Source organism: Lynx rufus, unplaced genomic scaffold (genome assembly GCF_022079265.1).
Source record: "Lynx rufus isolate CCGP_SWC_20201006 ecotype Redwood Valley unplaced genomic scaffold, mLynRuf1.p SCAF_3, whole genome shotgun sequence".
NCBI lineage: Eukaryota > Metazoa > Chordata > Mammalia > Carnivora > Felidae > Lynx > Lynx rufus.
In genome coordinates, this window is record NW_025814845.1 from 88,116,643 (window position 1) to 88,188,731 (window position 72,089).

General features: G+C 41.9%; 1 protein-coding gene across 3 annotated transcripts; it reads right to left on the reverse strand.

Annotated features, from left to right (window-relative positions):
- Positions 1–29,664: 29,664 nt before the first annotated feature.
- Positions 29,665–57,605, reverse strand: ETNPPL (ethanolamine-phosphate phospho-lyase). 3 transcript variants are annotated; one of them, XM_047092194.1, is made up of 13 exons: positions 57,481–57,605; positions 46,567–46,685; positions 46,129–46,288; positions 43,711–43,785; positions 39,890–39,980; positions 39,153–39,269; positions 36,977–37,059; positions 36,158–36,383; positions 35,109–35,263; positions 34,113–34,202; positions 33,548–33,678; positions 31,406–31,473; positions 29,665–29,793 (listed from the first exon to the last, which is right to left on the reverse strand). In XM_047092194.1, exons 1-13 carry the CDS (start codon positions 57,603–57,605, stop codon positions 29,665–29,667), a joined length of 1,569 nt encoding a protein of 522 aa, XP_046948150.1. The 3 variants fall into 3 exon arrangements, with proteins under 3 accessions (XP_046948150.1, XP_046948151.1, XP_046948152.1); XM_047092195.1 differs by lacking the exon at positions 57,481–57,605 and adding an exon at positions 49,752–49,807; XM_047092196.1 differs by lacking the exon at positions 57,481–57,605 and adding an exon at positions 49,752–49,807 and having other exon boundaries at positions 46,129–46,267; positions 46,561–46,685.
- Positions 57,606–72,089: the final 14,484 nt, after the last annotated feature.

Sequence of the window (72,089 nt, forward strand, 5' to 3'; positions counted from 1 at the left end):
GAAAGCACCTCTGTGCTCCTGAGCACTGTCTCCAGGCCTGGATGCCTCTGCTGCTGCTATGTGGACCACCTTGGTGGTTCTGCAGGAGAATATATTCACCCCGCCTGCTTCCCAGGCTGGCTTTTCCCCATCTCTGCCACTATACCCCCAACTTTCAGGGTTTCTCATTTTAGCTCTTTGACATCAAAAAGGAAGAAAGCCGATAAGCCCAGAAATCTGTGAAGTGTATCCCTTAATATTTCTAACTATTTTCTCACTGCCATCTCAATTGATACTCAGTTAATGAATAATTATTACTCAGTTATTATCACTCAATTATTACTCTAGTGCCAAGTTTATCCTTCCTTTCCCCCTCTCTTCCTCTTTCCCTCTGATAATTTTTCTTGAGCAACTACTATATTGGGAGTCCCAGTAGTGGGGCGGGGGTCCATGCTAGAGGAAACGGTGTAATTGGGAAACTCTTTGTCAAAAGCTGTCTGTGAACTGTGTGCATCAGACTGAGCTGGCGTGCTTTTGTTTGTTTGTTTTTTTTTTTTTTTAATTTTTTTTTCAACGTTTTTTATTTATTTTGGGGACAGAGAGAGACAGAGCATGAACGGGGGAGAGGCAGAGAGAGAGGGAGACACAGAATCGGAAACAGGCTCCAGGCTCCGAGCCATCAGCCCAGAGCCCGACGCGGGGCTCGAACTCACGGACCGCGAGATCGTGACCTGGCTGATGTCGGACGCTTAACCGACTGCGCCACCCAGGCGCCCCGAGCTGGCGTGCTTTTGGGGGAAAGACTTGAACCAGTCCAAACCTGTTGAATTTAATCCCTGTTGGATAGGGGCAGGAATGTGTTGTTAGCAAGTGTCCCTAGTGACTTGGATGCCACTAAGGTCAGAACGACTGGCGTTATCAGGGAAGATACAAATTCTGTGACCTAGGAGTCCGTCCTTAGTGGAATTACTTCACCTCTTCAGCTTTGGCTCCCTCAGCTAGAGAAACTCCAGGGAGGCTGTGACGCATGGACATAATAATTGTAAAGCCCAGTTTCTGGCACACAGCAGGTGCTTCATAGATGGGCATTACTCAACACTAGATGCTCTGGAGGATGAAACCTTTAGACAGCATAATTCTCATCACCCTTACCTTTTCCTAAAACCCATGTTTCTCCTGCACATCAGGGGTCCTCCGCTGTGGCTGCTCATTAGAACCACGTGAGAGGCCGGGAAATTTTGAAAATCCTGATGCCAGGGCCCCACACCGATTCCATCAGAGTCCCTGGGGGTGGGACCGTGGCGTCATGATTTTAAAAATTGCCCAGGTGACTCCAGAGTGCATCTGGTCTACATTTCCTTCATTCTGTCCAATTCCCTTGGTGTGTGTCTCATAACACACTCGAGCCCTCAAGTTCATTTTTGGAAAATGGCCTGTGGCTATGTCATGCCACTTGTGATCTGGAGGAGTGTGCTTTTTGGTTGTTTTTAAGGGGCAGGTTCTGGTGCCTGTCCTGTTATTGTGAGGATGGGAACCATATGGTAAGTCTGGGATTAGGGCCACAGGACAGAGCTGGTGAGAAATGTTATGAAGAGCACAGGTGGAGCTAGAAAGAAGCTCTGAGTAGAGCAAGAGGAACCGTAACAGGGATAGTCACTGAGGGAAGCTCAGAGGCTCTGCTGGAAGGATTGACAAATGAAAACTCTCCAAGCTTTACTGTAGGAGAAGGGGCGGGGGGTTCCTTGTTAAACCCCTCTTCCACACTTAAACTTCTTTAAGACAAAAGCCAACCAACTACCTATGGATATGAATGAAAAGCATAACGGGACATTTGAGGAACCCAGGACAGGAATGCAGTGAGTTCCAGGTGGATGGGGGAGCCACCAAGCCGTCAGAGTTATTTCTCATAACCTCATTTTTCTACTTCTCTTTGCACACTGTTTCACTGCTCTTTCTCTGGTGAACAGTTTTCTCTGCCTTTCTGGGCATTGGGCGGGGTGCATTGCTCCCTCACAGCCCCCAAGTTTATGTGTTAAATTTCTGGCTAAACAGAGAAACTCGAACTGCTCTTTGTTCCCGTTCCAAATTTTGCAGCAGAGGGCCTGATTGGCTTTCAGTCAGGTATTTCTTGTGACCACAGACAATTGCTTTTTCTAGCTCTCAACCAGCAACGACTTTTGTGCACAGGTGGTAATTTTCTTTCCTTCAGATGTGGAACGATTTGGCTATAAAATGCACTTGTGATAACTAGGGCTGTAAGATGTGTGCTCGTCTTCCTTTATCATCTCATCTTTCCACGAGAAATTAATACTCGAGCCAGTCTGAGCAGGGAACTCCACATGGTGATTTGTTAGTGCTCTGATATATGTGGTCATCAGTCAAAAAAAAAAAATTACACAGGTTGGAGAACATACCACGTTTGTGACCGTCATTCAATGCAGAAAGAGAAGCTTTGGCATATGAGCCAGTTTGTATGCATGAGTGTGTATGCACATCCACTATTTCAGTCTGAAACTTGTCAGTACACAAATTTAGATATACAACAAGGGTCTCCACAATTAACTAGCTACGGGACATTGGGTAAGATCTGGTTTACTGATCTATGAAACGGGGGATAAAAATAATACTTATTATCGTGTGAGGAGTCAATAAAATAACACATGAAGTGCTAAGCAAAATGCTTGGCATATATAGCAATCAGTCAAAATATCTTAAACATTGTTGTTTTAATTTTTATTATTAAGGGGCTAACGTTGATAACTAAGTCCTAAAAGCTGAGAAGGACATACAGGTGCTCTGTGGCATTATTTTAAAGTGCTGTGAATTCAGAACGAATTTAAAAAAAAAAAACTCTACCAGCGTTTGATACAATCTGGCAGTATTGTAGGGGGGGTACCACTAGGGGTCGAAGGCTACCTGTTGACTTTCTCTAGAGCCAAGGACAGAGAGAAAGGGGCGGGGAGAAAGCCCATTGGCAGTTGGTGATTCTGGCAGAAAGCTGGTTTAGAGATAAGCACTATTGAACGAGTTTCACTTTGCCCTACACCTCGGTGATGAAACTAACAGAGGTCACGATTTCCAGAAAGAGCAGGAGATAACCTCACTGTCCAGTCAACATTCCTTTTGTACAGGACAGAGTGCAAGTCCAAGGCTACGGACCGGGGACTCTGGCATACGTAACCCTCATAGAGGTTGTCCTCTCCTCTCTGGCTGATTGTACTAAAGCTGGTTGGGGAAGGGGAAGGAAACCAGCGTTTTTTGATTCTCTGGCATGTGCTGAGCGCTGGACTGTGTACTGTTCTCTATGTTGTAAGAAGCAACAAGTCTGTAATACAGGTATGAGCTCCGTTTTACAAATGGGAAAACGGATCGGGCCAGGGAGAGAGAGAGAGAGAGAGAGAGAGAGAGAGAGACTGACTAATGTATCCAAGACCAATGCAACAACTAGCAAGAGGCAGAATTAGATATTTGTCAATATCTAAACACTATCAATTAGTTTTTCTGAGCTTTCAATTTGTATAAATAGAGGCATACTAGATGTATGTCAGTTCTCCCCAAAGTGATATATAGATTCAGCAATCCCAGTCAAAATTCCAGCAATTACTTTGACAGGCTGATCTCATGACATATGCACAAATACAAAGAGCCATGAATCAGCCCAGGGTGGGGTGGACTATATTTCGCACTTTCTTCTGAGAGTCGCTAGAGTAAGACAAACTGACAAATCAGGCAGAGTAGCAGAATAGATAAGAATCTGGAGAAAAAAGTTTAAATTTGGAGGGCTTTCTTAGGTCACCAAGTAGGTGGTTTAGGCCAATTCTATTTTTTTTCTTTTTAGTTTATTTATTGAGAGAGAGAGAGAGCGAGACAGGCTCCTGTGAATGTGAGTAGGAGTGTGGGAGGGGCAGAAAGAGAGACTGAGAATCCCAAGCAGGCTCCGTGCTGTCAGCGCCGAGCCTGACTCGGAACTCGATCCTACGAACTGTGAGATCATGACTTGAGCTAAGTCAAGAGTCAGATGCTTAACCGACTGAGCCACCCAGGCTCCCCCCAGTTGTGTTATTTTACAGGACTCAAAAATGCTCAGTTCTCTGCCCGCATGGATGTTCACAGAAACGGAGGGCAGTAAATTGAATTGGTGATGGGAGAAGGACTGGGGGACAGAGGGTGGAATCCCACCCTGTTCCTTCTCCCTCCTTTAAGGTACTTTCCCTTAGTTGCCGTTTCAGTATAATTATAAGTGACCTGGGGACTGGATTCTTTTTCAGTTCTGCAACTGATTTTACCCTTTCCTTATTTAATATTACATTACACTAAATGATGTTTGAAAGGGAGTAAGGAGCAATCTTTGAGCCATTAGAGGCATCAGAGAGTGGCCTTGACACCCTCATCATCTCCGTCAGTCCCTCAAAGGCAACCTCCAAACTCAGTTAAGCTAGGGGAAACCGAGGTGCTTAGCTTGCAAAATCTCCTCCAAGACCAGGACCCTAATTCTCAGCAATCTAGTTGGGATTGCTGCCCTTCAAGCTCTCCATCTAGAAAACCACATCTATAGATCGCTATTCGACCCATGTCATTCTAAAATTATGTAACCATATTTTCCTAGTTATGAAAAGCCCAGAGAAAAAAGCAGGCATTTTGATGATATCAACACTCAAATGTTCTAAGTAGCATTAAGAAGAAATGTTGTAATTAAGTGGTTTTTCTTGCTATTCATTTATTCGTTCACGTTCAGCAAGGAATATATATGTACCTGTTAGAAAATGTTAGCTTGCAAAATAGAAAACCCAATTCAAACTAGCTTGGTGAACAAAAAGGATTTATTGGCTCACGTAACTGGAATATCCAGAGGAAGAGCAAGTTTTAGGGTTGATTTTTTTTTTTTTTTTGGTAATTTAGCAATGTGCTTCTCTCCGTCCAGATATTACATTTCTCCTCATGCGGGTTAAATGTCCATACAAGTTCCAGGTTCATGTCTTCATGCCAGGACAAATCTTCTAATGCAGCATTCACTGTACTGGGAAGAGCTTAGGCCAATGGTCCAGGGACTGTGAGCCAGGGAACAGAAAACTGATTGAGTACCAGTGTGTGTGTGTGTGTGTGTGTGTGTGTGTGTGTGTGTGTTGGGTATCCGTGCGAAAATCTAGCACTGTTAAAATGAAGGAAGAAGGAAGGCACGCTGGGTTGCTGAACAAATGTTTAGTGTTGAATTTGTGCTCCACTCTGTGGGAGATAAAAATGTGAATCAGGGCAACTAGTGCTCTCAAGGATCTCAAAGGGAAATAGTTGACTACCTACATATCACTGTGTTTCCCCTACCTTACTTACCTTGAATGCTATTAACAAAGTCTCATGGGGGAGAACGTTGTTACATTTTACATGATTTGTAGGCAGTGCCGTCCTGGAATCCCAGCGCTTACATAATGAACACACACACATAAAGAAAGCATTGGATAAGAAGAGAAAAAAAGCTAGAACATCTAAGATACTAATCCCTTTCATTTGAGCACATTTGTTTTTTGGTTGTAGTAAGTCCCTCATTCTGCATTGGTAAAAAGAAAAATCAAACATAATATTCTTCCTCCCGGGGTTCCTGGGTGGCTCAGTTGGTTGAGCATTCAAGTCATGATCCCACAGTTGGTGAGTTCAAGCCCTGCCTTGGATCCTCTGTATCCCTCTCTCTGCTCCTCCCCCACTCGCACTCTCTTCCTTCTCTCTCAAAAATAAAATAAACGTCAAAAAAATTTCTTCCTCCCTGGAGCTCCCTTACTTTAAGATATTCCCATGTATTTTAGGGGTTCATTTGACTTGTCTCTCTTTTGGAAACTATCATTGTGGTGGATTGAATAATGGTCCCCCAGGGATATTCTGTCCCAATGCCTGAAACTGTGAATATTGCCTTATATCCAAAGGGACTTTGCAGATGTGTCTAAATTAAGGATTTTGCGGTGGGGAGATTTCCTAGATTATCCAACTGAATCTTATGTAATCGCAAGAGTCCTAATAAGAGGGCAGCCAGCAGGTCAAAGGAGGACGAGGTCGGATGCGATCTGGAGGTTGGAGTGAAGCACTCTGAAGGTGGAGGAAGTTGGACGAGGAGCCAAGCCAAGCAGGTGGTCTCTGAGAGTGGAGGAGACAAGGAAACAGACTCTACCCTGGAGCCCACAGAAGGCTCCTTGTAGGATTCACTGTGGGCTTCTGACCTCCAGGACTCTAACAGAATAAATTTGTGTTTTAAGCCACTACATTTGTGGTAGTTTGTTATAGCAGTGAAGGAAACTGACCATCCAATCCCTCTTCCCCTACCGCGGACGCACCTCCTTGCTCTCAACCCTGCAGCTACCTTAGAGATCTTTATAGAGTGCAAATCGGTTTGTTTAAATCTCTTCAAAGGCCCCCTCACAGGTTAGGAGATAATGTCCACATCCCTTTATAATTCCTTCGTCTCCTTCCATAGCAGTTCCCTTCTCTTTGTCCTCTGGTCTTCCTTCTTCCCTTTCTCTTTCGCTGGTTCTCACTCTAGACCCTGGGCTTTTGCAAATGCCGGCTCTTTGTCTGGAAGGGGTGTCTACCCTCTCTGTCTGGGAAATGCCCTTCTTTCTGTATCTCCTGGACTATGGGGACTTCTGCGCTGCCCTGGACAAAGTCGACTGCTCCCTTGTCAGTGATCCCAGCACACTCTCTGTGCGTCTTGATGACACAGCACATACCACCCTGTGTTGTCATTGTGCTGTTTACATCTGCTTCTCCTGGCAGGGGCTGATCCTAAGCAGAAACGCGGGAAGAATCCAAGAAATATTTGCCAAAGGCATCGATGAGTATGCCTGTGTCACCTCAGCGTGCCTCCAGGCCTTCAGGGAGCCCGGCCGACTCTCCTTTCCTCCTCTAGCATAGTGCAGATGGACTTTAAAACGGCTCTTCTGGGTTGGTATTTACCACACGGACTTACATCTCAGTCATAAGCTTTCAAGCCAGATAAAACACTCCAGGAAAGGCTGGGGTGGGAGACCAGTCCAATGGATATTCTTAATGGATTTAGGAACAACAGGTCCAGCATGGAAATATTTTTAGGAGGAAAGATAGACAAAAATTATAAATCATGGAGTGTGTTCGAGTTCATATTTAGCCTTTAACTAATCATTTCAAAGTACTTTGAAAGGAAACAAACCCCACATGAGGGCGGTGTTTCCTTCCTTATTGTTTTTTTTTTTTTTTTCTCACTTCCCAGGCTCAGATTCCCCACTTCCCCACTTCTGCTTCTTGGGATTATCTCCAAAGCAAACTCTCCATCCCCAGGTTTTTGTCTCAAGGTCTGCTTGTAGGAAAACCCAAACTCATGCACTGTTTAAAACCACATGGCCACACATCAGGGAAAGTCAAGACTTTTATGACTTCATTATGGGGTGGAGATAAGAAAATTTTGCTGCCCTTTCATTTGGAGGTTTCACTGCCTATCCTAAGCATCTGGTAAGTTAGAGAATGTTCTGCTTCTCTTCCCCCTGACTGGCGGCAGCTCCCTCTCGGGGGGGCCACGTCAGTCTGCACTCCCCAGTTATAACACCCAGAATCAAGCCAGATCAGATATAAAACTAATGGAGGACTATCTAATGCAAACATGCCATTAAAAAAAAAAAAAGACTGTTTTCTCTCATTCTTGGATTTGACCTGTGAAGCTCTCAGAAAGGCACATGGAAACAATCACAATGAAAGGATCTCATGCATTTTTGGGGGCAAACTTTTTCATTCAAATTATTCTTTATGTTTGGATCCCATCACATTAGAAGATTTGAGAGAAATTCTTAGGTTTTCTTTTCAAAGCTACAGATTTCCTGTTTAATAATAATCATCATTATTATGATCATTATTATTAATAATTATTTGGTAGAGATAAAGTGGCTCAGTTTGAGGGTTCAGTTAGAATTTTGTCTATTCACTGGATATTTTTTCTATTGAATAAATTGTTAATTTTGTTTGAGGATCCCAAAGCAGTTCATGGTAACAGGGACAACTTTTCACATTTTCCTGGGAAGGCCAACTACATGTAAAGTACCAACTATAGAGGCTTTATTCTTTTTTTTTTTTTTTTTTTAGAGAGAGCTCACACTCGCGTGCAAGTGGGGAAGGGGCAGAAAGAGAGGGAGAGAGAATCTTAAGCAGGTGGAAGTTGGCGAGGGGCAGAGGGAGATTGAGAGAAAATATTTTTTTTAATGTTTACATATTTTTGAAGGACAGAGAGAGAGAGGTAGAGCATGAGTGGGGAGGGGCAGAGAGAGAGAGGGAGACAGAATCTGAAGCAGGCTCCAGGCTCTAAGCTGTCAGCACAGAGCCTGACGCGGGGCTTGAACTCATGAGCCATGAAATCATGACCTGAGTCGAGGTCAGACGCTTAACTGATGGAGCCACCGGGCGCCCCAGATTGAGAGAGAATCGTAAACTGGCTGTACCAAGCCCAGCTCAGAGCCTGAGTCAGGTCTCGATCTCACAATGGTGAGATCAGGACCTGAGCTGAAATTAAGAGTCCAAATGCTTTACTGACTGAGCCACGCAGGTGCCCCTATTTTTTAATACATCAGAGCCATCTTGACTTTCTGAGCTTTATTTTTATAACTTGGAATATCAGAAAAAATTCATCATCTTGCTCCTTTTAAAGCAGGTGCATCAGGACCTCAATGGTTATAATAAAGATGATCAAACTAACCTCAGGTTGTCATGCATCTGACTGTGGACTCAACGGCAGGTAAGGCCCTGACTTTCTGAAGGATAGAACTTTGCCTCTTGACCCCAGTCATGACACTGAAGAGTGACGTGAAGTCTCAACCTGACACCCTTTGACCTAGAAGGGGGTAAAAAAAAAACACCCAGCTCTTGTGTTGCCCACAGAAAGAGTTGATCCTCACATTTCCCCATTAAGACTTGATTATAGGCAAAGAGTTTCTCTGAGTGCTTTCTGTAGAAGTAGGAGATTCTTTGCCCCTAGCCTCCCAAACCCAGTATAGGTCTGAAGATTTGAGCCAGAAATACATTCTGTGGGTACACTATAGACTCCTTCGCCAATAAATTTGTATGCGGAAACCCCAACCCCCAGTGTAATGGTATGTGGAAATGGAGCTTTTGAGAGATAATTAAGTTTAGGTGAAGTCACGATGGTGGGGGCTTCATGATGGGATTAGTGCCCTCATTAGAAGAGGAGTGAGCTTGCTGTCTCTCTCTCCACAGCATGTGAAGCCACGGCGAAAAAGCAGCTACATGTAAGACAGGAAGAGGGACTCACTAGAAACCAGCCATGCTTCTTCTAGCCTGATCTTGGACTTCCAGTTTCCAGAACTGTGAGAAAATAAATTGCTGTTGTTTAAGCCACCTAGTCTATTGTATTTTGTTATGGCAGCCAGAGCCGAATAGTACAGAATATAAACTCCAGAAGCACCACTTAGATCTGTAGAGAACTCAAATATTCTTACCTCTCTGAGACTTTACATCAAACATATAGTTTATCCTGACAACCATGACTCCTGGAATCAAACATACACTGGCCATAGACCAGAAAGAAGAGGTTCTGGCTACTTCTGTACTCTTCATATATGTTTGTCAAATATGAAAGACACTGTTAATCCATATGCTTACAATGGATGAAATTTACCATGTATAAACTATATTTCATACATAATTAACCTTGAATTAAAAAAAATCAATGCTTGGGAAATAGGTTTCTATGAGAAAATCCTGGAATGACTGGGTTTATTTAATTAAAAAAAGATAAATTCAGGAATATTTTAATGTTATTGGAAATCCAAGTGCCAGTTTTCCCTTCCACATTAAGGGTCACTCTGCACCATTATATTTGGTACAAAGGGGAAAAAATTACGTTCAGCCATGTCTAGTTGACTTGGCTTCAGATGGTGTGCAGTGCTCTTGGCATGTCATTCCAGAAGACGCGTTCAAGTCTAATCCTTTTTAAGGTCTCCTTGTCAGGATAAGATTTGCAGACGTGCTAGTATACTTTTAAGTGTCCATGAGGTACCTGTTAGAAAATAAACATACACACACATCTCCCAAGGACCAATACAAATTCTCAGAAATAATACATATTAAACACATGAAAAGGAAGAGAGTCATTTCCCTAGTTGACTCATAATTTACAAGGTTTTATATGTTCACAATAAAATTGGCTCTTAATTGCCCCATTTACCGACCCCTTAATGGCAACTTCCTTAGCTATACAAACACTCCTCTTGTTTCCATTCTTTAACCCAGTATTTCCCACAACATGGTCCTCAGACTACCTGAATCGGAATGATCTGGAATGATGGTTAAAAATGCTGGTACCTGAAAATAAATGTCTAAGGAAGGTGCATGTTAAAAAGCCACCAGGTGATCACTATACCACCAAGACTTGAGAACACCCATTTTCACTGCTATGAGGAAAGGATTCATTTTTTTTCCCCCTCTGTTTCTACTGGTTGCAAAACAAGAGCAAACTCTCCCTGCCACTTTTTTTATTTTAGAGATTGTGTGGGCCCAGGAATGGGTTATAAAACTGAGTAGTTAGTGTATTCTGAAGATTTTTTCTGGATGTGCACGCCCACCTTTTGGAACTGGCACAAGGGGGCAAAGTCCTGAGGGACACAAAGGAGTAGATGTGCACAAACACCCAACCAACAGGTAAGCCACAGTGTTGAGTGATTTCTGTTTAGTTCTCAACGTTTGGTGGTTTCTTCCTTCTATCCATCTGTCCTTTTTTCCATTTAAAAAACTTACATGTATAAGTGTATAGAATTGAATGAACACGATATTTGGTTTTTGACATAGCCTCATCATTGGTTCGTGCGTGGTCTTTAGTCATTCAGTCAGCTACTTTAAATAATGCAATAACTACCTGAGAACATACCACTAAATTGAGAGCTAGGGCCTTGAGAGTAACTTACAATTAACCACACGATACCTCCTATCAAACTATCCTTCGTCATCCTTCCCCCTCATCCCGTGTTCAGCACTAACTGCTTTGCTTATGGTGTGCTTCTTTTTGATATTTAAACGCATCGTTAAAAAATGCATTGTGTGTACGTTGTGGTTCATCATTTTTGAGTGCTGTATTATATTCTGCTCTGAAAATAGGTCATAGCTTATTAATCTACTCAACTGCTGGGAGCATCTGTGTGTTTCCAGGTTTTTCCTGTTATGAACAGCACTACTGACAATATGAAATACTGAAGAAGAGGCGGATCTTCAGGATCTCTTGCAAGTTGCTGGTAGGAGTATAAACTGGGGTAACGACTTTGGTGGTAATAGTTTGGCATTATCTACCTAAGTTGAGCATTCAGATACCCTAAGCACTCAGCAATTCCACGCCTAAGCACACACTCAACAGAAACTACGGCGATGTGCAAACGGAGATGTATACAAGAATACCCAGAGCAGTGGGGCAGCGCAATTGGAACAAGTTCAGAACCCTCAAGCGCAGGTAACGGGGCTGGATGGGGGTGGGAGAGCCCGAGGTAGAGTGCAGCAGGGGTTTGAAGGGGAAGAGAGGTGGGAAAACAACCACCTGAGGTCAGTTAGTTCCACCTATAGTTCTCAGTTTCCAAGTACTGACCTTTCAAACCCGGACACTAGTGCTGGGGACACCTGGAGCTGAGGTCTGAAGGCACTCACTGTGTGGCCCAAGGTGATGGCGAGGGTGGAGCCAGTGCAGAGCCCGTTTCCCCTCCTGTTTTCCCTTTTCTCCACCAAGCTGAGCTGGTGGGCCTCCTTCCCGGACCACCCTGCCCCTCACCTTCAGACTCCCAAGTTCAAACCACCCCCACCCAGAGAAGTTCTCAGTTTCCTCTCTGTGGTTTCTTCAACCTCGGCCTTTGGGGAAGGATCAACAGTTGTTCAGCAACCCAGTCATCTGTGTGGGTGTTTTCAAACTTGGTACTCAAAGCTTACAGTGAGCAAAACCTCCGGCTTCCGAGCACCCTCCGTATGTATATTTCAGTTCCCTCTCACAACTTCCTAGGAAGTGGGGAGCATCGGTGTGATTATTCTGATCTCACAGCTGAAGACACAGATTCTGAAAAAACAAATGACTCACTAAAGTCACAGGGTGATTAAGTGGCAGAGCTGGAAGACAAGTTCTGGCTCCTGCCTGGTTCGGGTGACACTGCACATATCTCACTGTTTCCTTAGGCGTGTGTCTAATGTAAAGACAGGTTTCTTGTGGTTCCCATTGCACAGCAGCTCTCTTGTTAGAATTTTTTCTAGTTGTTTTTTGTGGTGGCAGAAGGAAACCATGTTTTAAAATGCTATTTATATGCTCAGACACCTTAGTGAAGGATCATGCCTCTCTGTCTCAAAATAAAAGAAAATGGATTAGAGGTCTCACAACAAATAAATCTCTTTGGAAACCCTTTTTAATGGGTTTTTAATGGGTGCTGCTGATGCCCTGTCCACACCAACCCCTTTTATTAGGCTAGGACAACCAGTCCCCAACTACTCTTTATTTTTTTTTAAATTTTTTTTCAATGTTTATTTATTTTTGAGAGAGAGAGGCAGAGCGCTATCAGGGGAGGGGCAGAGAGAGGAGACACAGAATCCGAAGCAGGCTCCAGGCTCTGAGCTATCAACACAGAGCCCGATGCGGGGCTCGAACCCACGAACCGTGAGATCATGACCTGAGCCAAAGTCAGACACTCAACCGACTGAGCCACCCAGGCCCCCCAAGCCCCCAACTACTCTTAAGTGTTGACTGCTAACGACTCAGGGCTCCCCTTTCTCCGGAAGACTGACCTCTGCCCAAGGGAATTGGCTATCCCAGAGATGTCTGGAAACAGCCCCCTCCTTGGCTTGTAGCTAATGACTGCATGATCCTGTAAAGGCCAGGGCCCCTTGTCTGAAGCAGGGTTAACTGGTGCCATAAATGCTCCAAAGACACCAGTGGGCTCCTGGTAAGGATAGCTCTGCTTCCTCTTTCCCTGATTTCTCCTCTCCCCTTGCTTCCTTAATCCCTTTCTCCTGAATGCTCCTCCAATAAATCATTTGCAAAAGAATTCCTGTCTCAGGCTCTGCTTCCGGGGAACCCCACCTAAGATATCCTTCAGTTAATTGAGAATGTATTAATGCATTCTAGGTGCTATAGAGTAGTATAAAAATGTGGTATATTTGATGTTCAACATTTACCTTTTCTAATGTCCTTTGAGACTTCTTCTTTTTGCTATGATCTAAAAGTGTGCCGTTTAATTTCCTAGTGTTTTGGTGATTTTCCTGTAATCATTCTGTTATGGATTTTTAGATTAATTCCATTATGATAAGAGGATCTACTTTGTATCATCTATCAGTCATGGTCTAATAATAAAACCACCAGGATATATATGTATATCTATTTTATATATAGATATGACATATGTGATATATATATAATATAATATATATAATATATATATATATCCCACTAAGTCTGCTTTTCATATACATGCACATATGTTTATGCTTATATTACATTTATAAGGATTTGTTACAGGGATTTGACCTTATGCAATTGTGGTGCAATCTCTGCAAGGCAGGACAAGCATTTATTTGGAAAGAGAAGGCAGATGTAATGTGTGAAGAACAAGATCCGGAATCCAAAGAATAAGCCCATGAGGACAGGCTGAAACCCATGTTGGTTTTGGTTGCCTCTGACTTTAACGGTATGAGTGTCATGCATTAGCTGGGTCCTTCATCATGAACTCAACACGTAGCTCAGGCCCAGGAGTTGGAGGAGCTAAGGGGGACCCAGGGGAAGTGGGGCAGTTGCAGCCCAGTTGCTGCCTCACACCAAGGAGGTGAGTCAGCATAGCAGTGACAATGGGTGTCAGCTACAAAGTGACTGATGCTTCGCTGCCTCCCTCAGTCTCAAAGCTGAGTCTGTTTTGCGCCCTACCCAAATCCAAAACAAAACCACCCCAGTCCCTCCTTCCTCAACTTGGAACCTATGCACATCTCCTTAAACTGTATTTAATTTTCAAATAAAGACAGTAGCAGCTTCATGTTTCCACTGACCATGACACAGCTATGCCATATACAACCTCAAACACACATCCCTTTCCCCCAAAAAGGATACAAAATCCACCCCTGACACACACTTTTAAAAATCTTTGGATGATGTTTATCTTTGCATTCCAGAAATACTCTTCCTTATCCCTTTTGTGTACTAGCAGCATTATTTTCCCTTAATGATCAGTATCAGTCATCCCAATGAATTAAAGTAACCACTCTCTTCGCCTGTTGATTCAGTGGCATGACAAACCCAAGTGGCCGGCAGGCAGTCTCAAGTTTTAGGAAGAATCATTGTTGTGTCCACTAGTGGAAGTGTTATTCCCTTTGGAACCAAGACCTCCCAACCAGCGAAGCCTAAACTTGTGGGGCTAGGAAGCAAAAACTCTTCTAGTGGATCATTGCAGTTCATAGGGAGAGGATTCACTGTCATGTCCACCCTGTGATTCCCAATCCCATGAATTCTAGGGAAAGAACACCATATATTGTCCACTAATTTAGACCATTTACTGCATTCTGAAGGACATTTTCTCCAGCCTTGCAAGATGCTGCCACCATCACTGGGTCATAAAAAGGCTGTTCCACCATTCTTGTAAGCTAATTGTTTCAGGATGATGGAAAACATGGGAAAACCAGTGAACTCTATGATCATGGACCCTTCTCCACATTTCATTTTCTGTGAAATGAGCTCCTGTGTCAGAAGTAATTCAGTGTGTAGTACCATGACAGTGGACTTATTCTGGAAATCCATGAATGATAGTTTTGGTGGAAGCATTGAGGCAGGAAAGGAAAATCCGTATCCAGAGTCAACTATCTCCTCCAGTGAAAATAAAGCACTATCACTCCCATGGTTGAAGAGGTAAACTTTAATCAACCTGCCACTCAGCATTTGGCCAATTCTCTGGGAATGGTGCCATACTGGAAGTATAGCATTGGCTGCTGCTGTTGGCAGACTGGGCAGTCGGGTGTGGCTGTAGCCAGACTGACCTTGGTGAGCAGAAGTCCATGTTGCTGAGTCTATGCATAGCTCTTATCCCTGCTGCTATGGCCATTTTTTCATTACCCCATTGGGCAATGGCGGGAGTGACTGGGTGATTGAATCAGAACATCACGAGGAAATTGGTGTTTCTATAAAATCAATCTGTTTGATTGAAACCCATTAGAAAAGAGGGATTAAGTAAAGAAGCAGTTCTGGAAGAAAAAAAGGAAAAGAAACAAACTTAAAATCTAGATAGACACCATAGGTTAGTAATCTCAGGAATATCATACAGCAATATTATTAATGAAAAACAAAACCAAATTATTGAATATTTGAAAGGAATGGGTGATTATTTTTTATCTCCCCATCTTCTCTCCTTTTCTTTTTAAAATTCGTATACCAAGGAGATCAGAAACTACGGTGAGGCATGAGGGGGCATGGTTACAATCAGCGAATCCTCAGGGTGTTCTGAAGGAACAAATGTTAAGGGATCACAGCTCCCTGCAAATAGTTCTTGCTTTCTAAATCTGCATTTTCTGCTCCCATAGTCTCATTTCCCCTTCCAATCCTGTGTTACTGCTGCAATTTTCTTTCTTTCTTTTTTTTTAAATTTATTTATTTATTTATTTTAGAGAGAGAGAGAGAGTGAGAGTGGGGGGAAGGACAGAGAGAGGGAGAGAGAGAATCCCAAACTGGTTCCACACTGTCAGTGCAGAGCCTGACTCAGAACTTGAACTCATGAAACTGTGAGATCATGACCTGAGCTGAAACCAAGAGTTGGACGCTCAACGGACTGAGCCACCCAGGCACCCCTTTGCTGCAATTTTCTTCTCTCTAGGGAATGAAAAAATGCATCCTGGATTTATACTTTCCTTGGGGCAGCTGCGTTTCAGTTCACAGATGATATTGTTATTGGTATAAAAAATAGCAAGGATGCATAAATCAGCATTTGGTGGCCAATGTTTTGTTATGTTCAGGTCAATATTACCTAGTAAAATTATTGTATCTTTGTTACCGTGTCGCTTGGGTGAGTTTTCCTAATTGATATTTTTTGTGTCTGTTACTGACTGATAAACTGTGTTTTTCTTTTGCCTCTATTACTTCAAAGCCAATTTATCAAACTAACTGGTTTTACAACATTTCATTAGTAGATTCAACCATCTATGTCAATTGATTACTCTTGTATGCCTCTGACCCCAAGATTTTTAAATGATGTGGAAGAGAGATGGCAGCATAGGAGGATGCTGGGCTCACTGTGTCCTGCTGATCACTTAGATTCCACCCACACTTGCCTAAATAACCCAGAAAACCACCAGAAGACCAGCAGAACAGATTCTCTGGAGCCAAGCGTAGATGAGAGGCCCATGGAAGAGGCTAGGAAGGGCGGAGAGATGGTGCGAGCTACACGGACTGGCGGGAGGGAGCTGGGGCAGGGGGGCAGCCCGCCGGCAAAGCAGAGCCCCCAAGTCTGGCTTGCAAAAGCAGAGGGGCCGGACGGAGTGTGTTCTGACAGCAAGCGGGACTTAACATCTGGAAGGTTATAAGCTAACAGCTCTGCTTGGAGAACGGGAGGGCTGGAGGACAACGGGAAGGAGAGTTGTTGAGCCCCGGACGACAGCTTGGTGGGGAACAAAGGCGATCGCCAGTGCCATCTCCTTCGCCCATCCCCCAGCCAAAATTCCCAAGGGAGCCAGTCAGGGAACTTGCTTGCACCGTGCAAACACCCAAGGCTGTGCTTCTGCGGATCCATCCCTCTGGCAGCAGGTCTGACTCACTCCCGGTGCCTCAGGGCCCCTCCTGAAGCGGACCTCTGAAGGAAAAGCGAGCTGAGCCTGCCCCTCCTGCCCCTGTGCACCTTGCCGATCCACCCCAGCTAATACGCCAGATCCCCAGCACCACAAGCCTGGCAGTGTGCAAGTAGCCCAGACAGGCCATGCCACCCCACAGTGAATCCCGCCCCTAGGAGAGGGGAAGAGAAGGCACACACCAGTCTGACTGTGGTCCCAGCGGTGGGCTGCGGGCAGACATCAGGTAGGACTGTGGCCCCGCCCACCAACTCCAGTTATACACCACAGCTCAGGGGAAGTGCCCTGCAGGTCCGCACCACTCCAGGGACTATCCAAAATGACCAAACGGAAGAATTCCCCTCAAAAGAATCTCCAGGAAATAACAACAGCTAATGAACTGATCAAAAAGGATTTAAATAATATAACAGAAAGTGAATTTAGAATAATAGTCATAAAATTAATCACTGGGCTTGAAAACAGTATAGAGGACAGCAGAGAATCTATTGCTACAGAGACCAAGGGACTAACGAACAGCCAGGAGGAGCTAAAAAATGCTATAAATGAGCTGCAAAATAAAATGGAGACAACCACAGCTCAGATTGAAGAGGCAGAGGAGAGAATAAGTGAACTGGAAGATAAAATTATGGAAAAAGAGGAAGCTGAGAAAAAGAGAGATTAAAAAATCCAGGAGTATGAGGGGAAAATTAGAGAACTAAGTGATGCACTAAAGAGAAATAATATACGCATAATTGATATTCCAGAGGAGGAAGAGAGAGGGAAAAGTGCTGAAGGTGTACTTGAAGAAATAATAGCTGAGAACTTCCCAGATCTGGGAAAGGAAAAAGGCATTGAAATCCAAGAGGCACAGAGAACTCCCTTCAGACGTAACTTGAATCGATCTGCACGACATATCATAGTGAAACTGGCAAAATACAAGGATAAAGAGAAAATTCTGAAAGCAGCTAGGGATAAACGTGCTCTAACATATAAAGGGAGACTGATAAGACTTGTGACGGATCTCTCTACTGAAACTTGGCAGGCCAGAAAGGAATGGCAGGAAATCTTCAATGTGATGAACAGAAAAAATATGCAGCCGAGAATCCTTTATCCAGCAAATCTGTCATTTAGAATAGAAGGAGAGATAAAGGTCTTCCCAAACAAACAAAAACGGAAGGAATTCATCACCACTAAACCAGCCCTACAAGAGATCCTAAGGGGGATCCTATGAGACAAAGTACCAGAGACCTCGCTACAAGCATGAAACCTACAGACATCACAATGACTCTAAACCCGTATCTTTCTATAATAACACTGAATGTAAATGGACTAAATGCGCCAACCAAAAGACATAGGGTATCAGAATGGATAAAAAAACAAGACCCATCTATTTGCTGTCTACAAGAGACTCATTTTAGACCTGAGGACACCTTCATATTGAAAGTGAGGGGATGGAGAACTATTTATCATGCTACTGGAAGTCAAAAGAGAGCTGGAGTAGCCATACTTATATCAGACAAACTAGACTTTAAATTAAAGGCTGCAACAAGAGATAAAGAAGGGCATTATATAATAGTTACAGGGTCTATCCATCAGGAAGAGCTAACATTATAAATGTCTATGCGCTGAATACCGGAGCCCCCAAATATATAAAACAATTACTCACAAACATAAGCAACCTTATTGATAAGAATGTGGTAATTGCAGGGGACTTTAACACCCCACTTACAGAAATGGATAGATCATCTAGACACACGGTCAATAAAGAAACAAGGGCCCTGAATGGTACATTGGATCAGATGGACTTGATAGATATATTTAGAACTCTGCATCCCAAAGCAACAGAATATACTTTCTTCTCAAGTGCACATGGAACATTCTCCAAGATAGATCACATTCTGGGTCACAAAACAGCCCTTCATAAGTATGCAAGAATTGAGATCATACCATGCATATTTTTAGACCACAATGCTATGAAGCTTGAAATCAACCACAGGAAAAAGTCTGGAAAACCTCCAAAAGCATTGAGGTTAAAGAACACCCTACTAAAGAATGAATGGGTCGGGGCACCTGGGTGGCGCAGTCGGTTAAGCGTCCGACTTCAGCCAGGTCACGATCTCGCGGTCCGGGAGTTCGAGCCCCGCATCAGGCTCTGGGCTGATGGCTCAGAGCCTGGAGCCTGTTTCCGATTCTGTGTCTCCCTCTCTCTCTGCCCCTCCCTCGTTCATGCTCTGTCTCTCTCTGTCCCAAAAATAAATAAACGTTGAAAAAAAAATTAAAAAAAAAAAAAAGAATGAATGGGTCAACCAGGCAATTAGAGAGGAAATTAAAAAATATATGGAAACAAATGAAAATGGAAATACAACAATCCAAATGCTTTGGGATGCAGCGAAGGCAGTCCTGAGAGGAAAATACATTGCAATCTAGGCCTATCTCAACAAACAAGAAAAATCCCAAATACAAAATCTAACAGCACACCTAAAGGAAATAGAAGCAGAACAGAAAAGACAGCCTAAACCAAGCAGAAGGAGAGAAATAATAAAGATCAGAGCAGAAATAAACAATATAGAATCTAAAAAAAACTGTAGAGCAGATCAATGAAACCAAGAGTTGGTTTTTTGAAAAAATAAACAAAATTGACAAACCTCTAGCCAGGCTTCTCAAAAAGAAAAGGGAGATGACCCAAATAGATAAAATCATGAATTAAAATGGAATTATTACAACCAATCCCTCAGAAATACAAGCAATTATCAGGGAATACTATGAAAAACTATATGCCAACAAACTGGACAACCTGGAAGAAATGGACAAATTCCTAAACATGCACACACTTCCAAAACTCAATCAGGAGGAAATAGAAAGCTTGAACAGACCCATAACCAGCGAAGAAATTGAATCAGTTATCAAAAATCTCCCAACAAATAAGAGTCCAGGACCAGATGGCTTCCCAGGGGAGTTCTACCAGACGTTTAAAGCAGAGATAATACCTATCCTTCTCAAGCTATTCCCGAAAATAGAAAGGGAAGGAAAACTTCCAGACTCATTCTATGAAGCCAGTATCACTTTGATTCCTAAACCAGTTACATTTAGATTCCTAAACCAGAGACCCAGTAAAAAAAGAGAACTACAGGCCAATATCCCTGATGACTATGGATGCAAAAATTCTCAATAAGATACTAGCAAATTGAATTCAACAGCATATAAAAAGAATTATTCACCATGATCAAGTGGGATTCATTCCTGGGATGCAGGGCTGGTTCAACATTTGCAAATCAATCAACGTGATACATCACATTAATAAAAGAAAAGATAAGAACCATATGATCCTGTCAATCGATGCAGAAAAAGCATTTGACAAAATTCAGCAACGTTTCTTAATAAAAACCCTCGAGAAAGTCGGGATAGAAGGAACATACTTAAAGATCATAAAAGCCACTTATGAAAAGCCCACAGCTAACATCATCCTCAATGGGGATAAACTGAGAGCTTTTTCCCTGAGATCAGGAACACGACAGGGATGTCCACTCTCACCGCTGTTGTTTAACATAGTGTTGGAAGTGCTAGCATCAGCAATCAGAGAACAAAAGGAAATCAAAGGCATCAAAATTGGCAACGATGAAGTCAAGCTTTCACTTTTTGCAGATCACATGATATTATACATGGAAAATCCGATAGACTCCACCAAAAGTCTGCTAGAACTGATACATGAATTTAGCAAAGCTGCAGGATACAAAATCAATGTACAGAAATCAGTTGCATTCTTATACACTAATAATGAAGCAACAGAAAGACAAATAAAGAAACTGATCCCATTCACAACTGCACCAAGAAACATAAAATACCTAGGAATAAATCTGACCAAAGATGTACAAGATCTGTGTGCTGAAAACTATAGAAAGCTTATGAAGGAAATTGAAGAAGATATAAAGAAATGGAAAAACATTCCGTGCTCATGGGTTGGAAGACTAATATTGTTAAAATGTCAATACTACCCAAAGCTATCTACACATTCAATGCAATCCCAGTCAAAATTGCACAGCATTCTTCTCGAAACTAGAACAAGCAATCCTAAAATTCACATGGAACCACAAAAGGCCCCAAATAGCCAAAGTAATTTTGAAGAAGATGACCACAGCAGGAGGCACCACAATCCCAGACTTTAGCCTTTATTACAAAGCTTTAATCATCAAGACAGCATGGTATTGGCACAAAAACAGACACATAGACCAATGGAATAGAATAGAAACCCCAGAACTAGACCCACAAAAGTATGGCCAACTAATCTTTGATAAAGCAGGAAAGAATATCCAATGGAAAAAAGACAGTCTCTTTAACAAATGGTGCTGGGAGAACTGGACAGCAACATGCAGAAGGTTGAAACTAGACCACTTTCTCACACCATTCACAAAAATAAACTCAAAATGGATAAAGGACCTGAATGTGAGATAGGAAACCATCAAAACCCTAGAGGAGAAAAAAGGAAAAGACCTCTCTGACCTCAGCCGTAGCCATTTCTTACTTGACACATCCCCAAAGGCAAGGGAATTAAAAGCAAAAATGAACTATTGTGACCTCATGAAGATAAAAAGCTTCTGCACAGCAAAGGAAACAATCAACAAAACTAAGAGGCAACCAACGGAATGGGAAAAGATATTTGCAAATGACATATTGGATAAAGGGCTAGTATCCAAAACCTATAAAGAGCTCACCAAATTCCACGCCCAAAAAACAAATAACCCAGTGAAGAAATGGGCAGAAAACATGAATGGACACTTCTCTAAAGAAGACATCTGGATGGCCAACAGGCACATGAAAAGATGCTCATCGTTCCTCATCAGGGAAATACAAATCAAAACCACACTCAGATATCACCTCATGCCAGTCAGAGTGGCCAAAATGAACAAATCAGGAGACTATAGATGCTGGAGAGGATGTGGAGAAACAGGAACCCTCTTGCACTGTTGGTGGGAATGCAAATTGGTGCAGCCGCTCTGGAAAGCAGTGTGGAGGTTCCTCAAAAAATTAAAAATAGACCTACCCTATGACCCAGCAATAGCACTGCTAGGAATTTACCCAAGGGATACAGGAGTACTGACGCATAGGGGCACTTGTACCCCAATGTTTATAGCAGCACTCTCAACAATAGCCAAATTATGGAAAGAGCCTAAATGTCCATCAACTGATGAATGGATAAAGAAATTGTGGTTTATATGCACAATGGAGTACTACGTGGCAATGAGAAAGAATGAAATACGGCCCTTTGTAGCAACATGGATGGAACTGGAGAGTGTGATGCTAAGTGAAATAAGCCATACAGAGGAAGACAGATACCATATGGTTTCACTCTTATGTGGATCCTGAGAAACTTAACAGAAACCCATGGGGGAGGGGAAGGAAAAAAAAAAGAGGTTAGAGTGGAAGAGAGCCAAAGCATAAGAGACTCTTAAAAACTGAGAACAAACTGAGGGTTGATGGGGGGTGGGAGGGCGGGGAGGGTGGGTGATGGGTATTGAGGAGGGCACCTGTTGGGATGAGCACTGGGTGTTGTATGGAAACCAATTTGACAATAAACTTCATATATTAAAAAAAATAATAAAAAATAAAATAAAATAAAATAAATGATGTGGAAGAGGGGCCCCTGGGTGGTTCAGCTGGTTGAGTGTCTGTAGATTTTGGCTCAGGTCATGATCTCGCAGTTTGTGAGTTTGAGCCCCACATTGGGGTCTGAGCTGAACAGCATGGAACCTGCTTGGGATTCTCTGTCTCCCTCTCTCTGCCACTCCCCCACTTGTTCTCTATCTCTCTCTCTCAAAATAAATAAAGACACATTTAAAAATAAACAAACAAAATGATGTGAAGATAAAAGCACTAGCCCAGGGGTGAGAGTTACATGGCTGCCAGTCCAGGCTTTGCCTCTAAGGATGGGGGGTACTTCATTCAGTCATTTATGGCCTACAGTTTATCCACTGATCAAACAAAAGAGCTGTACCAAAGATCCACTCCGAAGGAAATACTAAAAGACTGTTCTATAAGAAAAAAGGAAAATAATTGAAGGGGGAAGAAAGAAATGAAGAACAACTGAAAATACATATATAAAACATCATTCATATGTATATACACATATATATGCCTAAAATTATAGACTTATAACACAAAACAGTAACATTTAGAGAGATAAATGAAAAAAAATATTCTGAAGTCTCTGTATTGAACAGGAAGAAGATAAAAATTCCAGTCATATTGCATTATTGGATTTTAATAAATAAATATTTGGTTTGCCAGAATTTAGTTTAGGACTTTTGCACACATATATATTTGAGATATCTCTCTCTCAAATTCTATGTATGAATGTAAATATAATATAAAATATATAATGCATGTATATAGAATTCTACATATAGTCTATATATAAAACAATGCATCATGATGAAGTTGAGTTAATTTCAGATTAGTTTCACATTTGAAAATAAATCTGAGTGTATCACCCATGTAATATTTCTGCCAAAATGTTAATGTGAATTTAGTCATGAGGAAAATTATACAAGTTCAAATTGAAAAACATTCTACAACACGTCCAACTGGCTTGGAATCTTCAAAAATGCCAATGTGATGAGAGAAAAAAAATGGGGAAATATTCTAGATTAAAAAAGACTAAACAGAAGTGACAACTAAATGCTTCGCAGGATCCTTGATAGGTTTCTGAATTAAAAAAAAAAAGGCTTATAAAGGACAGTATTGACACAGTTTAGGAAATTTGGATAGGAGTTGAATATTAGATAATATTATAAATTAATGCTGAATATCTCTAATATGATAACTGATTTATAGGAGAATTCCCTTGCTTAGGGGGGAAAACAAGGTGAAATATTTAAGGTAAGTTGACTTGATATCAGCAACTAAATCTCATATGGCTCAAATGGCTTAGCCAAAGCCAAAAAGTTTGTGTGTAATAGTATATAGCCAGAAAACTAAGTGGAACAAAATATTACAATTGGTGAATCCAGGTGAAGGATATATAGAATTTGCATTACTATACGAAGCTTACTTGAAGGTTGAAAATTTTTCAAAATAAAAACTTGGGGAAAATATAGAAAAAATGTAAAATACAATAAAATGATATAACAAAACATATAGTGGTTATTGATGTGAAGGAAGTCAACAATGAAATCCAAAGGATAATGTAAAGTGGCTTTAAGAGAACACATAATTAAAGGAATTCCATAAAGAGAAGACTGGAGCATTGATGGAAAATACACAGGCATCACAAAGGAATAAGTAAAACTGTACTCTCAGATGAAATATTATATATGTATAAATCCAAAAGAATGGACAAACGTTTGGAATTTGCAAGTAAGTTTAGCAAGTTTGCTGAAATAAAGTCAATATGCAAAAATCAACTTTATTTCTAAATGCCAGGAATACGTGGAAAATGAAATTTAAAAAACGATGTTATTTGCTATGGCACTAAAAATATATCAAATATCTCTGAGTAAACTAACAAAATGTAGACTCATCAAAGCATAGATTCCTTGCTTCAGAGCCATCAGGAGGTCTTGAATTTTCCCCACTTCTACTTCAGCTTGATGTCCTTTCTTGGAATTTGAGCTTTTTTCTTTCTCTCCCTGAGGAACACCCACCTCCTTCCTCTTTACAAAGAGCCCAGTATAAAGCCTGTATATCTGCTTGCCTATACAGCCCACAAAGGAAGTCTTCCCACTTAGGTGAGTACCAAGTCTTATTAGAAGGGTGTAGGCAGGAAAACTCACTGCTCTTTTTATTTTTAAATTTTTTAATGTTTATTTGTTTTTGAGACAGAGCATGAGTGGGGGAGGGGCAAAGAGAGTGGGAGACACAGAATCCGAAGCAGGCTCCAGGCTCCGAGCTGTCAGCACAGAGCCTGATGTGGGGCTCAAACTCACAAACTCACAAGTCATGAGATCATGACTTGAGCCGAAGTCGGATGTTAACCGACTGAGCCTCCCAGGAGCCCCGAACACTCACTGCTCTTTAAGGCTTCGCTAGTAAAGGACACCTGTGGCTGTTCTCCCAGTCCCCAAAAGTATGATTCGGCTGGACATACTTGGCAGTTGGAGTAACCTTCACACTGGGTCCTTGACCTGTGGAGTAAGAGCTATCATAGTGGAGAAGGCCAGGTGGAAGCCTCTGACTGCCCTTCTACACACCTGCCCTCACTCTCTCCTACCAAGATGATAAGTCAAAGACAATATCATATTCTGGGTATTGATGGTGGAGATTGGTGCTGCTCTTAAAGGTCTAAAGGATGTAGGGGTGGCTGTTCCTATCATTTCCCCTCTTAACTAGCCGACTTGGCTTCTACAGAAACCAGGTTGATAACTGGGGAGTGACTTTACACTATTGCAGACTCAACCAAGCAGTAGCCCCAATTGCAGCTGCAGTGCTAGACGTGGTGGTGTTGCTAGAGCAGGTGACTAAGGCCTCAAGTACATGATATGTGGTCATTAATTTGGGGAATATGTTTATTTTAACCCATTTAGAAAAAAAACACCAGAAACAGTTTGCCTTCTTTTGGAACTGATGCTATTCTTTCTTTACACTTCTGCTCCAGAGCTAACGTCAACTCTCCTGCCCTCTGTCATAACGTAGCCTCAAGAGATCTGGACTATCTGGGCATTCTGAAGAATATCAGTGACTCATTACAGATGACATCGTTCTGATCTTGTAGGAAGAGAGGTAATATACTGGAATACACTATATAGTATCCTAGAGTATGCTAGTATATTAGAAGCCTCTGTAAGACATGTTTGCTCAAGAAGGTGGGAGATGAACCCTACCAAGATTCAGGGATCTATCATTTCAGTAAAGGGGATGATGGCCACATTATAGATACACACAATGGTGGCCTTGAAAGACAGTGGCAAGGGAAAAATTTCCAATGGTAGAACTTTGAGTGGTGCATCAGATCATCCACTTGGTGTGTAAAGGAGAAGTGAGGTGAGCATGTGTATGGATTCATGAGCAGTGGTGAATGGCCTGGTCAGCTGGTCAGGAGCCTGAAAAAAAGTGTCAGAGCCTGTGACAAAGGGGATAATGGGTAAAGGCACAGGAATGAATACATGGAGTAAACACCACATGTTAAAACATTTTTGTATCACCTGTTAACATCCACCAAGAAGCACCCACCATGGAAGAGGTACTGCACAACCAAGCGGACAAAATGACTTGGCTAGTTGACATTAGCCACTTCACAAAAGGCAAAGTGGGTACATGGGCAGAGTGGTCATAATGGCAGAGATGGAAGCAATGTGTTGGCCCACAGCATGGACTCCCACTTGCCAAGACAGATGTAACTATTGCCCCTTCTGAATACCTAATCTGCCTACTGCAGAGACCAAGAGTGAGTCCCTGACATGACACTATCCCTTGAGATCAACTGGCCTCTTGGTGACAAATTGACTACATTGGGCCCCTTCAGTCCCGGAAGAGCCAGTGGTTTATTTGCACAGGAATAGACATCTATTTAGGGTATGGGTTTGCCTTTGGGTCTCCTACTTACAGAGCCTAAGCTATAACCACAATCTAGGGGCTTATAGAGTGCCTGAGACACATGGAATCCCACAAAATATCATCCAAAGGGGAACCCACTTTACAATGAAAATGGGTAGGGCGGGCCCATGACCATGAAATAGGCTGGTTGTATTACATTTACATTATCCAGAAGCTGCCACTCTGGTAGAGCATTGGAATGCCCTTCCCGAATAAAGGTACAGCTAAGGAGCCCACTTAAAGGTCATACTCTGTAAGGATGGGGTGCTATCCTTCAGATGGCAGTATCTGCACCCAGTCAGGGACCTCCATAAGGCACTGTGTGTCCCCAGGAGGATCCTAGATCCAAGGGGTGAAATCAGGAATGGCCCCACTTCCCATCGATGACTCAGTGAAGAATTTTGTTTTTCCTATCCCAACAGCTTTGGAATCTGTAGCATTGGAGCCTCTGGTCCCCAAAGGGGTGTACTTTTGGGGAGGGACAAAGTCAGAGTTCCGCTAAACTGTAAACTCCAACTGACACATGAGGACCTTGGACGCCTTGCATCTAGAAAGCAGGAGTTGGAGTCACCATATTGGCAGAGTTAATTGACCTTTATCTGTAGGAGGAGGTAGCACTGCTGTTCCACAGCGGGGGAGGCAGGACATCTGTGAAACTCAGATGGTACACTTTGATATCTCTTGGTACTCCTTGTCTAATTGTAGCTGTGAATGGATAGTGCCTCAGCCCTGGCTTGAGAAGGGCATAGTTTCCAGAGGAATGAGGGTTTGAGACACACCCCTACTAGGACGTCCAGAAGTGATGGCCAAAGGTGAGTGGAATGTCAGTAGTGGAGAAGGGAGATGATGAGTACCGGTTGTGGCCCTGAGACTACTTGCAGTGACAGGAGTTGTAGTCTGCTCCACGAAGCTCACTCTTCTAAGTCTCCCCTGAGGAAGAGAGATGCACTAAGGAATCGCTGAAGAGCTGCTCCCCAGATGTGTGGGCAAGTGGATCCGTGTGGTACAAGGGGCAGACTGTGGCAGCCGTGGGTGTGCTGCTCCGTTTCCCTTCAAGAGGGAGCCTGTGGTGAGGAGTGCAGTCAGCCGACGGCCGCTAGCTACAGCATCTTCAAGATCCACAGCAGCATTCAAGCTGGATACGTGTTCCCTGGGAGCTCCCAGCCAGCGAGGGGAGACAGCAGGGCTACCAGGGCCCGGTCATCTCTGCCCAGCAGTTCTTTATGGGCAAGCCGTGCACTGGCAGAGACTTTTCACAGAGCTGCATCTCAGTCCGGGCTCTTCCTGCTCAAATCTTCCCTCTGACTCTTCTCTTTTCACACATGTCAGACCTGAAAGCTTTTCCTGACTACTGCTTCTTTGCTTTTTTATCTTTCACAGGAGTCACCCCCAAGCCATCTCTTGTACTTTCAACTATCTTGGGACTCAATCTAGAGACCCAGAGGACCCAAACTGACACCCAATCGTGACATCACGGAAATCAAGGGATTACCAGGAACCTCACACACAGGTAGTCTCTGTTACATCCAGGAACATGTCATTTATTTCCAGATCTCTCCTCCTTATTATGGAAGTCTAATTTATAGGCAAGGAAGAAGAGTGGGAGTATATCAAAGAATAAAGTCTTAATTTTCTATTTTATACTTGGAAACATATAACGCGGGTATGGGTGGCTTTTGCCTTCTGCAATGAGAAAAGGGAACAAACACTGAGCATGCCCATGAGAGGGTGCTTATAGGGGTGTTGACCTGTGTTGTGAAAGATCTGATGATGTGCTCCTTAGAAGCCAACCACAGATATCTCTATACCCCCTCCTCTTTGCCAGCTCCTGGGAACCAACCTCAGCATTATCCAGCCAGAATCCACAGGGTCAGTTATATTTTTAGGAGGAAAAAAGTATTTAATAATGAGACTTTGCTTTTTTAAATAGCTTTTTAATTAATGACAAACTCAGAAAGGACGATTTTACATTTTCCTCTCAACATCCCTCTCAGTTATCATGAAACAGCCACAGCAGAATTATTCTCTCTTTCTTATGCAACAAAACCCAAAATACAAAGTTTAATAAGTATTAGGAAGGCAATAGAGAGATAATGGGAAGTCAATACTAAAATACTAAAATTCAAATTTCTTCCAAGTTCAGTATATTGGCCTCCAAGGGAATGTCTCACGATATCAGCATGTTGCAAAGAGAATCTGGAGGTCCCATATTTCCTCACTTCCCTTTGCAATGTGTGGTTAGAAGTGTGTGTGTGTGTGTGTGTGTGTGTGTGTGTGTGTGTTTGTACGTGGGCACGTGTGCCCAAAGCTCCCTCTCTTGTGTGTGTGGGAGTGTGCTGGGTACTGATAAACTTGATGAGAAAGGAAGATGATTGGATGGAAGTTAATTTCCTAACTGCCAGGTAAATGAGTTGACAAGGCGTCACAACCTGACTTAGACAGAGCTGAGGTCTCCTCACTGAGCACAGTGCTTTGACTACTGCTGCCGGTCCAGCTACATCTTTGTGTTTCTGAATATATTTCTTGTGTTCTTTGCTGCCGCCAGGCCCCCACCATGACTCCACAAGATCTTGATTTACCTAGTCCTCTGCCAGAAGTCTGATTTATCCATTTACTTCTTTTTTTAAAAAAAATGTTTATTTATTTCTGAGACGGAGGGTTTGCATGAGTGAGGGAAAGGCAGAGAGAGAAGGAGACAAAATCTCAAGCAGGCTCCGTGCTGTCAACGCAGAGCCGGATGCACACCTTGAACTCACAAACTGTGAGATCAAGACCTGAGCTGAAACCAAGAGTTGGATGCTTACCCAACTAAGCCACCCAGGTGCCCCTGATTTATCCATTTGCTTCTTAACATTTGCTGTATGTGATTTTTTCCAAATGGCTTTGATTTTTACCACCCCTAGTGTTCTGTGCAAAACAAGGGTACGCTTTTCTAGTAAAAATGTTTTGGTTTACATTATCTTTGATTATAGCCCCAAAATATATATAAATTAAATCAATAAAGAATGATTCATTCATATTTTAAGGCACCACGTCTCTAAAGTTAAGGAACCTATTGTACTTTGCTCTCTCATTTCAAACATTAACACATGAGAAGTAAAACCGCCAATTTAATATTCAGTTTGAAGCATAAGTTTAGTAGAATAAATAAAGTACTTTCAGAAATCGCAAGTAGGGAATTAACAGGCTAGAGGCTGAACTAATAATCTTGACATGGTTTGATTTTCACTTGGCTTATTCTTTTCACTCTGTTACCTTTTTATTTACACATATAAATGAAATGCAAATTCTACTGTTAGAGGGTACAACACAGGTACTAACCGAAGAGACACTTCCATTCATTCTCTATAACCCTGGATATTTATCCTGCTTTAAAATGTTAATCTCTCATGTCTTGAGCCTCTTACTGAGCAGCGAGTGCTTATCTGTGCACAATCCATTTCTCTTTCGGCTGGGATTTTCTCTGGGATCCGAGGTGCCTTCACTGAGCAATTCCGACTGTGCTTCGTTAGGCATCTGCAAGACAGGCGCAGGCGCACAAACTCCAGCAGGCGCGCCCCCCTCCGAGCCGCCTGGCCTCTGCAGGGCCGACTCAACAGGCCAGCAGGCAAACAGGACACTATGACACTGGCTGTTCCTCTCTAACCCTGGTGAGTATCTTCTGTGGACCTTTGAAATGTGAGGTCAGCATAAAATCTGGGACTCCAGGGGCGCCTGGGTGGCTGGGTCGGTTAAGTGTCCGACCTCAGCTCAGGTCATGATCTCACAGTTTGTGGGTTCAAGCCCCGCATGGGGCTCTGTGCTGCTAGCTCAGAGCCTGGAGCCTGCTTCGGATTCTGTGTCTCCTGTGCTCTCTGCCCCTCCCCCGCTCTTCTCATTTTCTCTCTCTCTCTCTCTCTGCTTCCCTCTAAAAATAAATGAACATTAACAAAATTAAAAAAAAATCTGCGACTCCAAGCCAAAATTTCAGAAACGTGTTCGCTAACTCTAGCATCCGATTCTTATTGAGAACTCCCTTTTTTGTAGGCTCCTTTTCAATGCTTGCTCAGTTCTCAGCTACGATTCTGTCCTAGCCTTGACAAGCTGCTCTTAAATTGCAGGTAAGAATTGATTTCTAGAATCGGTTTGTGTTCCACCAAGAAACAGAAGCAGTCCTGTTAGCAAACCATTTTCTCTCAAAGGGCCTAATGTTTTTCCATGAGAAGGACCTTGCTGAGGGTGCCGTATGTGCGGGCGGCTTCGAGGCACTGAGTGTTCCTTTGTGTGTCCAAGTCATAAACAAATAGCAAATTATGCAACAAAGCCTCTCAAGTTTTTGCCTCTCTGTTTCCTGAGCTGGGGAGCACTTTCTCACACCCTGGGCGGCTCAGGGAGAGAATGGAAAGGCCCTCTGCTGGAAGCACATCAAATGCAGAAACTAGGCCACTTGGTGCCAGATGGTTCTCAGGCCCCAGAATTTGAAGTTTATACTTTAGTTCACTTCAGGACCAAACCCTGGCATTTTGGAGCCACCCTGCTAACGCTTCTGCTGCTTTTAAAGAGTGATGTGCAGTGGGGCGCCTGGGTGGCTCAGTCGGTTAAGCGTCTGACTTCGGCTCAGGTCATGATCTCATGGTTTGTGAGTTCTAGCCCCGCGTCGGGCTCTGTGCTGACAGCTCAGAGCCTGGAGCCTGTTTCGGATTCTGTGTCTCCCTCTCTCTCTGCCCCTCCCCTGCTCACACTCTGTCTCTCTCAAAAATAAATAAACATTTAAAAAAAAAATAATGGTGTGCGGGAATCCGAGGCAGCGTCAGGTGACCCTCCAACAGGAGGATGCTTAGGACATTTTTAATCATTTCTCTTTTTATTTTGAAGGCCCTCTTTGCAGGCTGGAGGAGTTTTTTTTTGGAAGGAGGGTATGGGAGTGATCCAGTAATAATGGTTCTTTGGTTTTATTCCTTTCAAGTGGTAGGATGCTTGCCTTGAAATTTAATTGTGCACTCAAAATTGCAACAGTAAGCCAACCCTAGCAAAGGTGGATTTTATTCTAAAAATTATTGCACAGTTTTTTTTTTTAATTTGCATTCCTTTCAGTTAATTTTCCAAAGTTTTAACCTTTTCCTCTAAAAACAGAGTAGCAGACTCTTACCTTTGTTCTGCACGGAGTATTCTCAGAGGTCACACTCTCACTTTTGGCTCCGATGGCTTCTTCCACAACTACATCAAGGGAGATACAGTGGAGAAGACAGGATAACATAAAATATTTAAAAAAACATTTTTGGGGGCCCTGGGTGGCTCAGTCGGTTAAGCATCCAACTTCAGCTCAGGTCATGATTTCGCAGTCCCTGAGTTCGAGCCCTGCATCAGACTCTATGCTGACAGCTTCAGATTCTGTGTCTCCCTCTCTCTGTGTCCCTCCCCCTCTTGCTCTCTCTCTCTCTCTCTCAAAAATAAATAAACATTGAAAAAATTTTAAAAAAACATTTGTGGTATCTATAGAAGTACGCTTCATGAAGAATCAAGAAGTAAATGTAATGTGTTTAAAATATGTCACTATTAGAATTGCTGCTTTGAAACTTTTATTGCAACATTCCATCATTATCATTTACAAGTGGCACTGAACCTGCTAGGTATGCCTCCTTCACATTATTCAAAGGAAATTCGGGGCGCCTGGGTGGCTCAGTCGGTTAAGTGGCCGACTTTGGCTCAGGTCATGATCTCGCGGTCCGTGGGTTCGAGCCCACGTCGGACTCTGTGCTGACAGCTCAGAACCTGGAGCCTGTTTCAGATTCTGTGTCTCCCTCTCTCTGACCCTCCCCCATTCATGCTCTGTCTCTCTCTGTCTCAAAAATAAAAATAAACGTTAAAAAAAAATTTCAAAGGAAATTCTTTGGCCCACCGTCAGTAATGCTCCAGCTCTGAGGTGACTTTGAAGCAATGGTGACAGATTTGCCTATCCTACACTCTTCCACCCGGCCCTTCAGAAGGACCCGCGTTAATGCAGTGTGTGAGAAAAGTGTGCCAGGGGTGAGTGTGAGTGTGCCCTTGGTCCAAAGACAGTGACTACATCACAAATAACTTGGGCTGACTCTCAACTTTTCCAAGATCGATCATCTATGTTGTATGCTCTGTTATTCCTGGCTTCTCAGCTTTACCCTAACCCCAAACGTCTGAGAAGGGAGCAGAGAAGTTCAATCTTAAAGATATAACTAAAGCAACCCCAAAATATCTTAACGTTGGACAGTACGTTATGTGTTTCAACATGGTTTTTACATTCCTAGTTTACTTTCTTTTTTTTTTTTTAACGTTTATTTATTTTTGGGACAGAGAGAGACAGAGCATGAACGGGGGAGGGGCAGAGAGAGAGGGAGACACAGAATCGGAAGCAGGCTCCAGGCTCTGAGCCATCAGCCCAGAGCCCAACGCGGGGCTCGAACTCACAGACTCACGGACCGTGAGATCGTGACCTGAGCTGAAGTCGGACGCTTAACCGACTGAGCCACCCAGTCGCCCCATACATTCCTAGTTTACTTTCAATCTCAGTTTATGCTCATAACAGAAAAACAAATTAACCTACCGAATTATATAATATAGGTAAGCAAAAGCTAAATTCCTATGACAGGGATAATTCTGAATGGCAAAAAAAAAAAAAAAACCCTCAAAAGTTAAATGTAATAAGTAAAATAGACAAGTCAAACGGTTCAGCATATAGCAAATAACTGTTGACCTGTAACCTGTAATTTTTATTAATAACGTTCCTCGCATTTTCATGGTACAATGCCGAAATACCATATCCTCCCGCGTCTGTGGTGCATAGTACAATGCAGACATGCAGTTTTTGAAAAGCAAAAACAGATAAGGGCGCCTGGGTGGCTCAGTCGGTTAAGTGTCCAACTCTTGATTTCAGCTCAGGTCATGATCTCACAGTTCGTGGGATCGAGCTCTGAGTTGGGGCTTGGTATTTTCTCTCTCTCCCTTGCTCTCTGCCCCTCCTCCACTCTCTCTCTCTTTCTCTGTCAAAAATAAATAAAATACACTTAAAAAAAAGTGAGAACCAATAAAAATAAAGTTGTGTCAGTTCCTTAAAAACCTAGATCTGTAGTTACGGGAGTGCAAACAGAAATTTTTGATTTAACTAAGAGTCTACATAGTTATTATTTTCTTTTTCTAGTTCTATATACAAAGTCATATGTTCATTTCCAACTGCCTTCACTTCTGTCATGAAGAACAAGCACAGTCATGTATGACTGGGTGTGGGACAGGGTGGCATCTTAAACATCTGTGAACAGACCTGTTAGAATCTCATCGAGTTGGTCCACCATAAACTTGGCATCTTCTTCAGTGAAGCACATAGGTGGTTTTATTTTAAGCACATTTCTATGAGGTCCGTCGGCACTGAGAAGCACTTGCTTTTCTTTCATCCTAATTAGTGCAGGAAATATATGTGAGTGCACACAAATGGTAACTAAGATTATTTAAGAATGATCTAGGGGTGCCTGGGTGGCTCAGTTAAGCATCGACTCTTGATTTCAGCTCTGGTCATGATCTCGGGGTCGAGAGATCCAGCCCCACATTGGGCTCCACACTGATCGCACAGAACCTGCTTGGGATTCTCTGTCTCCCTCGCTCTCTTCCCCTCCCCCGCTTGCAAAAAGGTTCCCTCCCTCTCTAGAGAGAAAAAGAAAAGAAAAGAAAAAAAGAATGATGTGAACACAGAGCAGTTCAATATTCTCATGCACGTGTCTCACACTTCCTTTATTTGGAGAGGTGGGAGGAAGTAAAGGAAGCTTTCAAATGGGGGGGGGCAGGGGCATCTTTCAAGCCAGGACACCAGTCAGGTGTGGGGGTGTATTTACTTGTAGATGACATGTTGAGCCTCATCTGTGGCGGGGGTCCTTTTCTGCTGGTCTTTCACCAAGTCAATTCCGATAAACAGGCCAATGCCCCTGAAGAAGGTAAAGAAAGAAAACTTGACAGATACTCTATCAGACACTGCACTTTCACAAAAGATTAACATTGTCCCCAAACCTCATTTTCATTTGAAGCTGGATATGATTCCCTGTAGGGGTAACTGTTAGTGATTCTAACTAATCCAAGATACCAACCCACTGTCACAGGTCTTTCTAGTTTTTGAACCAAGTTGTTTTTCTCATCCAGCTTTTTTTTTTCTTTACTTAATTGTAAAAGAAAAGTCTTAAAAACAACCTTCTCATACTACTTAGCTTCTCAGGACATTAATGATGCTAAATATGTAAAGTTTATATATACCTATGAAAAATATCAAGTTTTCCGGGATGTCATTTTATTTATTTATTTATTTATTTATTTATTTATTTATTTATTTAATGTTTATTTTTGAGAGAGAGAGAATGAGTGGGGGAGGAGCAAAGGGAGAAGGGGGTACAGACAGAGCTCAGAAGCGGGTTCCATGTTAAGGCAGAGAGCCCAATGTGGGGCTCAAACCCGTGAACCTTGAGATCATGATCTGAGCCGCAGTTGGATGATTAACCTACTGAGCCATCCAGGCGCCCCTCCAGGATGTCATTTTCAATAATTTTTGAGAAATTATTTAGAGTTACTTTAAGTTCCTTCTTCTCATCTTTTACAGGCTGAAATTATACCGGCTTTATTTATTTATTTATTTATTTATTGAAGTATAAAAGTCAAGAAAGGTATACACCCAAAAGTTAACAGTGGTGATATCAGGGTTCTGGATTAAGAACAAATTTTGTTTTTTATGTTTTTCAGTATTTTCCAGATTAAATTTTATGTAATTTATTTTAAGTTTATAAGACAAGTTATTTTCATTTGGAAAAGTGAGTAACCATATGACAATCTCATGATAAGCACACCTGATATCTCCTATTAAAGTATGTTTAGCCTTCTGTTTATTGAGTAATTCAGTAAGATAATCCCCCACTCTTGTGGCATTTCCTTGAAGGTCTTCACTTTCAATTACATTCAGGACAGCCAAACCAATAGCAGAAGATACTGGATTTCCTCCATACTGCAGATAAAAGATAAAAACATAATAGTTGAATTAGTGGTATTGCTTCATCTATGAGAAATTTGGCTCATACATAAGCAGATAAAGATATAATTTCAATAAGTTTTTCTCTTGTGATGCAAACTTTTTAGATTTAGGATATAGTGTGATTCTATTTATTTACGACTGAGTGAAAATTCATTCTGAATCATAGTCTCCACGCAGCATAATTGGTATGAAGGACTATCATGGAATTTATTAGTTCATCCAAACAAAAACGAGACACTGCGTTGGGAACTAAGAATTTCAGAATGTGGTTCAGTGAGGGGGATGTGGACTTCGGTCCCTGAACAGTTGTGTGAAAACAGCTACGCAATGACATTTTCTCCAAATAATTTATGTCCTCGGTTTGAATCTTACTATTAGTTGTCACAAGTCCTAATACACGTACTGCACAAACTATAATAATTTTTCCAAGCTTAAAGTTCATGACTTTTGGGGGTAAAACCAAGGAAATAAAATTTCCCAAAGATAGGAAATTTAGTATCTCCTGTGACAGCCATATAACATTTATAGTACTGTATCATCCAAACACTTTAGAAATGCTTGGGGAATTTAAATGTGATACAAAATAAAGGCAATCATATCATCTGTGAGTGAAAGATAACCTGTAGAGTTTAGTAAGGCAACCATTTATTACAAGAACAATTAATCATTTTAGGAAGGGGAAAGATACACAAGGAAAAATACAAGAATTATGCCAGACAGAACGAAATATGGTTAGATCCAAGTTTGGCTAGTGTCCTGGGGTGGTTAGCTGGCAATACTGAACTTTATTCTTTACTACATTGGCAAGAAGTGTAAGAACATGCATTATTTTTCCCTCTTAGCATAAACTGGGAGGCCAAAATTTACCGTATTGAAGTATTCCATCCCAGAACTGCTGAAGGCCTCTGCAATTTCTTTGGTTGTTACAACGCATGCCATTGGGTGGCCATTGCCCATTGGTTTCCCCATCGTGACAATGTCTGGAACAAAATCTTCACCATGCATTTGGAAGCTCCAGAAATGTTTTCCAACTCGGCCAAAGCCCACCTGAACTTCATCAGCTATAAACACACCTCCTGCTCTGTGTACATATCTGAAAAGCAAAAAGGAAATCTAATGTCTTCGGGTCACGGAGGGTCCCCAAACCCACCCACGAAGATATAGATTATGGAGGACTTGAAAAAATGTCGTTAACTTGAGGTTTGTAATCATTGTCAAAAACATTTCAGCGCTCAAATCCCCAAAGCATCTATGTGATGTCACTGACTTTGCAATATAATCACATTATTTCCAGACTAGACATGTTCTATATTATGGAGGTTTGTGCTGCTTGATGTAAGCTCTACTGTGGCATTTTAAGCGGGAAGAGAAAGAAGTGAACCAGTAGTGTTTAGCAGGGTTAATCTTCCAATTTTACTGATTGGTAAGCATGGGCACCAGCCAGAGAGGATGCCAGGCTGGGGAATGGAGCAGGGTCCTGGAGGCCCCCTGCTGGACCACATACACCCTTTATTTGCTGGATCTTGGAAAGGTGGAGGGGCTCCGGGGAGTCCCGGTGTGGCAGGCATGCCTAAGTGGCTCTTCACCAGCTAGTCTGCAAGTACTTCAATATTTTAACCAGTATGGCCTTGTAGAACTGTCACAGAGCCTTCAGTCTGACCAAGGATGCCCAAGTCAAGTACATACTCTGCCACTTTCTGGAAGTAGCCTGCTGGAGGAATTATTTGTCCGCCACAACTCTGCATGGATTCAGCAATAAAGGCAGCAATCTACACAAGAGAAGATGGGGTCAAAGTCCATTAGGTTCCCCTTGAACCCCCTAAAAACGAGGACTTTTTATAGAGCAGGTTATTTTGGGTGGGAATGTGCCTGTGGCAGGTGTCAGACAGGCCATTTGATGACCAAGAAAAGACGTCCGTGCTGGAAATGCAAACTGATCTGAAGCATCAGTTTCGGAAATTCCACAGTACCAGTGGAACGGTGGAGAGGGCGACTTCCATTTCTCTGTTACTAATTTAAATGCAGTGTTTTCATGAGGACTGGCTGAACGAGAATGATGTTTGGATCAGTCTTTGATATGAACTTCTAAAAAATTACCCAGTTTCTAAACCCATTCCTGTGGTGCCTGTTTCCTCAGCTTGGTGAATGAGGATTGCTTGCGCCTGGAATCTGCTCTAAGGAAAGGGGAGAGTGACTTGTGGCCACGCGCTTTAGTTACTGCGCCTTATTTCTAGTTCTTACCCTGACCCCGGCTTAACTCAACGGAATTAGGCAGTTCACAAAAGGAACTGCAGATGAAATGCTCTGGAGGGGAAGAAAATGGGGGGGGGGGCAGAAAATAGATAACACTGAATCAAGCGGAGAAAGCATAGACATTGTATGAGATATGAAGTCAAGAGAACCAGACTACATCTTAGTAACTCTATTACCTTGGCTTACGTTCTTCCCTTTGGAATATTTCATTTACTAGCTATAACATGAAGCCACTGGACTTAAGAGATTGCTTCTCTAAAATTCCCTGACCTTGTAAGCACATCTAATATTCTGAAGCATCCATCTTCTATTTGCTCATTGCTTTCAACATTCTTTACAGGAAAGCATCAATTCAATAGCTACTGAATGCTAATGTGCTCCAAAAGCTATGGGAATCTTTGCAGCAGCAAAAAGACCATGTGATCTTAATAATGTAAGCATTTCCCTGGAAGAACTGTTTACCGTTTGTGTAAAGAAGAATAGGCTATGCTTGAATAAGAAAAGCCAAAAAACAAAACAAAACAAAACAAAACAAACAAACAAAAAGGAAAGCATATGAAGCTCCCCACAACAGGTAGAGCTGAGGGCTAGCTGCGCAGATAGCACATCTGAAGATAGGGAAAATGAACGGAATGGAAAGAAAACAGTTAAGAAATGCAAATGACTCTCCAGGCACTAAGATAAAAATATTTGAATTGGAAAAAGCAAAGACTTCCTTTTCATCAAAATGGAGGTTTTCTTTATTGCCATGTTGATGCCATAAGCCAGTTTAAACACAAAGCACATGTCAGGGCGCCTGGGTGACTCAGTTGGTTGAGTGTCCTGTTGGACTTCGGCTCAGGTCATGATCTCGCAGTTCCTGAGTTCAAGCCCTGCGTCGGGTTCCATGCTGACAGCTGGGAGCCTGGAGCCTGCTTCGGATTCTGTGTCTCCCTCTCTGCCCCTCCCCTACTCGTGCTCTGTCTCTCTGTCTCTGTCTCTGTGTGTGTGTGTGTGTGTCTCTCTCTCTCAAAAATAAATAAACATTCAAGGCAAAGCACATAAGTAACCCCCAAATGGGCTGAGAATTGATGTTAAGCTAGTAGGGTGACGACTGAGAAAATGGAAACTCTTACTCTGGGGGATTCTGGTGCTGTCTTAGAAGTCTAGGTTCAGATTGGAGAAACATCTTTTCTGCCTTGGCTAACCCGGGCTGTGCAGCTTCGGGACAGTTGAACCAGTTCAAGGGAAGCACCAAGGCATCCTGGGCCTGGGAGCCTACACTGGTTCTGAGGTCCCAGGACCACTGTGCCTCTTCCCCTCCCTCCATCATTTGGAAGAGTCTTTCCTAATCCTCTCCTCCCCTACCCCTTTGGACCATAGTCTGCCTCCCACTGAGAAGGGGAGAATTAAGCCATAGTGATTGCATTTCTAGAATAAATAAAAATAGATAGTTTTAGAGGCATGATTATAATAATGAACTTTAAAAAATATGAACCAAGTGAAATGTAAGCAGAGAAGAACAAAAAGAGCATTGCGCTCTAACCCTTTTCGCCTCTCCAATTCTCACAATGATTTCAATCCATCTTATAAACAATGTTAAGATGTTTTCAAAGCTGCAAATACCAACCTTCCTTCCACTGTTATGAGCTTCTTCAATAATTTTCTTCACTTCATCTGCATAAGCGCCGGCTGGGTCTGCATGATCTTCTCTGTATTTTCCTCTGTAAGTATCTGGAGTTGGTGCCTGAAAACAATCAAATGTAGAGTTTCTCAAGATTTACTTCTCGGACAAATGAGCCTTAAAAAAAAAGGCATTTCGGGGGTGTCTGGGTGGCTCAGTCAGTGAAGCGTCCAAATCTTGATTTCGGCTCACATTATGATCTCACAGTTCACAGGTTCGAACCCTGAGTTGGGCTCTGTTTTAATGCTTCAACAATTTGATTGATTTCTTTATTGTCTTTCCTATTTATTTTACTTCATAACTCTGTATAATAATTTAGCATAGAGCAATTTAATTTTAAGACATTCATACACAGTAGATTCAACTCTGAATTTCAAGCTGGCATCAGTGACAGAAAAAGTAATTGAAGACCAAAGGCAAAAATAAAATAAAATAAAATAAAATGACAACTGTAAATACTAGCTTTCACTACAACTATACTAATTTGCTCATTGTGACACTCATCAATGGATTTTAAACCACATCCTGTCATTAACTAGCCTTTTGACTTTAGTAAGTCACATAACTGCTTTAAATCTTAGTTTCTTTTTCATAGTTTTATTTTGATGAAAGGATCGGACTGGATTATCACTAGGCATTCTTCCAGTTCTAACTTTCTGATTCTTGGATTCTAAGATACTTACCACATGCACAAATTCTTTCTTGACATCTTTGCCCTTTCGGAATTTGTATGGACTGATCTCAATTAAAGATGATAGGTGACCATGGTAAGCACTGAAAAGAAAAAGAACAGTAACCAAAATCACTCAGCAAAGGATGTTTTTGTAGTATATGAAAACCAGTATTCCTAATCATCCGGGGAGAATCTAAACCTTGGTGCCAGATTTAATTCTGCAGGATCTAAGTTTTCATGGCAAGACTGGCCATTTAATTTGTCCAGTTCTCCTTATTCGTGTAATAAAACACATAGGAAACCAAGTATGTGTCCTCATAGACAATATTTTTTTTCAACAGGAAAAAAAACCCTTAATTTCTTAGGATGATATTAGATGTACTAAATTATATTGTCTACATGTAAAAAATTATTTTCTATAGCTTCATGAAAAACTTTGTCAGTATGTATTCTTTAAATGTATTTGACAGTTACATTCTAGTAAATTTTAAAAATAACTTCATATCCCAGAATGGGCTGTGTTTCTGTCTGGAATGGTTTCTGTGGGATGTCTGATTGCATAGGCTGGCCAAATACAAGTCAGGAAGAGCATGAGATCTCTTCAAGAAGAACTCAGATTGAGAGGTAGCCAAGTGGCTATGAGATTCCTTTCTCTCACTTAAAATACAGGTGGCTATAATATACCCTTTTCTGTTTCTTTTCCAAAGGAATAGTTAAGAGATCTGGAAAAGAAATTTTAAAAAGCCCAGGAATAGATAAAACAAAGAGAGAAGACTTCCCTTAGCATAGATTAACGCATGCTACAAAGCCATAGTAATAAAGTCAGTATGCAGAATAAGAACAAGGAGAAGACTGGGGCAGAAAAGGACCTCAGAGACACATCCACACATAAATGTAACACAGTGGACACCAGATAGGTTTCATACAAGGCAGCAGAAGAAAATGAAGAACATTTTCATGATATGGGGAGTGCAGTGGGTGTAGAGGGAGAGATATTAACAAAACTTAGAAGACACAAATTGTACAATGAAAATTTTATCTATTTGATTTGATCAAAATTAAAGATTCCTGTTGAAGGATATCATGGAGAAAGTTAAAAGACAGATAATAGGGCAGGAAAGGATATTTGAAATGTCTCAAACTAAAAGAGATTAACTCTATGGTGGTTCTTAACTCTGCTTGCATAGTAGAATCACTTGGGAAACTTAAAAATATACACTTCTGATTTTCTTTACTTGGTCTGGCGTGGGGCCCAGGCACTGGCATTTAAAGAAATTTCCTAGGTAATTTTAAGACACAGTCAAGGTTGAGATCTTTTGATCTAGACAATACAAGTAAACACAAACCAACAAGAAAAGGATGGGAACCCCAACAGAAAAATGGGCAAAGAACACGAACAAGTAATTCTCAGAAGAGAAATCACAAATGCATGTTAGTTTACGAAGAGATACTCAAACTCATCATTAGAAAGCTGCAAAGTAAGACAACATGGATATCATTTTATAGTCACTGGACTGGCCAAAATTAGAAAAAAAAATGAGAAAGCAGGATACTATTAGGTTTTGGTGGGGATAGAGGGAAATGGAAAATTTCATGCACTGTGTAGAGTGTTGCAACCATTCTGGAAACTGATCTGGTAGTATTTAATCACATTAGGACCATAGTACCCCTATGGACTAGCAATCCTGTTTCTGGGTGTTTATCCCTAAGCACTTCTTAGAAAGGTCCATAAGGGCACATGTACAAGGATGCTCATTGCAGACCTACTTGTGGTAGCTAGGAGCAACGGACAGTGACAGTATCCATCAGTGGGGGGAACCACATGTAGCTACTGAGCACCTAAAATGCATTGGCTGTGAATTGAGATGTGCAGTAAGTGTAAAACATACACTGGATTTAAAGATTTAAAATATGAAAAAAGAGGGGCACTTGGGTGGCTCAGTCTGTTCAGCATCTGACTTCGGTTCAGGTCTGATCTCACCATTTATGAGTTCGAGCCCCACATCGGGCTCCGTGCTGACAGCTCACAGCCTGAAGCCTGCTTTGGGTTCTCTGTCTTCCTCTCTCTCTGACCCTCCTCCATTCAAGCTCTGTGTGTCTCTCTCCCTCATAAATAAATAAATGTTAAAAAATTTTTAAGAAAAAGAGAAAAATCTCAATATATCTTACATTGATTAACTATTGGAATGATATTTGCAAATATATTGGCTACTGGAAAAATTTAAATGTCCTATGTGGCTCGCATATTTCTATCAGACCACACTGAATTAGAAAAATAGATGTACATCTAGCAATATAGTCTTGAAACAGTGCTGAGGGGAAAGTTTGAAACAGAAAAAGATCTATGACAATTTTTATAAAATTAAAACAGATTCACAAAATATAATATATAAGAACACAAAAATAAAAGATATACACTAGACACATTAGAATAGCTGCCTATAGTTGAGGGAGAATGGAAATTTAAAAAGAACCAACAAATCAACTGTGGTAGGCAGAACAATGAACCCCCCCCCCCCCCCCGCAGATGCCCACATTCTAGTCCTTGGAACCTAGGAATATGATACATGGCAAAGGGAACCTTGCAGATGTGAATAAATTAAGAATCTTGAGATGGAGAGATAATCCCGGAGAGTCAATGTAATCACAGGTGTCTTTACAAGTGAAAGGAGGAGGCAGGGGGTTGGTGGTCAGAGGTTGAGGATGGAAGGGGGGCCAGGGCGGTGGAAGGGAGGGACTCCAAGCAAGGAATGCAGGCAGCCTCTTGAAGCCCGGCAAGGCAAGAAAACAGAAGGAGCACAGTTCTGTTGACACCTTGATATTGGCCCCATGAGACCCATTTTGGATTTCTGACCTATTCTCTCTGTGAGAGAATACATTTGTGTTGCTTTAACCACTAAATCTGTAGTAATCTGTTATAGCAACAATAGAAAATGAATATGCCACTCAGCACATAAAACAAGAGAAGCCTGTATAAGGGCAAGAAATCAAGAAGAAGTTCAATTTAAGCTTCTGCGTCTGATATTAGTGGAGAGGTAGAAAAAAAATTAAAAGAAAAAATCTTAATAAAGAATGGAGGTTGTCAGCTTTCTTGTTTAAATGTAAAAATTCATGTTTAGAAGGTGAGATTAAATGACTGTTAATAGTCACAAACTAAGGAGAAAGTACTATCTTTTACTTGGTTTCTAAAATAAGAAATTTGTCCTAAATTGTTGGGGTCCCTGGGTGGCTCAGTTGGTTAAGCATCCAGCTTCGGCTCAGGTCATGATCTCAAGGTTCGTGAGTTAGAGCCCAGCGCTGAACTCTGCACTGACAGCTTGGAGCCTGAAGCCTGCTTGGGTTTCTGTGTCTCCCTCTCTCTCTGCCCCTCCCTAGCTTGTGCTTTCTTTCTCTCTCAAAAATAAATAAATAACATTATTTTTTTTTAATTTGCCCTAAATCATTATCTTTTAAATTAATTACAGTGGATAATCACAATAATGATGAGAATGTATAGAGTTTTAAGACATCAGTTATGTTTTTATTTTGAGAACAATTGAGTTATGCAGTGTGGTGGCTCAACAAACAGTTAATGTGTAAAAAGCAAGCCCTGATTCATGCAAAGCCCATTAGCCATGACCACAGCATCCAAGAGATCCTCCCCCGTTTGCAGGAACTTCAACAGAATTAGGTATTCTCCAGGCCTAAGCTGGCCTTGATACCTTAACACAGAATAAAAATCATTGTGCCACCCTCCTCCACATGGGCTTGTGGTATTTGGTATGGACAGGACCAATACGATTTTGTGTCTGAAGGAGCTTCTTGCTTAGAAGTCTTGCATCCAAAACTTACTGGTCAAGAGTGATCACATCTTGGTGGCCTCTGAACTGCCGAGCCAAGCGTAAGGCTAAGTCATTGGCTTCAGATCTAAGATAACACAGAGACAGGGATCAACATGACATAAGCTTAAAAAAAAAAAAAAGTTTCAAAATGTTAATTAGCAAAGTTGTAAGATCCCAGTTATTCAGAAATGGATGGAGAAGTAAGTTGCAGTCCTCTCTTTCCCCTTCAGTCTTGCTCACCCAGCAAATCTCACTTCATCCTTCTAATACAAGTTCCCCAGAGGTCTTCAATAAGGAATGAGACACACAGAAGAAACCCAATTCAAAGGATATGCTGCTCAGTTCAAATTTCAGCCTAGTTCAGCCAATATTTGATCAGCTCCTCATTGATAAAATGAAGATCATAATTTTCCTTTCTGGTTTTGGCAGTCTAAATATACTACTCAGACACAGAGGAAGAAAATAATCATTTGTGGGATGTTTGCTCTCTGCCAGACATCATATGGAGTGTTTTGGTTGCATTTATTCTCAGAACTCCTCTGTATGGCGGGGGCTGCTGTCTCCTTTGTATGGATGAAGCAATGCCTCAGAGAGGTTAAGGAGCTCTCTGAGCTCTCACAGCTAATAAGCTCTCACAGCTAATAAGAGGTAGAGCCAGCATTCAGACCGTTTAACTTCAGGATTATGCTTTGTACCATCCCAGGCTCTGCTGCCTCCAGTCTCTGGTGACAGTGCTCTTGGAAGCAATCCCTTTTTGACAGTGTAGGATTCTTTAGAAGTGAAAGGCAAATATTATGGTATTTAATTCATTGAAGGCAAAGAAATGCTTTCTAGCAACAAATTGGATCCTAAAATTTCTTCATTCTTTACAAAGAAAAAGGAATGATCTTCTGCCTACAAAATTGGTTTTAAAATCTCATTGAAAAGAGAAATGTGAATCACAATATCATATGATCAGTTACAGAATTTCTAATAGTTTTAATCATATATACATACACATAATTTTTAAAATATGAGTTTAATGCTGTATGTACAGGTCTCCTCCCAATATAATATTGCATTGTGAGCTTTTCACATGTCACTATAAATGTATTTTCAAACACATATTTTTAACGTCTGCAGAATATTCCATAGAATGGATACAGAATAACTTGAATTTACGGAACTTAAAAGTTAGAACATATCTATTCTTTTGAATTTAGTCCTTCCTTTTTTTGTACTTGTGTTAGGGAAATGTTTAATTGCCTAAGAAAACAAGTCAATCAAAAGTCTTACAGGGGCGCCTGGGTGGCTCAGTCAGTTAAGCGTCCGACGTTAGCTCAGGTTATGATCTCACGGTTCATGAGTTCGAGCCCCACGTCGGGCTCTATGCTGACAGTTCAGAGCCTGGAGCCTGCTTCAGATTCTGTGTCTTCCTCTCTCTCTGCCCCTCCTCTGCTCACCCTCTATTTCTCTCTCAAAAAATAAACATTAAAAAGAATTTAACAAAAGTCTTACAAAAGTTATATCCGTTTAGTAGAATTCCTTCTTTGCTGAAATCCATTATTCGTGCTTCAAAAAAACTGTCCAGGCCCTATTGATTTTTTAAAAAATTTTTTAAATGTTTATTTACTTTTGAGAGAGAGAGAGACAGAGTATGAGTTGGGGAGGGCAAAGAGGGAGACACAGAATCTGAAGCAGGCTCCAGGCTCTGAGCTGTTTATACAGAGCCCAACATGAGCTGAAGTTGGATGCTTAACCGACTGGGCCACCCAGGTGCTCCTTTATTTAAAAAAATTTTTTTTTAATGTTTTATTTATTTATTTTGAGAGAGACAGGGTGAGCAGGGGAGGGACAGAGAGAGAGAGAGAGAGAGAATCCCATGCAGGCTCCACAGGATGTGGGTCTCCAACTCACCAGAACATGAGGTCATGACTGAGCGGAAATCAAGAATCCGAGGCTTAAGAGGCTGAACGACCCAGGCAGGGGGTCCCTATCGATTTTTTTAGCTGCTTCCTCTAGTGTCTGAAGAGGTGAGTGTCATACCACTGGTTAGGTTTTGTCACGTGAGAACCAGCTTGGATATTTTTGCCAGGGTTACAACCCAGGTGTCTCTCCTTTAGGGATACTAAAGCATTCTAGATATGCTTTCCTTACCTTTCACCAAGGGAAGCCCTGGTAATAAAAAGCTGAGTGACATGCACATGTTAATCATCAGTGGCTGTGCCAAAAACCCCCGGAGCATGCCGTCCACAAGCTCATGGAGCAAAAGCAGAAGAAAACCGAACCATCAGGGCCCCCGTGTGTGTTCACTTAATAAGTGGCAAGAATCTCAGAAAAACTTTTTAGACGTCTGCGCTCCACCACAAATCAAAAAGAAAGATACGTGTGAGAGAGTAAACAAAGAGATGAGTAGGAATGGGGGTGGGTGGGAAAGTTCGAAACATACCCTGAGTTTGTAAAATAGCAAACAGAGAGCGTCTCCGGCAGGGTTGCTGAAAGGCGCCTGGCATACTCAACAATATTGTCATGAAGGAATCGAGAATTTGTGTTTAGCAGTTCCATCTGTTTCAGGGCAGCCATGACCACTTCCGGGTGACAGTGTCCCACTAGAATTTAGAAGACAAAGCAAACAAACAAACAAAGAAATTACAATTTTAAATTCCTGGGCAGTGAGGGGGATTCTGAAGCAAGAAAAAGAGAAAAAGAAAAAGTTGAGCTTCCTTCTCTCCCACGTTGCTCCGTAACTTTTCCTGGCAGGGACGACTGACCCCATTCAGCCAAGGAGCTGCAGCCATTGCAATTCCTGGGACACTTATCAGTGGTGCTCTGTCTGCCTTACTCCACAAACGTATCCTTCACGGCACAACAAAGACAGGACATGTACCGTGCGCCACGTTGTTGATGCAGTCCAGGTACTGTTCACCTCTCTCGTCAAACATGTACTGCCCCTGGGCTCGCACTATTTTGATGGGATCCGCAGCAAAGAACACTTTGCATGAAGGCCTAGAGATAATGAAAGGAAACACGTTGGTCTGGAAGGACTGCTCAGTGTTTTTCCTTTTCAATGAAGGTCATGATCAGTGGAAAATTACAGTTACATAAAGGAAAGAGAAACACAACCTGGGTGACATACATTTTTAAAAAAATTTTTCATATTAGCCTGGAACCTTTCACCTTAATCCCCCATTCGTGACCCTGCTCATATATTTCATGTGTTTGTTATATGAAATTTGCCATGATTTGACAACTCGGTTTAGAGGCACATGGATCAACTCTGACAGCTCTAATTACACCAACCAATAACTAGTTTTCCTTTGGGAAGTTTTGTTCTACCAGCAAAAAAAACAAAAAACTTTTTTTTTTTTAAGGTTGACTATGTTCAGGAACTGATAAATATTACAAATATTTAATCCTCCCGACAATCATATGAAATAGGGTTATTATCATTCTCATTTTTATAGGTGAGGAAACTGAGGCTCAGAAAAATCAAGACACTTGTTCAAGATTACACAGCCAACAAGTGAAAAAAAAACCTGAATTTGATAGTAGACTGTCCTAATACCATAGCCCAAGTCAGTATCTGCTTGTTTTCTCCCTCTCCCTTTCTGATCTAATTGATAAAAAATGAATAGCACTAAAAGCTAAATATAAATAAATTGGTATTAAATACTATAAAAGAGATTTTATAGGAGACCATTATGTCCTTTGAGTGGTACTGTCCTGTATCAAATGGATTTTCCATTCTTAAATAATGAAATCCAATTATCCTTCTAATCCCTTAATCCATTATTTTGAGCATAATAAAAAGTCATCCATATTTTGGGTTACTTGGATGAATGTCTGGAATATAAATTTTAGAATGCCTGGAGTATAAATTTTAGTAACATAGAAACATCATGAAAGTTTTTTTTATCTTAGCTCTATGGATATGTAGAAAGTAAAATAGAATATATTATTTTTATTTTGGTGATTTCGCATGCACAAAAAAGTGCCACATGCATTGGAGGTATTTTGGAAGGTAACGAAATGCTTACATATTAAATTGAAAGTATTTTACTTATTGCATATAAGTAAAGTAAAATACTTTACTTTAGGAAGTATTTTAATTATTGGGGTGCCTGGGTGGCTCGGTCGGTTGAGCGTCCGACTTCAGCTCAGGTCATGATCTCACGGTCCGTGAGTTCGAGCCCCACATCAGGCTCTGTGCTGACAGCTCAGAGCCTGGAGCCTGTTTCAGATTCTGTGTCTCCCTCTCTCTCTGCCCCTCCCCTGTTCATGCTCTGTCTCTCTCTGTCTCAAAAATAAATAAACGTTAAAAAAATTTTTTTTAAAGTATTTTAATTATTATATATAGGTAATCTTAATTTAAAATTGCCTCAGATTAAGCATCATCAATTAAAAGGAAGCTAATATTTAATGAGAATTTCTTATTAGCTCAAACCCAACTGTTAGTTTATACTCCCCGTTAAAAGCCAAAGGAAACCTTTGTCATGAGTGTGGGCTAGTAACTGCAGACTTCATCCTCCCTTGCTAACGGTACTTTACACGTTGCACTCAGACTTCAGGTAAAATTCTTCAGGGCTGTCCATGGTGATATTCCTCCTTTCCCAAAATTTCTTCTGCTCACACTAGAAACCATTGGCTTTTCCCTGGAATCTAATTATATAGGATTGAAAACTAACAGAAAAAGACAAGGGGGTGATTGAGTAATGAGGGAGGAATGGGAACATTTTGGCTTCCGCTATGCCGGGTTGAGAGAGTTCCTTCCAAGCAATCTCCCAACAGGCCATCTAGAAACGTCTGGGTTGAGACCAGGAGACCAGTAGGAGCAACCGCCTAGCATTTCTCAGAAGTAGATACTAGTTCTTTTCTTTCTTGCGTCCCTAGTCCTCTCTCAAGTTTACCCATGGCAGTGCTTGTTAATTACATGTGAGTATTGCAGGCCTTTGATTTTACAGTGGCCACAATCATCATCTATATTTACATGTGCCTTTTTAGAAACCAGATCATGCTTATTAATCTCACTTGCTCACTCCTGTGAAGCAGAATGTTATTCCTACTCCCACAGAAGAGGAAATTAAAGTAATCTGACAGAGGTCACACAGGTAACATGACACCCTACTAGGACCAGAGCCCAGGTCTGACCTAACATTCAGTGCTGTACGCTTACCGGTATTTTACCGAGTCGTTTATAACACGCGCAAAACAAAAGGAGACTGGAAAGAACATTGCATTTTTTCATTGTCATGAGGGCACAGCTTATTTTACCCTTAACAAAGTGTCTTTTAAGGTTTTCTTCTGGCTGGATTAACCCTTTATCTCCTAACCAAGCATGCAAGAAGAAAAAGTTCACTTTAAACAAAAGTTGTCAAAATTAGTTTGTTTTCATAGCCACTGTCGAAAATATTTTTGAGGGGCGCCTGGGTGGCTCAGTCGGTTAAACACCCGACTTCTGCTCAGGCTCAGGTCATGATCTTCGGGTTGGTGAGTCTGAGCCCGGAGAATGGGCCATGCGCTGACAGGTTAGAGCTTGGAGCCCGCTTGGGATTCTGTCTGTCTGTCTCTGTTCCTCCCCAGCTCAAACTCTGTCTGTCTCTGTCTCTCTCTCTCTCTCTCTCTCTCTGAAAAATAAAGATTAAAAAAAAAATTTTTTTTAAGTATCTTTGAGTTCACAGTTTTGAGAGCTTTCGGGTTGGTGGGATTTGGCGCAGGGCTACCCGTCTCCGTCTCAGCCCCCATCCCTGGAATAGTTCCCCTCCTAGGGCTATTAACCCTCGTGGGACAACTCTCGCAGCCGCCGGCAGCTCCCAGGCAGCGGCGGGGGGCAGAGCGCCCGGACTGCGCGGGAGCAGGCTGGCGGCGTTCCCTCCCGGCGGAGGCGCGGCGGGCACCGGGGGCTGGCGCGGCGGGCGGGCTGCGGCGCGAGTGCGCAGGTGCGGCTGCCGGGCGGCGGCGTCTCGCGCTCGGCGGGCCACCGCCCCGGGGGGCCTCGGCGCGCCGCGTTCTTGCTCGCCCGCTACCTGCCCCGCTTCGGCTCCCCGCCCCTGGCGCTAGTTACCGAGCCCTCACCCGATGTGCTTCCTCCTCAGCGCCAGGGTGTCCTGCTTGCTGTACAGCTCGCACATGGTGGCGCGGCTGCCGGGCGCTCCTCGGCTCTCCCTCTCGCCTGAGAGCGCCTGCCTCGCGAGGCTGCCCCAGCGGCGGGCCTTTCCCGCCGCGGTCCCTCGTGGGGTCCCCTCGCCCGGGGCGTCTGGAGGCACTGGTGGCATCAACTAGCTGGGGTCATCTCCCTTTTAAGTCTTGCCCTGCCTTTGCCCTTCGCCAAGCCCCACCCTCCTGTTCCCCCTCCTCCGCCCGGGTGCCCGCTTTGGCGAGTCACCGGACTAGCCACTCATTCGCCACCACCCGTGCCCCTCAACTAACTGACTCCGGCTCCTGCCCTGCGGTTCCCACTACCCCTCCCAATCGTTGCTACTTCTTTGGACTCGCCGTTGATTTCCCGAACTCGACCTTGCCTTTGCCTTTCTTCCTCTTCTGCCCGCGAATTCCCTCCTTCCCACTTTCTTTCTTGTTTCTTTTTGGTGTATCCCATTGTGTTCTTGTAAACGTTCAAAGATAGGCGCTCTCTGGAGATCAGATCCTACCACTGTAGGGTCTCACAGTGAGCGTATTCCAATACCAAAACCTCTCATAACTAAAGTAACGTCACATGCCCTAAGGATCAGTGACAGGGAGGCAGCCCGATACTTGTCGGGAATGATAACTCAGTGTTTCAAAGATCTACTGTAACAGTAATTACACTTCTAATTTCTCTCCTACTATACAGATTATGAAACATATTCACGTGATTTACCTGGTTCAGTCCTCCAAACAAACCCCGAGAAATGATGAGGAGAGTTGTTATGCCATTAACATAAGACGAAAGAGATTATTCCCTGTCGCATGATTACATGTCTATCTGGTGGTGCATTTGGAATTCATGCCTAAATTTCTTGACTTCCTTTGGGATGATCTTCACACACTGATCAAATTGGAAGTTCAATATCTGGACAAAGTTAATGCTGATTAACTATAACATTAAGTCATAAGTTATCTTAAGAACTACAGATCATCTGATTTAACTTCCCTGTTCTGTCGATAAGAACGAGGCACAGAAAAGGTCTTATTCAAGGTCATGCAACTATTAGCCATAGAGTTTAAACTAGAGCATTTCCTTCTTTCTGTGTTTTGAAAGGCAGCAAAGAAAGCTTAATTTACCTATAGCAACGCACTTGAAGAATGTTTGCAGATGATCTTTTTCTTGAATGAAGTTATTAATTTACATTACGGCACAGAGGGAGTATTATTGCATTGCCTAAGATAGGCTGAGAAATAGGGTCCTATGACCAACAGCGTGGTAAGAATTCTAGGTGTTATAAATGAAAGGCAGAAGGCACTTACGGATCTCCCAAGAAATCCTAATCATGTAATCTTGGCCCAGCCCCATACTTGAAAGATGATGCCGAATGTACATTTATTCTCAAAACACCTAGCTAGACCTGGCGAAGTCACAGATAGTCACTCTTTTTCTATAAACCTCCATGGTTTCTTGTTTTGCCCAGTGCTTTAAAATATGTTCTGTAAATAACGATGGACCAAGAGTCTTAGGGTCTAGATCTGGTTCTTTCATAAACTAGTTAGGCTTCTTGACCTTTTGGAGGCCAAATTTCTTTGTAGTAAAAAAAAAAAAAAAAATCTCCTTTTGACTCAAAGCATTGTAAAGAGGGCTTAAAAGAGTTCATGACTGTAGAATGTGTGGTAAGATTGTTGTTAAGATCTCAATGTTCCTACCTTTTTTTTCCTTTAATACCTGACCTCTCAGCAGAGTTATCACTCCTTTCTCCTTGAATCACTTACTCTTATAAATTGTTGGCACCGCCACACTTTCCTGATTTTCCTCTTCTCTCGCTTAACATGTAAATGTTCTTACCTATGGGAATGAGGTCCTGGGCCCTTTCTTTGCTCTGTGCTCTTCCCCAAGATAATCCACCACAATGCCTTTGGCTTTACCCATCAAGGTGCCCGATTTACATCTCCACCCAGTTCTTTTTTCTTCTTGGTCCCACACTTTCATATCTACTTCTTTTCTTGACTTCTCTACTTAGAGGCCTCGGATATACCTCAGACAGAATCAGTCCAAAGTAGAAGCTTTGATCCCCACCCCCAAAACTACTGCCTCAAATAAGTCCCCAACATCAGACATTCATTCACTCGTCCACAATATATCAAATACTCACTGGGTGCCACTGAATGTTTCAGTTGCAGGAGATAAAGAGGAACTAGACTGAATGGACTTACCCTCGGTGGCTCATACTAGATGTGCACTGTCTAGAATATAGCCACTAACCACAGGTGAGTTTTAGGGACCCACGATGTGGCTAGTCTGAATTGAGATGTGCTGTCAACATAAAATACATACAAATGTATTGCAAAACACCTGTGAGATTTTTCATTAATTTTTATACGGATTGCTTGCTGAAATAATATTCTAGATAGATTGAATTAAGTGAAATATGTCATTAAAATTATTTTCACCTTTTTTTTAATGTGGCTACTAGTAAACTTAAAATTGCATATGTGGCTTCCATTACTTTTCTGTTGGACAGGATTATTCTAGACACACAGAATAAACACATAAATAAAATAACGTGAGAATGGCTTAAGTTGCTTTAATTGTGGTAAGAGCCTTGAAGGGAGTTAACTAAGGGAAATGATCCTAAACCAGAAACTAGGAGTCCTGGATCATCCCTCTCTTTTTCTCAGCCCCATCCCCATGTCAAATTATTTTTGAGCCCTGTTGACTCCACCTCAAAGTGTATTCTAAATCTCTCTGCTATCACCCTTTCTACTACCACCGCATGTAAGCCTTCTGCGTCTCCGCCAGGACCTATGCAGAAGCACTCGGGAGCTCATTTCCTTGCTTCCCCTTCCCACCCTGTGCGGCACGATCCTGTCCTTTCCCTTTTTAAAACCCAGCAGTGATTTCCAGTTTTCCTCTCCAGGCTCATTTTTGATTCTCGCCCCCTAGCACGCATCCACCCCACTGGGGTTTCTTGCCCGTAATGACTTCAAAGACTATATTTGCTTCGGTTTCAGTTTGAATGTCACGGACAGCCCTGGAGAGGTCGTTCTTGACTACCTTGCTTTAAATAGTTCTCAATTAATTAAAAACAGGAATCCCTACCCTGTTCCTGTCTTAATCTCCTCTTTGTTTGGTCTTTCTCTGTCTCGTTCATCAGTGTAACTCAGCACAACCCAGCACTTACCATATGGTAGACAGATAAATATTTGTGGACTGACTGACTGACTGAAACAGAAAAGACATGTGAAGACTCAATACCTTGTTTCGAAGGTGAAGTTCTTAGGACGCCATAGAGCCTTTGAAACCTTATTCCCTCTATTTGCATACTGACTGCCAATACATTTTAGCCATTTCTTTAGGAGAGAGATGCTTAGATTCATTATCTTTTAATTATCTTTTATAGGAAAACAGGTTGCTGCTCCAAAAACATCATTTCCCCATTGTTTAACTTATTTCACAATGTGGAATATATAATATTAACTAAGTACCAAGAACAGTCTTTAAATAAAGAACAGACACGTCGTAGCACCAAAATAAAGATGGAAACAGGTCAACAGTTCACCTTCTGCAATGTTTTGTCAAAAAACAAATTCCAAGGTGTTTGGTGTATTTTCCCGTGTACTTCTGTATCGCATGATTATTTGGTAAGAGTGGGTGCCGGTGCGTCTTTCCTCCCAGAAGCAGACGTTTGCTCAGTTGTGGTCCTGATCCTATTGATTAGGTCACCCCATTGAGTGAGTTCTGACCTGAAGTTCACAGATTACTCAACAGCCTACACTTGGCCAAACAAACTGTACTTGTGCATGCCAGAAATGAGAAGGCACAGTGCGCACCAACTTGGGACAATAAGAATTCCGCTCCATATTCCGATGAGAAGAGTCTGAATGGCAGGTTTTAATTTTCTTGTCAGTGACAAACATGCAAAGATGAGTGAACTCTGTGTTCCCAACCACAGAGGCTCTCCAGCTTATTCTACAATACTCAAGATGGAATGTGAGCATTTGGTTCCTCACTCTCTCCTGTTACCCCGCCCTGCCCTCCCCGTGCCCTTTGTGGACACTTGCCTTTTCTGAAATCATACATCATCTGGGACAAATGCTGGGTGTGATGCTTTTCGGACATGACACATGATATCCAAGGAGGGTCTCCTTTGCCCCTGACACTCGTTGCATGAGAGTGCAGGTCAAACGTCTTAACTTCACTGAGGAGTCCACACTGATGTCAGCATGTGTGTATAATTGCACACACAGCCCCTAGTTCACATCAGAAAGAACCCGATAGGCCCTCCCACACCTGGGACTTCAAAACCACGTTAATGGAGCCATTCGACCACTCGGGAGATGTGTGTGTGTTCCTACTGTATACACCTATCCTCTCTGCCCCAAACTAAGTCCACAAGAATCTTCCAGACTTGTGTTTGTGTGTGGCAGGGGGAGTCTTCTGAGGGGTGTGTGTGGTGGTGGAGAAAGGTTATATTTTAAATACCCTAGGCTGGTGGGGGGGGCGGGGCAGCACCTGGGTGGTGCCTGGGCGGCTCAGTTGGTTAAGCATCCAACTTCGGCTCAGGCCATGATCTCACACCTTGTGAGTTTGAGCCCTGCATTGGGCTCTGTGCTGAGAGCTCAGAGCCTGGAGCCTGCTTTGGATTCTGTTTCCCTCTCCCTCTGCCCCTCCCCAGCTTGTGCTCTGTCTCTTTCTCTCAAAAATAAATAAACGTTACAAAAATAAAAAAAAAATACCCTAGGCTTATCTTACTCTTACTGGAACTGTAGTCAGCCTGGAAACCACATAAGCACTCAAGAGGCTGACTAGTGGAACTTGCAATTCGTGATGCTCCAGATGCAGACAAGGATCAAGAATAAGGCTCCAGTTCATTTCTCATGAGTTTGTTTCTAGTGTTGAAGGGGTCTAGCATATGCCACTGTGGAATAAAACTTATTTTGAGCTGCAGGCATTACAATAGAGGTAGGAAGAGGCTTTTATCTTGAACTCCCTTTATCCGTCCAACAGCAGAGCCCCCCAGAAGAACTCAATCATCAGGGGGTGATTCTTATCCCCTGCACACGAGACCACCTGACCAGACACGGTCACAAAACCACCACACGTGCCATGTGTTCTCCGTTTAGCTTTCCTAAATGACATTTGTTTTCCCATAAGTATTCATTCTCCCTTCCCTTTCCTGCGTTAAGATGGTTTATCAGCTCCAGATTCTAACTGCCCTTTTGAGTCACATTTTCCTGTGTGCTTCCCCATAAATGAATAGAAATTTGTCTTAGGCGAGCCGATAGGGAGGATAACTGGACAGACTGCGATCAGGTTCCTTCTTACTCCAACTGGATAATGTGCAACTATGCCAGTATGAAAAGAATTTTCCGAGGACATAATCCTTGTGAGGTCTCAATATTTTCCTCTAAGGAGCTGGCAGAGGTTGGGGACAAGTGATAAAGTCCCAAGTTCAACTGCTTATGGGCTGGGGACGTGCACTGTTCTGCGGGACGTTTACAGAATGTAGAACTAGACCAACATTCCATTCCATTGCTCTCGGTCCCAGAAGGTTCTAGAAGCTTCTGCAGTCAAAGAGCTTCTTCCCTCTCTTGACAGCTGTATGTCTATTAGTGCACACACACAAAAAACCCCTCCTATTTCAAGGAACACACTTTAAAATACACCAGTATAGAGAATCTGAATGTTGAATATATCAGAGCAAACAAGAGGGAGAGAGCAAGAGGTGGGGCGGGAGGACACAGGGCTTACAGACTTTGCTCAGGATCATGGATTGGATTCCTAAGGAATTACCTGCGGGGGAGTTGTCCTACTAAAAGTGTCACTCTGGCTGTGTCACCATGTGTCACTTCTTGCTTGATTTAGTTCTAAGTAGGAAAAGTATCATGTGAACTAAGAGTTTACACCAAGATCCTCCACTGGTTGGGGTCATAAAAAGCACAGCCCCTGTTAGGACCAGTTTTCTTTTACATGGGAAAGGAAGGTATATTTCTCAGGGGTATTCTGCGGAGTAGCACTGGACACACTTGCTTAATAAGAATCAGTGAGAGGGGCACCTGGGTGGGTCAGTCGGTTAAGCGTCCAACTTCGGCTCAGGTCGTGATCTCAAGGCTCGTGAGTTCAAGCCCTGCATCGGGCTGTCTGTTGTCAGCACAGACCCTGCCTCGGATCCTCTGTCTCCTTCTCTCTCTGCCCCTCCCTTGCTCTGTCACTTAAAAATAAACATTAAAAAAAAAAGAATCACTGAGGAACTTTGCTTAAAGTACAGATTCCCAGGCACCCCCACCCCCATGAACCACCAAAATGGGATCCCCAGAGAGGGAGCCTGGGAACCTGTATTTTAACAAACTTCATAGATTCCTACCATCAGGCAAGTTTGAGAAACACTGTCATAGGAGGTGGGCCAAAGCCACGGGGCCATTTCAGTAGATGGTCTGTTATTCCTGGTCTAAGATATCACTGTCTCTTGTCTGAATTATACCAACAGCCTCTTATTTGTTGCTGCAGGTTTATGTGTGGGTCCCCCTCCAGTGCCCCATCCTCAAAGCAGCCGGACAGACATATTTACTATGAAAGCTGGCTCTTCCCACTCCCCTACAAATACATCTTAATAATTTTCCACTTATCTTAGGACTCCAGTCCATGATCCTGTGTCCTCCAGCCCTGCCTCTTGCTCTCTCCCTCTTGCTTGCTCAAGCCCAGTTGCATTGGCCCTCCTCAAAGCTGCCTCATCTGGGTCCTCATGTGAGAAGCTGTCCCAAGGCCCCCTACACTACTCCCACTATCCCCCCACTTGACTCAGGCCTCCGCTTCAGTGATGCTCACTTGTGGTCAGCCACACGCCCCACTGCTCCTGCCCAACCTTAGGAAATCAACTCCAGCCAACCTACCTTTGTTTGCTATTTCCACAGCATCCCATACTTTCTTTCCCCCTGGAGCACTTGTCACAATTGTAACTAATTAACATATTAGCTGTATCATTACACGTTTAAGGCCTATTTTTCCTCCCTAGAATTAAAGTTCCATGGGCGAGAGACTGGGTCTGACCTTCTCCCACTGTATCCCTAGTGTCTAGTCCAGGGCCTGGTAGGTACATAGTAGGTACTCAATAAATACTTTAAAAATAAAGGTCAAATTTAGTTACCGGTGTAATAGCACTTACTGCTATAAATGATAAGGTGCTTTCATTTCTATCTCTCCAATCTTCACACCAGCACGGTAGGTGTTATTATCTCTATTTTCAGAGTAGGGAATTGAGACTCAGGTCGTAGAATATGCTCTGGGCCACAGAGTGGCTTTGGGGTATAGTCAGGATGAGATCTAAAGCTCATGCCCCTGGGAGCGCCTGGGCCTGGTGGGGAAATCATGGGATTTCCATAACGGGACCCACAGTGGAAAATGCAGTTGGTTAAGCATCCAGCCAAGCTCAGTCCATGATCTCGGGGTTCGTTGAACCAAGCCCCACGTGGGGCTCTGTGCTGACAGCTCAGATCCAGAGCCTGCTTCAGATTCCGTGTCTCCCTCTCTCTCTCTGCCCCTCCCTCACTCATGCTCTGTCTCCCTCCCTTTCTCCCTCAAAAATAAATAAACATTAAAAAAATTTAAAAAAATAAAGCTCATGCCCCTGTCGTCCTGTCCAACTGCCTGGAGTGCCGCGTGAAGGACCAGAGTTACCTATATTCTTCTTGGAACCTCTTCCTTAGGAGTCTTGTGTTTATTTTGCTCTTCACACGGCCGATCTCATCTGCTAATACAGGGTTAAGAGGGCTCCTGGCGGGTTTGGCTGAGCCTGATAGCATCAGCTGTTTTTCCCGGAGAAAGTCTATGTTTGAGGGTCACGGTCAAATCGAAAACAATTTTTCAAGCCATCAATGCGGCAGCATCGGGCTGATGCGTTAGCTTGCTTTTATGCGAAGAAAAAAAAAGTCCAGAAATGTCAGTAAGTCTCTTTAGTCCCAATGTGGGTGACTCTGCAAGAATAGACATGGGACACAGGCGTACCGAGGCTTCTGGGAAGGCTGCCAGGACTCAGCCTCCCTGGGAGCCATGTGGGCTGCCAAGTGCTTGGCCAACAAGATTCCTTTCTTCCTGACTTGCCCCCGAGACTGAGGCACATGGGGGCAGGCCAGTAGCGACAAAAGTTATATAATATGTGTGTTTAATTTTTAGCAGTGGCAACAAAGCAGTGTCTAATTTGATGTCACATGTTTGGTGTTATAAACTTGTAAAAAGTATACCGAGGTTTTCATGACACATTCTATTCTGTAGCCTTGAGAATACGCCCTGGCTCATGGCTCGCCTGATGATAAGGATGTGTGGTAGGTTTGGTAGCAGGGGGCAATTGCCACTGCAAAAGCCAGAGCGGTGCCTCCTCTGGGAAAGCAAAATGCCTTAGACAGGTTTCGAGCTATGAAATGACAGGCCTCAGGAGGGGGTCTTAGATAGGAGGGGTCCTGCGACTGAACTGCTCTGCCTGGAAAAGGAGAAGGAATTCTTGCTCTGGAGATGGAGGCTCGGGGAGAGAGGACAGGAGGGTGAAGAAGAGAGAGACGAGTGTCATGACGGGAAGCTGGGGCTTGAGTGGGAGAAAAGGTCTGGGAACCTTATCATTTTTAAGGGCTGTCTGGCACATCCACCTGGGCCTGGTGGGGAAATCATGGGATTTCCATAACGGGACCCACAGTGGAAAATGGGAACAGCGCTCAGCTGAAGCAGGACACTGGAGGCCAAGATGACCAGGACGAAACAGCACCTTTGACCACTCCTGAAGCTTCTCCCAAGATATGCAGAGGGGGCTGTAGACACGATTCTCTAGATTTCGAGGGGCAGGGGAAACTGTGCTGACACCTGGGATGTGTCTGTAGGGTTTGTTTCCCAGACCTGTCTCTTCTTGTCTCCATTTTTGCCACCTCATTTCTTTTGAGGGAAACTGTGGTAGAAGGAACAGGGGTTTTGGATATAAACTGGCCTGAATTTGAAACTGAGCTCTGTTTCAACAGCTTAACCTGTTTGAGGTACAATGTTATTAGCCATAAAAGGAACCTCACGGGATGCGTGGGTGGCTCAGTCGGTTAAGCATCCAACTTCTGCTCAGGTCATGAGCTCATGGTTCTTGAGTTCAAGCCTCATATCTGGCTTTCTGCTCTCAGGGCAGAACCCACTTCAGATCCTGTCTCCCTCTCTCTCGGCCCCTCCCCCACTCATGGGCTCTCTCTCTCTCTCTCAAAAATGAATGAACATTAAAGAAAAGGATCTCACAGGATACAGAATTATAGGGATATTCAAATTAAAGGGCATGTCACGCGTGGTTTGAGCTCAGGGCCTGGAGCGGGTCGGCTTGATTCCATTTGCTGGTTGTATGAGGTCCAGCAAGTTATTCAACCTCCTCTTACGGAAAATAGCACAAATAGTAGGTCTTTGCGAAGATCGAATGAGATAATACAGCAAAGCTGTTAGAATAGTGCCTGACATTCCGGCAGGTGTTTAATAAGTGCTAACCATTACTGTTGTTCTTACTGTTACATATGTGAAATGTCTGGTCTTGGTAGAACCTTAATTACCCACTTTTGCTGTTCATTTTATAGAAATAAAGACATGGCAATTCCCATGCTACCAATACGTCTTTTTCCCAGAGGAGTTAACTAACAGAGAATCGATTGATTGCGTATCTCAGTGATGAAGGTTCGTAGAAGACTTTAACATCTCTCCTCTTACTTTATCCTGTGTAAAGACCTCTGGCTAAAGGGATTTAAAATGGTGTTGATATATAAGTATGTTTTATTTGGGAAAAAAATGCCATCAGTTCCAAGAATTACTCCTTATGATTTTCTTTGAATTTCAACAATCTCCTTGTAAATTGAATTCTCTCCCTGCGGAGATCATGCTCTCACTTAACGGTCCTCAGTTTTCTCACATTTACATTTATTTACGTAGTATTGCTGAAAGTTGATGGTTAACTACTTTCCATTGTTATTTGCAGCATACATCCACATGCCAGAAGTTTGAATGCCATACTAAATAAAGGGGTTTAGGGGCGCCTGGGTGGCTCAGTCCGTTGAGCGTCCGACTTTGGCTCAGGTCATGATCTCGCTGTTTGTAATTTCGAGCCCCTCGTCGGGCCCTGTGCTGACAGCTCAGGGCCTGGAGCCTGTTTGGGATTCTGTGTCTCCCTCTCTCTTTGCCCCTCCCCCACTCACGCTCTGTCTGTCTGTCTGTCTCTCTCTCTCTCTTTCTCTCTCTCTCTCTCTCCAAAATAAATAAACATTAAAAAAATTAAAAAGAAATAAACAGAGGGGTTTAAAAAACAGGTTCTGGAAAGGTAAGCTTTCCAGCCCTATGTCCCTGTAGAGCAGGACTGTTTAGTGCTGATCACGAGGCTCTCTTTCAAGGTGTAGCACAGCTTGGCAGCAGACTTAGGGCTTAGATGGTAGGGGATCTGGGTTCAAGTCCTGACTCTGAACTTATGCATGTGACTATGGTCAAATCATTGAATTCTTCTCTTTGGTTTCCTCAAGTAAAACAGAGCAGCTGATTCTGGGAGGAAGGTGGGTGAGTTATCTAGAGTCCTGACATATGATAAATGCTCTGTAAGTGCTGGTTCTCACTGCTTACTCGCGAGGATGCTTCAGTGAATTATTTCAGTCTCCAAACCAGACTCTTCCCACCCCTAGTTCAGGAAATTATTAAATCTAGTAGTACTGAATTACTGGGAAAGATTGAGCGCTGGTGGTTGGTTGTATTCCCCAGCCATGAAGAGACACCACCCTGCACACTGCTGTAATCTTGAATTAAGTGATTCTGAATCCCCAGATAGTAGTGTCGGGGCTCCTGACTTCAAGGCAGACAGCTGCAGCTTGGTGAAAGATCTTGTCAGACATCTGAAACCCCTCTGCCTGGGGCTGGATTCCAGTCCCCATGCCTCACTTTCTAGGAGGGACTTAACAGCCAGGCATTCGTTTTCCTGAGCTTATTTTTTTTTATTTTATTTTTTTATTTTATTTTTTTATTTTTTTTTTCAACGTTTATTTATTTTTGGGACAGAGAGAGACAGAGCATGAACGGGGGAGGGGCAGAGAGAGAGGGAGACACAGAATCGGAAACAGGCTCCAGGCTCTGAGCCATCAGCACAGAGCCCGACGCGGGGCTCGAACTCACGGACCGCGAGATCGTGACCTGGCTGAAGTCGGACGCTTAACCGACTGCGCCACCCAGGCGCCCCTTTCCTGAGCTTATTTTTATATATTCTGTAAATTTCAGATGACATAATCAATGTCAATGGTTTTTAAGTTGGGAAATATTAGAAAAATATGTTATTTTGTAAGAAGTTGATACGAATGTTTATATAAATAAATGCTCAGGCTTGCCTAGATGTTGTTTTTTTCTTCTCTTTGTCATGACGCAGGTGATTTTAGGTCCCTCATTCTTTTTCCTTTACAGAGGTGTGAGATTTGGGCAAAGTCCTATATCCAAGAAAGGCTGTAAAATGCATATTAGTCAAATTTTGCTAATTATTAGCCACACCAAATGATCTGGTGGGTAGAGGTTTTTGGGAGATGACGATGTGAAGTTCAACTATCCATGTGCTTTAATTTGGATGATTTTGTAGAGTGTAGAATGAGCTTTATATCAGGCATCCTTGATTTCGAGCTCAGAAATGAATCAAAATACGCTTTCCTTTACTTCCAAATGCCTGTTTTTTCCCCCCTGAATTCTCAATCCATTTTCTCTTTTGTACCTCAGTAAATACATCCTATGATTAGTGGAGGTAGAGGGAGAAAGTACATGCTGCTCCCCTTAGTCTAATTATTCTCTCTCCTGAGTGTTCATAAGTTTGAGCAGAAGTACTGGATGCTCCGTTTGCTGGGAAACCTCCTTTCAAATTCTTCTGACCTTGGAGGTCACCAGGGCCCAGAGCCACCGTGGTTTCAGGGACCAGCCCCAGGATTCCAGTCCACTCCCGGACAGGTCCCTGTCCGACAGTAATATATTTCCCTCCCTTTCTTCTATTTCTTTCCTTCCTTCCTTCCTTCCTTCCTTCCTTCCTTCCTTCCTTCCTTGTATTAAATGTTACCATATAGTCAAAGCCTCCTTTGTTCCAAACCTGCTCCCCCCCCCCCATTCCTTTCTCTCACTCCCAGAGGTAACTCCTACCCTAGACTCCAAGGCTGTCTTTACAGACCAGTTTTTATACTTTGCTTAGTCCTCATCCACAACAATGTAGTATTGCTTTGTGTTCAACTATATATCAATGCCGTCATCCAATACATAGGATTCTGTAACTTTTTGTTTTTCCTCACTGTTATGTTTTTGAGATTTAGCCATGTTTTCACATGTAGATCTGGTGAATTAGTTTTAACTGTTATACAGGATTCCATGGAATGGTTCTACTACGATCCTATCCCCTAGTAACACTATACTGCGGTACTATATAGTATGCTATATTACCCTACTACTTCTACGGCTTTTTCTTTTTTAAAGTTTAAGAGTTTTACTACTTTACATTTAGGTCATTAATCCATATGGAAGTTACTTTCCTATATGCTATGAGGCAGAAATTTTATTTTCTTCTGTATGCGTGGCAGTTGCCCCATATTTTTTCAGTTCTTTGATGTTACATATGACAAAACTGAGGTCCGGAGAAGTGGAGTGACTTGGCCAAGGTCACACAATGACCCAGTGGTGGGGCAGTGTCAGAGAATATACTTTCTTTTCTCTATTTTTTTTTTTGACTTGACAAATACAGATTTATTTTTTTTAATGTTTATTTATTTTTGACACAGAGAGAGAGAGACAGAGCATGAGCAGGGGAGGGGCAGAGAGCGAGGGAGACACAGAATCCGAAGCAGGCTCCGGGCTCTGAGCTGTCAGCACAGAGCCCGACGCGGGGCCCGAACTCACAGACTGTGAGATCATGACCTGAGCCGAAGTCGGACGCTTAACCGACTGAGCCACCCAGGCGCCCCAATACAGATTTATTTTTATATTAGATGATTCTTTATGAATTAGCAAAATGAACACATTTTATATTCAAATAACTGAATTTTAAAAATTGAGGTATAATTGACATATAACACTATATTAGTTTCAGGTGTTCAGCATAATGATTCAACTATTTGTACACATTGCAAAAGGATCACCACAATAAATCTAGTTAACATCTGTCACCATATGTTGTTGCAAAAATTTTTTTTCTTATGGTAAGAACACTTAAGATCTGTTCTCTTAGCAACATTTAAATATACAATGCAGAATTATAAACTATACTCACCATGCCATATATTACACCCCCATGACTAAGTTATTTTGTAACTGGAAGTTTGAACCTTAATTATTTTACAACTGTACCTTTATCACTTTCTTTTATATATAAAAGATTTTTATGTAAAAGTTTATATGAAGAAGCAAACTGATTTGCAAGTGTACCAGAACCTCTGCTAAACGCTTGAGAATGTCCTCACTTGCTAAGAAAAGCCTGATTCAGGACTTAAAAAAACCATGATGATAATATGAAAGCACTTTTCTTCTGCTTGGGACCCATGAGTTCAAGAACTGTTTAATATTTCTTCTTGATTTCCCCACAACACTTTCTCTGTGCCATCGTTATAGAATTTATTTTATGCTGAACTGGGGCCTTCCAGTGGGCCGATTTTGTTTATATAGATTGCAAATAGCTTGAGGGCAGGAGCCTCTTTATTTCCATCTTACTCTGGAGTCTTGTATATGCTGTGTGCTAACATGTTTTTGACTTGAATAAAGTGTGTGGATAGGGAAGATGCACAGAGAAAAATATTAAACAAATTTCACTTTCTGAACATACATAATTTTATGCTAATTGAATTGTTAAAACTTGCTGTCAGTTCAATAAAAATGACTGTAAAGTGTACTATTACTATTTTTCAAAGAGCTTACATAATTCATTTAATTTTTTTAAATTTATTATTATGATTTTTTAATCCTTTTTTTGGAGAGAGATAGAGCATGAGTGGGGGAAGGGCAGAGAGAGATGGAGACACAGAATCTGAAACAGGCTCCAGGCTTTGAGCTGTCAGCACAGAGCCCGACGTGGGGGCCAGATCATGCCAGATCATGACCTGAGCCGAAGTCGGACCCTCAACAGACTGAGCCGCCCAGGTGCCCCTCCTAATTCATTTAATTTAAAAAAATCAATGAATTCATTAACACTCAGGCAAGTTCTTTCCACTAGTTTTCAAACACGTGGGCCTTTCTGGGGGCAAATATTTTGTTTAGAGTTTATTTTAATTGAAATATAAATCTTTATGTTAATTGGCCCACAGAGTTTTGGATTTCATCAAACATACATCTTTCCTTGGGCTTACTGGGAAAACCTGCTAGCTGCCTATCTAAGGTTTTGTTTTAATTCTTATGTCGTTTGGATTTGGGACTTGTAGAAACATTTAGTTTGCTTATTTGTTTGCTTTTCGATGCTGTTTTTCTTAAAACAAGAGGACATTATTAGAGAGAGAAGATGTGTATATAAAGGAAATACATTTCAGATAAGTGAATTAGATTTGGGGTCACTAACATAATCAGAAGTTCTTGTAGCTGTATTTCTGTATTCATGTGTGAGTTTATAAAGAAACTGGTTCAAGGGCATTTAAGGATACATCACTTTTCTGGGCATTCAGGGTCTGCCCTCTATTGGTGACCTGTGCTAGGAAAAATGTCTTTATCCCTCAGAATCCTGCACTAGGTTGAAATAAATTTTATTGATTAGGCATAGTGTTTATGGGAAGTTGGGTTTGAATATAGTAGAAAAACTCTTTAAAAACTCAAAACTGGATTTATTTTTTTCTTAGTCTGGGACTTGTTAATATAAGAGGAAGGATTAGGGGAATGCTAAAGAAAAATAAACATATTATGGGAAAATTTCAGTTTCACATTTAGAAAAATACCTACTTTGAAATCTTGATTCAAATGAGTGATTGGACACCTTTACTGAGGGAGCAGTAAAGTCCACTCCATTTTCCTGCATGTACCTAATACACTATTACAATTCATATAAATATGTCTTGATCCTTGGCATACACAGTTATTATTGCATACACAGTTATTATAATAGTAAGCCCAGTTCTCTTGTTATTTTGAGATAAAAAAATTATTTAGTTCATTGCAGAAAGCCACCAATTTAATGGTTTCTAATTTACACTGAAAGTTATATATATCTATATATCTATATACACACACACACACACACACACACACATATAGTTATATAATAACTTCATTAAAAATTTAGTTTAGTTAGCTCATTAAACAAAAATAACAGTACAAAAATATTAAGATTATATACTATTTTGCCTTCTTTTTAATTCTTATATGATTTTGTTTTGCATTAAAAAATGTTACATATATGAGAAGTCTTGGAGGAGGAAAACATATTTTAATATATTACTCTTATGGAGTAAATGCTATATGATGGGTCCAGAAACCAAACTGGGTTTACACACAGACATTTTCATGGTTGAAAAACTATCTTTGGTGATTAGTGATTACTATGCAAAGTTGTGAGTTGTTTATCTCTTTGTTGCAGTCGTTGGCTTGTAGACTTTGGCAAAGTCTGAAGTAGAAGTAAATTCCTGTGTCAGCTACATAAGAATCTGTTCTTAATAAACAACCTCATAGGTTACCAAAACTAAAGTGTCTTTATTATGAAGCCCCCTCTTTTTATTTTTTTTTTATTTTTATTTTTTTATTTTTTTTTCTATTTTTTTTTATATGAAGTTTATTGACAAATTGGTTTCCATACAACACCCAGTGCTCATCCCAAAAGGTGCCCTCCTCAATACCCATCACCCACCCGCCCCTCCCTCCCACCCCCCATCAACCCTCAGTTTGTTCTCAGTTTTTAACAGTCTCTTATGCTTTGGCTCTCTCCCACTCTAACGTCCTTTTTTTTTTTTTTTTTTTTTTCCTTCCCCTCCCCCATGGGTTCCTGTTAAGTTTCTCAGGATCCACATAAGAGTGAAACCATATGGTATCTGTCTTTCTCTGTATGGCTTATTTCACTTAGCATCACACTCTCCAGTTCCATCCACGTTGCTACAAAAGGCCATATTTCATTTTTTCTCATTGCCACGTAGTATTCCATTGTGTATATAAACCACAATTTCTTTATCCATTCATCAGTTGATGGACATTTAGGCTCTTTCCATAATTTGGCTATTGTTGAGAGTGCTGCTATGAAAGCCCCCTCTTTTTAAAAAGCATGGAGCGGGGCGCCTGGGTGGCTCAGTCGGTTGAGCGTCCGACTTCAGCTCAGGTCACGATCTCGCGGTCCGTGAGTTGGAGCCCCGCGTCAGGCTCTGGGCTGATGGCCCAGAGCCTGGAGCCTGCTTCTGATTCTGTGTCTCCCTCTCTCTCTGCCCCTCCCCCGTTCATGCTCTGTCTCTCTCTGTCTCAAAAATAAATAAATGTTAAAAAAATAAAAAAAAATACAAAAAAAAAAGCATGGAGCAAAAATAAATAAATAAATAAGTAAGTAAATAAATAAATAAATATAAAAAAACAAAAAATAAAAAGCGCGGAGCAGAAACAAACAAGGTGTTCAACGCCAAACCCTTTATTTTTAGTGTGTCCATGTTACTCCCAGAACATTACCGTAGTTTGCTGGGTACCATGATTTTCAGTTTAGAAAAGCCAAGCTCCCAGGGTGACACCTGATAAGTTGGGTTCAACTTATCAACTTATCTTGTTTCTGTTCTATCCTCCTGTTATGGGATGAATTCTGTTCCCCCTAAAAGATGTTGCAGCCCTAGTCCCCAGGACTTGTGAATGTGATTTTATTTGGAACTAGCCTTTGCAGATGATTAGGTTATGACAAGGGCATTAGGGTGGGCTCTAATCTAATATGACTGAGTCGTTATGAAAAGGGGAAATTTGGTCCCAGAGTCAGACATAGAGAGAGGGAAGACCATGTAAAGACACAGGATGAATGGTATCCATAGCCAAGGAACACCCCAGGCTACCAGAAACCAGGAACGCTTTGAAATTATCAAGAGGCCAGTTTTCTTTCTGTGTGTTTCCTTAGTGGTTCCCTGCATGTTCCCCAGCATCTATTCATACTTGTTACCTCTCATTTCCCCATTTCTCTATGAATCAGATTTGGGTTTCTGAATATTTGAATGTTACATTCATTAATGTCCTGAAATACACTGCCAAAATTCCTGCTTACATTTCACTGACGCTATGTTTCCTGATCCCCAGCCCCACCCTGCCCTGGGTAGGTTCAGCTTGCTTACATTTCATATGTGAAGGTGCCCTCAGCACTTGAGAAGGCAAATACAAAATGAATTCAAAATGTAATTATTCTTAAGAGATACTCTACAGGAAAGTGCTCTGAATCAGGGAATGCTATTAAATAGAAGTTTTTGTTATAATTACCAACCTTGCATGATACATTGCAGTTACATGTTCCAATTCAGAATATTTTAGGCACTAACTAAATTCATTCTGATAATTGGCTTTTTCTCAGGCATTCCTTTTTATTATCCGATTCATATCTCTCATTAGTGATTTTAGTGTGAAGGATCGAATAGTCTCAGAGTATAGTAAATCTAACAAAACAGCACCTTAATCATGTAATGTGACCTGTTCTTTATTTTTTCTATCTTAATTTTATCCTTGTATATTTTACAATATGGATCAGCTGCTTCTATACCACAAGATTGGTTTGTGTTGTGTTTCCACCTGTCCTGGGACCCCAAAGCATGTGCATGCATGTGTGGACACACACACACGCACACACGCACATTTACATACAGTATTTACATATAAGCTTGCCTTCGATATCTGGGTTTAGATACACTTGAAGTTTGTGTGAGTCTAATCACTATAAGTGGCTTCTTCCTACTCTCAGATTTACTCTGACAAAGAAGTAGATGGTATCATATGGAAGGAGAGGTGTGGTGGACTATGGCCAGTTTTGGGGACTTATCAGGAGACTGTGACCCGATTCACTGTGGGATTTGATATGGGTGATGGGGGACACAGTATTATGAATTTCAATTTGGGTTATGGTCTTAGGATGGGTAAGCTTACCTTCCAGTTCCCATACGGACCAATTTCAGATATCGGGAACAGACGTTTGCGAGCCCTTCAGGGTCCTGGGTGGATTTGTTACCTCCTCCCATGAATCCAGCCATATCCTTTTCTACCATTCTTGATTTGTAGGGTGAGAAATGGAGTTGGTTTGGCTGACTACTCCTTGGTGCCACATGGTACCATGAACACACCTCTAACTTTGCCCTGACGGCAAGGCCATCAGTTCTAACATTGTGAGTGAGAATGTAGAATCAGAGTGCTTTGTTTCCAATTCTGGCTCTGCTACTTTCTAGCTGTGTGACCTTGGGGAAATTACATGACCTCTCTGAGCTTCGGTTTTCTAATGTGTAAAATGAAAGCAGTAAAGTATGTAATGCGCAGGGTGGTTGTATTAAATGAGATAATATGTATGAAGAGTTGGCATTATAGTCTGCAGTAAGCACTCATTAAATGGCATTTATTACAATTACCTCTTTACCTGTATAGATCATGAGTTCTTACTTTCAGAGCTTGGCAGCAGCCGTCTACAACTGTTTGTTGAGCTGAAGAATCGATTAGAGTTTGGTCACACTGTGCCCATGTTATATAACGCCAAGGAACTAGTTAGGTTTGGACATGTTGGTCGATTGCTTAAATCATGCCACTGGCCTCAAAGGACCTTAAATAAGAGTAATTTCTTTGTTCATTGCAAACCTATCATTGCAAACCTTAAATAAGAGTACTTTCTTTGTTCATTGCAAACCTATCACTGGTGTTAGACAGCAGCTCAGGTGCCTGTGAGGAAGGGTCATCACCGCTATAGGGGAAGCATCATCAGAGTTACTTACTGACTTCTTGCTGCACTTCAGTGTAGCTAGATTTTAGTCAAATGTCTTTAAGAGTCAGTATATTTAAGAGAGCACAACCATAAACTGAGTTGCTAGGGAGCTGTGTGAAGGAAGAAAGAGTACTGCAGTTACCTGTGACGATACGGTTACGAGTTAGGTTTTACTGAGTGTCAATAAAGTTCTGCTCTATTGACCTTAAACAGGAAGAGACTGGTTCATGAAAAGCCCATTATCTTGAGCTAGGCATTAATAATCTCTCTGTCTTTGCTAATATTATAATATGCTGCATTGTGCCAGGCTCGAAGCACAAAATATCAGGGTTATGTAAGTGTTCTGGCATGTGGAACTGCCTGAGAAAGACGCTTGGAGTTCCAGCTTGTCCAGTGGTCGAACTGGACTATGGGAACAACATGAGTGGAAATGTCACAAAATGCCTCTATTTCAGTGGCTCCTAATACAGCTGTCTTTTGATGTCCTTCCCTCTAACTATTCATTCCTGAGAGTCCCATCTCTCTCTCCTATTAGTAGTTTACTATCTTTACACAAGGAAACTTGTTAAGTGTCTTGGGAGGTGGTGACATTCACTAGTTTTGAACTCAAGGTATTAGAAGAAAACTACCTGTAGCATTATTTACAGTAGCCAAGATATGGAGACAACCTAAGTGTTGATCAGTGGATAAATGGATGGAGAAAAATATATATGCCATGGAATATTATTCCGCCTTAAAAAGGAAGGATACGTTGCGATTTGGACAACATCAATGAACGTGGAAGATGTTATGCTAAGTAGAAGAAGCTAGATACAGGCAAATACTACACGATCTCACTATGTGGGGAATCTGAACAGCTGAACTCCTAAAAGCAGAGAGTAGAATGATGGTTGCCTGGGGCTGGGGGTTGGGGGAAATGGGGAGATGTTGGTCAAAAGGTACAAAGTTTCAGTTATGCAGAATGAATAATTTATAGCATGGTGACTATCTTGTATACTTGAAAAATTTTTTTGATGGAACAAAATATATTTTATTTAAATTATACAAGTACAATAAGGCACACAAAGGCCATGGAATTGCATACTTGAAATTTGCTGAGAGAGCAGATCTTAAGTATTCTCAACACATTCACATAAAAAAATTGTGACTATGTAAGGTGATGGATATATTAATTAGCTTGATTGTGACAGTCAATTTCACAATGTATATGTATACCAAAACTTTGCATTGTGCACTTTAAATGTATATAATTTTTATTTGCCAATTATACCTCAATAAAGCTGGGGAACAGAAAAAGAAAACTACCTATCTTCCACATTAGCTTTCCTATCAGAATTGGTGCTTAGGCCTGTATACACCATGTATACAGAAGCTTTTTGGATAGTAAAATAGTCACTGAAATGCAAGAAAAGCGTTTAGTTTTTAAGAACAAATGTCTCATGTTCTTAATATAGAATGAAGCCTTCTTATCGCTGCAAACTTTCCACTAAGATAACAGATATGTAGAGCCTTTGTTCTGAAGGGAAGAAAAGAATAGCTAGTGATCTAAAGAGTACTTATGAATGGAATTAATTATTATTAATTAATTTAGTATAATTATAATTACTTATTAATGGGATGATTATTGTCGTTCATCACAGAAGGAATCTTGACCTCTCAGACTCGGAAGAAATGAGTCCCTTCCTGAGGGCAGAAGGGTGAAGCTGTAAAGTTGGTAGAGTTTTCTAGAGCTCTAACGTTTGTCCTGCATTGAAATACCTGCTCAGTCATTTATTTACTGGATAACCAGCGATCCAACTTCTGAGTCTCAGCTTTTTTATTAGTAAAAGAAGGCGAATAATAGTTATTTTTCAGTGTTATGAGGAGTCGGTGTGACAGTATGTAAGAGTAGTATCCAGTCATATGCTTTTTCAGGAAAGCCTCAAATAGCTTAAAACAAAACAAAACAAAAAAGCAAAACTAGCTTTCCTGTTTAAATAAAACACACACACACACACACCATAATATTCTGAAGATAAATAGAATTCAATATGTATTTAAGTATTAGCATAACAAGAAAAGTTTCAAGTATTCTTAGTATAGCAGGTGAAATATGAGATGTGAGTAACATTTTTGCTTTATCAAAAACTATCAAAGGTATGTTAGCTACTTATAATTTTTAGAAGATGCCAATGTTACAGAACGTGGTCTGGATCACTCAGTGGAAGAACCACGCAGCCCTCGGAGATCTTGGAAGGCAGGAAGTTTATTTTACACCTGCAGGCTCAGAGGAGATCACTTTCCAGAGAGGTCTGATCCCTTAGCATAAGCAGAGGGAACAATTTATAGTCTGTAACTTCCGCATTCCTTATTAATAGTAATTTGGAGCTTGTGTGCGGCAAGTGGGGTAGGGAGAAGAACTCGGAAGGGGAGTCTCTGGTCTGGGACTGGAATTTCCCTATCACCAATACTATAAAATCTGAAAATTTGTAGTTTTTTTAGCTTTATCTGTATACACAATCAAATAATCTGTGAACAGTGGCAGTGTGGTAGGCAGAAAAACAACCTGTCAAAGACGTCCATGTCCTAACTCCCATAAACTATGGATATGGTATGCTTTTTGCCAAAAGAGAATTAAAATGGCAGAAAAATTAGGTTTGCTAATCAGCTGACCTGAAAAGAAGATTATCCTAGATTACCCAAGTGAGATGAATTTAATCACGAGGGTCCTTAAAAGAAGAAGAGGCAGGCAGAAAAGGAAGAACCAGAGAAGTGGCAGCCTCAGAAGGACCTGGTTTGTTGTTGCTGGTTTTGAAGACAGAGGAAAGAGCCAAGGAACACGGGCAGTCACTAGAAGCTGGAAAAGGCAAGGATATTGATTCTCCCCTCAAGCCTTCAGAGAGGAATGCTGCCCTGCCAACAACTTGGGGATTTTAGCCCAGTGCGATCCATTTTGGACTTCTGAAATATGGAACTGTAAGGTAATATATTTGTGTTGTTTCAAGCCACTAAATTTTGGAAATTTTGTTACAGCATTCATAGAAAATGAATACAGGCAGTTTTGTTTCTTTCTTTTCAACCCCATTACCTTATTTTTCTTTTCCAATTGCATTGGCTGACGCTTTAAATACAATATTTAGTAAGAGCAGTGATATTAAATATCCACTTCTTGGTTTTAAAGAGACTTTCTAATTTTTTCTATTGAGAAAGATGTTTGTAGATTGTGGTGATAGCTTCATTAGTATATGTGCATCTCCAAACTCATCAAGTTGTATACATTAAATATATGCAGCTTTTTGTACATCAATCATACCTCAATTAAGTGTTTTTTTTTATTAAATAAAGATGTTTACTGTGAGTTTTTAATATATTCATCCCTGTATCAGGTTAAGGAAACTCCATTCCATTTCAAGTTTTATCAGAAATA

Excerpts from the sequence above, each read along its gene's own strand:
- ETNPPL (XM_047092194.1), bottom strand. The coding sequence starts at position 57,605 with ATGCTATCAGGCTCAGCCAAACCCGCCAGGAGCCCTCTTAACCCTGTA. Across the intron at positions 46,686-57,480 it reads AGGTTCCAAGAAGAATATAG|GCCTTCATGCAAAGTGTTCT; the intron begins GTAACTCTGGTC and ends CATTATCTCTAG. Across the intron at positions 29,794-31,405 it reads ATACTCCGTGCAGAACAAAG|ATGCCTAACGAAGCACAGTC; the intron begins GTAAGAGTCTGC and ends CCTGTCTTGCAG.